At 43.5% G+C, this 72089-nt stretch overlaps 1 protein-coding gene across 1 annotated transcript; it reads right to left on the bottom strand.

Annotated features, from left to right (window-relative positions):
• Positions 1–13356: 13356 nt before the first annotated feature.
• LOC115165080 (transmembrane channel-like protein 2-B) lies at positions 13357–61519 on the bottom strand. The gene is made up of 19 exons (XM_029718119.1): positions 61363–61519; positions 37922–38372; positions 27182–27331; positions 26632–26722; positions 24379–24460; positions 24171–24277; positions 23908–24006; positions 22651–22793; positions 22379–22526; positions 21942–22136; positions 21342–21521; positions 21038–21196; positions 20690–20818; positions 20192–20259; positions 19855–20094; positions 19632–19757; positions 19447–19525; positions 19152–19278; positions 13357–13586 (listed from the first exon to the last, which is right to left on the bottom strand). Exons 1-19 carry the CDS (start codon positions 61517–61519, stop codon positions 13357–13359), a joined length of 2961 nt encoding a protein of 986 aa, XP_029573979.1.
• Positions 61520–72089: the final 10570 nt, after the last annotated feature.

The raw sequence follows: 72089 nt of genomic DNA, 5'->3' as shown, positions 1-72089 counted from the left end.
AGAGAGCAGTAAATTCGATTAATGATTAAGAATTTTTAGGACTGATTAAAATGTAGCATAGTGAAAACTAAGTACATGTTTATTTGATTTCTTCCAGGACTGATGGAATGTCCGCTACCAAGTTTTCTTTTCATGTTTATCAATGATTCTGTATCTCTCCCTTTGAAAGGACTTCCTGAGGCAGGTGCCTTGGGAGAGCAGTTAAAAGTTTTAAGGGGCCTCCAAAATTAAGCAAGGCCTGGCCATGTTGTTTGTGTTTACCCTACAATTTTTGCCACACACATGCCAGCATCCACACACAACCCACCTGTTAATGAATATTTGTTAATGGTTCGTTTTCTGTTTGATTTAGAAGTGTGGCGTCTTTTTATTTTGTTTTAGTGGGTTTTTCACAGGTTAGAAAGGATGCTGTACACAAATGAAAGTTTCTATTGTCAGAGTTTTGGTTGCGCACATGTAAATTCTCTTGATTAGAAGAAATGTACTGAAAAACCAAATGTAAACCTGATACACAGAATGTTTGAAATGTTTGAAATATCTTATAATGTCTGAGGTACAGGAAAACAAACACTCCCTTAAAAGGGCTGACTGAACTCTGACCTCTGTTCTGACTTCCTGGTGAGGCCTGATCACCCCTACTAGGAAGACAGGATATGTTTTTATGGGCTATGTAAAAACAAATACTTAAGAAGAAGTTTATAATTTATCAATAGTCCTATGTGTGATTCGAACCTCAAGAAGGACAGAGAGAGAGCTGTCTCTAGTCTATTTTACCATTACCTTATGGGATACAATTATTTCCTGATGGAGTTATCAATAGATAATTCAATTTGATTTATTCTCATTTGTTTATTTTTGTTTCAACAGCCAGTGTTGTTGTTTTTTTCAGACGCATGAATCATGATGTGAGTCATATGTCCAAATGGGGAATTACCGGTCCCCTGGGGCCCTTGTAAATATGTAAATTGATTTTATTCACATGCCTGCCTGTAAAAGGGAAAAATAAATGTTGGTAATGGATGAAAGGTACTTCAAATGAATTTAAGTTTTCCCCCACCTCGAGTGATATATGTGTATTGCTGTTTTTTGCTGTTTTATTGTTTTCTTTACTTTGTTTTCGTCCTGCTTCAATAACAAATCTCACCAGATTGGGTCTGCTGATGGTCCGGATTTTTCCCTAAGGATTAGCCCTCTGATTCCCTGACCTGTAATTCCGCAGTGAGATCGCCAAGATGATAGGGTAGTATAAGCCAGTTTGGGGGGGTGGCTTCAACTGTGTGTTGTTATTCAAAACTAAACTGTTGTTCTGGTCTGTCCTCTCTTGATGTTATGGTGAAAACAGACGGTATCTAGATGCATGGAAGATAATTCGGCCGATGAACAGTGTGAACCTCAACACCGCCTCTAACCGGCTAAAAATACCGAAAATGGCATTCAGCATGGTCCTTCACCACTTTCACCGTGAGACCTGAGTCCGAGCCAGCAACCTGTACACAGAAGTCAAAGTTATCAACTGCTTTTTCTCTCAGAAGTGCAACATGGGGTGCATGTGGAGTGAGCATGGAGAGAGATCCAGTCGAAACTTCTCTTATGCTGCTGGTGTACTCATAGAAAAATGGACAAAGACATAATGGACTGTAAAGGACAGTGGCGGCTCTGGTGAGAGACATTATCAAGGGCCATCCACTTAAAAGGACAAACTGAAACACTATCTGAAGAAAAACATGAAGAAACGCCAGGAAGGATGAGTGCTGGGGACCGAGGGGTGTGGTCAACCGTGCCCGTAATTCATTTAGGCTTGTCCAAAATTGTTTATTTGGGGTATCAGGTTGATTGTGGAGGTCTGCACACTGCAAAATGTATAGTAATTTAGACTAAGAATGCAATTCAATTCCAATCTGTCATTACCACAAGTGATGAGGAAAGTGAGGGTCTTAAATTAAAGTGATAGAACCAACGTGAAGCACTAAGGACTGTCATTCTAAATTTGGGTTGTATAATATATCAATAATTACAATTATGATTTGGAAAGGCAAGGCTTCTAGAGACAGAGCTGTGCCCTAAATATGTGAGGAGAGACACTAGATTGTAGCTTGGGCTAACCTTGCCCCAATGTCATTCTTAGCAAGGTTGGAGTGAAACTGTTATAACATGTGTTCTCTCTCTCTTCCCTGTGAAATGTTATTAACATGCTGTAAGTTTATGTGCCTCTCTGGCTCATAGGATTTCTGCAGCTATCTTGTTTTCTACTCCTCCAGAGGATGGTGAAACAGTTCGATGCCAATTCTGGATGAGCCCCCATGTCCCCCTGTAGATACAGACAATGAGTATTGATTGAAGGTTGTTTTCTTTTAACAAGTTGAGGGTAAGGTCATCTAAACCCTTAACCTGTTTACATTATGTGGAACACTGAGCTGATGAGCAAGTTAAACAACTGGGTTGTATATTTTGACTAGGTGGATGTCCCAGGGTGTCACGATTGTCTAGGACCAGTAGATATGTGAAATCAGGAGCAGGAGACAGAGGGCCGGAGCAACTGAGTTTTAATAATAAATACAAGACGCAATAGCCGTTGGGCACAGGGCGCGTGGCGAAGTCCGCCAGGAGAGAACACTTTTCTCAAAACAAATAAGCGCACTGGAAAACAAACAGCGCGCGGGGCGCAGCCCGGCAATATAATGTCTACTTAATCGGATATAATTACAACTGTCCTGAGTGAACAAATGAACAATCCCGCACGAGAACCCCAACTGAAAATACACACTAAATAACCCCCCACTAATGACAAACATAAAACAGGTGCGGGATAGACAGACAAAACCAAAAGACACAGAAACAACGATCGGTGGCAGCTAATAGGCCGGCGACGACGACCGGCGAGCGCCGCCCGACCGAGGAGGGGCGCCACCTTCGTTAGATACTGTGACAGTACCCCTCCTCGGGACGGCCCGGAGGGCGAGGCGCCGGCCGATCCGGACGGCGACGGTGGAATTCTTGTAGCATCGGTGGATCTAGAATGTCCGCCGCCGGAACCCAGCACCTCTCCTCCGGACCGTACCCCTCCCAGTCCACGAGGTACTGCAGGCCCCCTACCCGACGTCGGGAGTCCAGGATGGTTCGGACTGTGTACGCCGGGGCCCCCCCGATGTCCAGGGGGGGGGCGGGGGGACCTCCAGCACCTCATCGTCCTGCAGTGGACCAGCTACCACCGGCCTGAGGAGAGACACATGAAACGAGGGGTTAATGCGGTAATATGTAGGGAGTTGTAACCTGTAACACACCTCGTTTATCCTCCTCAGGACTTTGAACGGCCCCACAAACCGCGGACCCAGCTTCCGGCAGGGCAGGCGGAGAGGCAGGTTCCGCGTCGAGAGCCAGACTCTGTCCCCCGGATTATACACGGGGGCGTCACTGCGGTGGCGGTCAGCGCTCTCCTTGTGTCGTTCACCAGCCCTCCTTAGGCACTCCTGGACACCATTCCAGGTCTCCTGAGAGCGCTCCACCCATGCCTCCACCGCAGGAGCCTCCGTCTGGCTCTGTTGCCATGGCACCAGGACCGGCTGATACCCCAAGACCACCTGGAAGGGTGACAGGTTGGTAGAGGAGTGGCGCTGAGAGTTCTGGGCCATCTCGGCCCATGGCACGAACTGCGCCCACTCCCCTGGCCGGTCCTGGCAATATGACCGCAGAAACCTGCCCACATCCTGGTTGATGCGTTCTACCTGCCCATTACTCTCGGGGTGGAAACCCGAGGTCAGGCTGACCGAGACCCCCAGCCTCTCCATAAACGATCTCCACACCCTGGACGTGAACTGGGGACCCCGATCAGATACGATGTCCTCGGGCACCCCATAGTGCCGGAAGACATGGGTGAACAGGGCCTCCGCGGTCTGCAGGGCCGTAGGAAGACCGGGCAAAGGGAGCAGACGGCAGGACTTAGAGAACCTGTCCACAACGACCAGGATCGCCGTATTCCCCTGGGACGGCGGGAGATCCGTGAGGAAATCCACCGAGAGGTGAGACCAAGGCCGTTGCGGAACAGGGAGGGGCTGTAATTTCCCTCGAGGCAGGTGCCTAGGAGCCTTGCACTGAGCGCATACCGAACAGGAAGAGACATAACGCGAACATCCTCAGCCAAGGTGGGCCACCAGTACCTTCCCTTCAGGCCCCGCACTGTCCGTTCCACCCCAGGATGACCCGAGGAGGGTAGAGTGTGGGACCATCGGATCAGTCGATCGCGAACACCAAGCGGAACGTATTTCAGGCCCACGGGACACTGCGGTGGAGTGGGTTCTGACCGACCCGCCCGCTCGATGTCCGCATCCACCTCCCATACCACCGGCGCCACCAGACAGGAGGCGGGAAGTATGGGAGTAGGATCGATGGTCCGCTCCTCGGTGTCGTAGAGACGCGACAGTGCGTCAGCCTTCCGGTTCCGGGAACCTGGAATGTACGAGAGAGTGAAGTTAAACCTCGTAAAAAACATGGCCCACCTTGCCTGACGGGGATTAAGCCTCCTCGCTGCCCGGATATACTCCAGGTGACGGTGGTCGGTCCAGATGAGGAAAGGGTGACGTGCCCCCTCAAGCCAATGTCTCCACACCGTCAAGGCCCTGACCACAGCTAACAGCTCCCGGTCCCCCACATCATAGTTGCGCTCCGCCGGGCTCAGCTTCTTAGAAAAGAAGGCACATGGGCGGAGCTTCGGAGGAACGCCCGAGCGCTGCGATAGCACAGCTCCTACCCCAGCCTCGGACGCGTCCACCTCCACTATGAATGGCAAAGAGGGGTCCGGATGCGCCAGGACAGGTGCGTTGGTAAACAGAACCTTCAGACGAAGGAAGGCTCTGTTCGCCTCTGCTGACCATCGTAGCCGCACCGGCCCCCCCTTCAACAGTGAGGTAATGGGAGCCGCCACCTGACCAAAACCCCGGATAAACCTCCGATAATAATTAGCGAACCCCAAGAACCGCTGCACCTCCTTCACAGTGGTTGGGGTTGGCCAATTACGCACAGCCGTCACGCGGTCACACTCCACCTCCACCCCCGAGGTGGAAATGCGATATCCTAGAAATGAGACGGCTCGTTTGGAGAACTCACATTTCTCCGCCTTGACGTATAGGTTATGCTCCAGCAGCCGCCCAAGCACCTTACGCACCAGGGACACATGCTCGGCGCGTGTGGCGGAGCAAATCAGGATGTCATCGATGTACACCACCACACCCTGCCCGAGCATGTCCCGAAGGACCTCGTCCACAAAGGATTGGAAGACAGCGGGAGCGTTCTTTAACCCATACGGCATGACGAGGTACTCATAATGGCCCGATGTGGTACTAAATGCGGTTTTCCACTCGTCTCCATCTCGGATACGCACCAGGTTATATGCGCTCCTGAGATCTAATTTCGTGAAGAAGCGCGCCCCGTGAAATGACTCCACTGCCGTAGCAATGAGAGGTAGCGGGTAACTGAAACCCACTGTGATAGCATTTAGACCTCTATAGTCAATGCACGGGCGCAGACCTCCCTCCTTCTTCTTCACAAAAAAAACTTGAGGAGACGGGGGACTTAGATGGCCGAATGTATCCCTGTCTCAAGGATTCAGTGACGTATGTATCCATAGCCACTGTCTCCTCCTGAGACAGAGGATACACGTGACTCCTAGGAAGGACCGCGTCGGCCTGGAGGTTTATCGCACAATCCCCTCGTCGATGGGGTGGTAATAGAGTCGCCTTCGTCTTACTGAAGGCGATAGCCAAATCGGCATACTCTGAGGGAATGTGCACGGTGGAAACTTGGTCTGGACTCTCCACCGTAGTCGCACCGATGGAAACTCCTATGCACCTACCTGAGCACTCCCTCGACCACCCCGTAAGAGCCCTCTGTCTCCACGAAATCTGAGGGTTGTGCGTGGCTAGCCAGGGGATTCCCAGTACCACCGGAAACGCTGGGGAGTCAATGAGGAACAGGCTGATACGCTCCTCATGACCCCCCCACGTCTGCATCACCAGTGGCACTGTGACCTCCCCTACTTGGCCTGACCCTAGCGGTCGACTATCTAGGGCGTGCACGGGGAAGGGGTGGTCCAGCTGAACCAGGGGAATCCCTAACCTCTTCGCTAACCCAAGGTCCATAAAACTCCCAGCTGCACCTGAATCGACTAGTGCCTTATACTGGAAGTGAGGGGAAAAATCTGGAAAACAAACCGAGGTGTACATGTGGTCGACAGGGGGCTCTGGGTGTGGCTGGTGCGGACTCACCTGGGGGTTCGAAGTAGTGCTCTGCCTGCCCTCCGAACTCCCGTGGGGATCACTCCAGCACCGGTCCACAGTGTGTCCTCTGCGTCCACATCGGGTGCAGGAGAGACCCCCCCCTCCGGTCCTCCTCGACGCAGCCCCCCCTATCTCCATGGGCTGTGGAGCGGGGGGACTGGGAGGCGGAACGAACAGGCCCCGACTGGAACGTCCCCAGGAAGCCAGCAGGTTGTCCAGTCTAATGGACAAGTCCACCAGTTGGTCGAGGGTGGAGGCGTTGTCCCTACAGGCCAGCTCCCGGCGGACGTCCTCGCGAAGGCTACACCTATAGTGGTCTATCAAGGCCCGCTCGTTCCACCCCGATCCAGCGGCGAGAGTCCGGAATTCCAGGACGAAATCCTGAGCGCTCCTCGTCTCCTGTCTCAAATGGAATAACCGCTCACCCGCCGCCCTGCCCTCCGGGGGATGATCGAAAACCGCCCGGAAGCGGCGGGTGAACTCAGGGTAGTCGCCCCGAGCCGAGTCTGGGCCATCCCAGACCGCATTGGCCCATTCTAGGGCTCGACCCGTGAGACAGGAGACGAGGACGCTCACCCTCTCTTCGTCGGAGGGGGGGGGGGGGGGGACGGTCGCCAGGTATAGTTCCAATTTGAGTAAGAACCCCTTGCACCCAGCGGCCGTCCCATCGAACTCCCGGGGAGGAGTAATCCGGATACCACCGGCGCCCGCTTCAGGGGGTGTGTGTAGGGGCGCAGGGTGAGGGACCGGAGCTGGTCCAGCTGGGGAAGCACCTCTCTCCCAGTTCTCCAACCGGGCCAACACCTGGTCCATGGCCGAGCCTAGGCGGTGGAGGAGGCTGGCGTGTTGAGAGACCTGCTCAGCCATGGACGGCGCTTCTGCTCCTGCTGACTCCATTTTCGGTGCGGGATTCTGTCACGATTGTCTAGGACCAGTAGATATGTGAAATCAGGAGCAGGAGACAGAGGGCCGGAGCAACTGAGTTTTAATAATAAATACAAGACGCAATAGCCGTTGGGCACAGGGAGCGTGGCGAAGTCCGCCAGGAGAGAACACTTTTCTCAAAACAAATAAGCGCACTGGAAAACAAACAGCGCGCGGGGCGCAGCCCGGCAATATAATGTCTACTTAATCGGATATAATTACAACTGTCCTGAGTGAACAAATGAACAATCCCGCACGAAAACCCCAACTGAAAATACACACTAAATAACCCCCCACTAATGACAAACATAAAACAGGTGCGGGATAGACAGACAAAACCAAAAGACACAGAAACAACGATCGGTGGCAGCTAATAGGCCGGCGACGACGACCGGCGAGCGCCGCCCGACCGAGGAGGGGCGCCACCTTCGTTAGATACTGTGACACAGGGACAGTTAGTGAAAACATAGGTCAATGCAAACCGATTGTGGTAAGAAATATGGAAACAATGGTTAACATTGAGAGATTTATTCACCTCTGAATCTACAGATCCAATCCAATTAATAAATTATAGCCTTATTATAATTATAGTATTACCATACTAAGTTGATTGTCGAACCCAGAGTGAAGGGTTTGAAATGATGAAGTGTCTGGGTTTTTTCTGTGTTGATTTCCCTTACTTTAACTTCTTTGGGATAGGGGGCGATATTTTGACGTCCGGATGAAAAGCGTGCCCAAAGTAAACTACCTGCTACTCAGGCCCAGAAGCTAGGATATGCATATAAAACACTCTAAAGTTTCTAAAACTGTTAAAATAATGTCTGTGAGTATAACAGAACTGAAATGGCAGGCGAAACCCCCGAGGAAAAACCATCCCCCATCCAAAAAAACATTCAGCCTACCACTAATTTCAATGGCTGGCATTTTTATTATATGGCGAAACCCTCCCAAATTGCAGTTCCTAGGGATTCAACTAGATGTCAACACTCTTTAGAACGAGTTTCAGGCTGGTTTAAAGAAAAATGAGGGAGAAGTTGTAGTTTTTCTAAGTGGCTCCCATTTTGGCTGTAGTGTTTCCAAGCGCATGGCTGAGACAGCGCGTTCTTTTTGTTTATCTCCGGTAAAGACAATAATGATTCTCCGTCTTAAATGTTATTGTTTATTTGCGTATTAGGGTACCTATTGTTTGATTATAAACGTTGATTGACTTGTTTGGATAAGTTTATTGGTAACGTTTGGGATTCATTTTGTATGCATTTTGAAGGAGGGAAACCGAGTGGATTATTGACTGAAGCACGCCAGCTAAACTGAGTTTTTATGGATATAAAGAAGGACTTCATCGAACAAACGGACTATTTCTTATGTAAGTGGGACCTTTTGGAGTGCCAACAGAAGAAGATCTTCAAAGGTAAAGCATATATTATATCGCTATTTCTGACTTTTGTGTCGCAACTCCCTGGTTGAAAATGATTTGTTATGCATTTGTCTGCTGGGCGCTGTCCTCAGATAATCGCATGGTTTGCTTTCGCTGAAAAAGCCTTTTTTAAATCTGACACGGCGGCTGGATTATCAACAAGTTAAGCTTTATTTTGATGTATTGCCCTTGTGATTTCATGAAAGTTTAATATTTATATTTATACCGGAAGGTGTCGAAATGGGACGGTAGCGTCCCACTGATCCGCAAGAGAATATTTTGATATAGAAGCTAAAATCAAAATGCTTACATTAAAATGTAATGATTATTATCACACATAGTGTGGAATGTAATGGGATGGAATGTAATGGGAATTTTAATGTTTGTGCTTTTCGTATAACTAATTTCTGTGTTCTATTCATGTTCTGTTCTATAAACCAATTTCTGTGTTCATGCAAGTGGTTGACTGAACAAATCCTCCTCTTATCAGCAGCTGAAATTTGCCAGTACACCCAGACCTTGTTTTGAGAACAAACGAAAGATATCTCAGTTTCAAGGTCTCAGCTTAGAGAGGAGAAGCCTTGTGAGGTGTTGGTCTGTCACATGTTATGAAACAGAATTGGTCGGCCGCATGAATGAAACAAAACGGTAATGATGAATGAATTATGCTAAATCATGCAAATATAATTTGTCTGTGTTTAGCGTATATAAGACAACTGCTGGGTCTGCTGAGGAAGAGCTCCTGATTGACATGTGTACTATGGTGCATTGAGTTGGTTGGAACCTCTCCAGCGCGCTGACAATAAACAACATTCCTACCCTTACAACTGCTGAAAACAAATATTTATGTTACAATGCACGTTAGTAGCCTTGAGAATGAAAACATTCTCAAGGATACTAATAAAACTAATATTAAAATAAGTGCCTTTTGAGAAGACTATCCTGTTCAAGTCTAGCCAGGTAACATGGCAACTATAAATTGACAAAAAAATATCAACTGTGCAAGACAGCTAGACCAAAACAATGGCACGCTTAGCTTTTATTGATGGATATTTTGTTAGCTAGTGACAATACCGGAACAGCTTACAACAGTGCAGGATTTTTTTGTTAGTCTCAATTGATTTGATATTGGTGGGCACTGTTAACAACCCTGCATGTCTGTAGGTAACTATTTTTGAACAGACACCTAGATAGCTAGCTTGCATCAACTGAAAACTAGTTTTTCTAGCCAGTTGTTTTTAGCCCAGCTCATTAGCTAGCCTTTCCTAGGTCAGCACCTGGTAAAATCAGGATGTAGGATGGGACATAAACCTAACAACTTCAATTACCAATTTCTCGTAAACAAGGGAAAAAAACTTCACCAAAATCACTGTGTCACGCTCTGACCGTAGAGAGCCTTTTTATTTCTCTATTTAGTTAGGTCAGGGTGTGATTTGGGTGGGCATTCTAGATTATTGTATTTCTATGTTGGCCTGATATGGTTCCCAATCAGAGGCAGCTGTCTTTCGTTGTCTCTGATTGGGGATCATATTTAGGCAGCCTTTTCCCACTGGGTTTTTGTGGGATCTTGTGTTTGTTAGTTACTGTGTAGCCTGCAGAACTTTACATTCGTTCTTGTATTTTGTTGTTTTGACGGTGTTCACTTTATTAAAGGATTTGTTTTTGCCTACCACGCTGCACCTTGGTCTCATCCTTTTGACGAACGTGACAGAAGATCCCACCAAAAACGGACCAAGCAGCGTGGCCAGGAGGAGTGGACATGGGAGGACATCCTGGACGGCAAAGGACCCTGGACGTGGAGTGGAGAGTATCGCCATCCAAGGGAGGAGATGGAGGCAGCAAGAGAGGAACGGCAACGATACGAGGAATTAGCGCAACAACGGAAGCCCGACAGGGCAGCTCCAAAAAAAAAATGGGGGGGAGAGGGGGCACACGGGGAGATTGGCGGAGTCAGGGTTTAGACCTGAGCCAACTCCCCGTGCTTACCTTGGGGAGCGTGTGACCAGTCAGGCACCGTGTTATGCGGTGATGCGCACTGTATCTCCAGTGCGCATTCATAGCCCGGTGCGCTCTGTGCCTGCGCCCCGCATTTGCCGTGCTAGAGTGGGCATTCAGCCAGGACGGATTGTGCCGGCTCAGCGCTCCTGGTCTCCGGTGCGTCTCCTCGCCCCTGGATATCCTGCGCCAGCTCTGCACACGATGTCTCCGGTGCGCCTTCACAGCCCAGTGCGTCCTGTGCCAGCTCCCCGCATTTGCCGGGCGGAAATAAACATCCAGCCAGGCCGGGTTGTGCCAGCTCTACGCTCGAGACCTCCAGTACGCCACCACGGCCCAGTGTATCCGGTGCCTGCTCCACATACCAGGTTTCCAGTACATCTCCCCAGTCCGGTGAGACCTGTTCCGGCTCCACGTACCAGGCCTCTAGTGTGTCTTCCCAGCCTGGAAAGCCCTGTGGCAGCTCCACGCACTAGGCTGCCAGTACGTCTCCTCAGTCCGGTGAGACCTGTTCCGGCTCCACGTACAAAGCCTCCAGTGATGATCCATGGTCCGAAGCCTCCAGTGATGATCCATGGCACGAAGCCTCCAGTGAGGATCCATGGCCCGGAGCCCGTAGTGATAATCCATGGCCCGGAGCCTCCAGTGATAATCCATGGCATGATGACTCCAGTGATGATCCATGGCCCGGAGCCTGTAGTGATGATCCATGGCACGGAGCCTGCAGCGAGGGTGCCCAGTCCGGAGCCTGCAGTAACGGTCCCCAGTCTGGAACCTCCAGCGAGGGTCCCCAGTCCAGAGCCTCCAGCGACGGTCCGCAGTGCAGAGTCTCCAGTGACGGTCTGCAGTCCAGAGTCTCCAGCGACGGTTTGCAGTCCAGAGCCTCCAGCGGCGGTCGGCAGTCCAGAGCCTCCAGCGACGGTCGGCAGTCCAGAGTCTCCAGCGGCGGTCGGCAGTCCAGAGCCTCCAGCGACGGTCGGCAGTTCAGAGCCTCCAGCGGGGGTTCCCAGTTCAGAGCCTCCGGCGACGATCTACGGTACGGTCCGGTCCGTCCGGCAACGATCCACTGTCCGTTCCTCCGGCGACGAGCCACGGTCCGGAGCTTCCGGCGACAATCCACGGTCTGGAGCTTTCGGCGATGTCCCCCGAAATAGAGTCGCCACCGAGGATGGCAGATCCGCGAGCAGAGTGGGGTCTATGTCCCGAGAGAGCGGGGTCTATTGCTCCGGAGCCGCCACCGAGACTAGATGCCCACCCGGACCCTCCCCTATTGAGTCAGATTTTTGCGTCCGGAGTCCGCACCTTTGGGGGGTGTACTGTCACGCCCTGACCGTAGAGAGCCTTTTTATTTCTCTATTTGGTTAGGTCAGGGTGTGATTTGGGTGGGCATTCTAGATTATTGTATTTCTATGTTGGCCTGATATGGTTCCCAATCAGAGGCAGCTGTCTTTCGTTGTCTCTGATTGGGGATCATATTTAGGCAGCCTTTTTCCACTGGGTTTTTGTGGGATCTTGTTTTTGTTAGTTACTGTGTAGCCTGCAGAACTTTACGTTCGTTCTTGTATTTTGTTGTTTTGACGGTGTTCACTTTATTAAAGGATTTTTTTTTGCCTACCACGCTGCACCTTGGTCTCATCCTTCCGACAAACGTGACAGAAGATCCCACCAAAAATGGACCAAGCAGCGTGGCCAGGAGGAGTGGACATGGGAGGACATCCTGGATGGCAAAGGACCCTGGACGTGGAGTGGAGAGTATCGCCGTCCAAGGGAGGAGATGGAGGCAGCAAGAGAGGAACGGCAACGATACGAGGAATTAGCGCAACAACGAAAGCCCGACAGGGCAGCTCCAAAAAATATATAGATATGGTTCCCAATCAGAGGCAGCTGTCTTTCATTGTCTCTGATTGGGGATCATATTTAGGCAGCCTTTTTCCACTGGGTTTTTGTGGGATCTTGTTTTTGTTAGCTACTGTGTAGCCTACAGAACTTTACGTTCATTCTTGTATTTTGTTGTTTTGACGGTGTTCATTTTATTAAAGGAAAAAAAAATGTCACCTACCACGCTGCACCTTGGTCTCATCCTTCCGACGAACGTGACACACTGAGAATACATTCCATAGGATGAAGAAGCAATACTCCAAGCCACAGTTCCATACTACTTGTCAGACATCGAAAACTGATACTGTATACTCATTGTTAGGGTGGGATTGATGTGGGGGTCAAAACGTACAATTGTTAAGTTGATAGAAATATTTTGTATATGGAGTAAATTAAACACAATTTCCTTTGTTGTAGTTTTTACTCACAAATAAACGTTCAGATGTTGCTGTATATTTAATTAAAATAACATTTCTGAATATCATGCCTTTTGAACACATAAATAAGAAGTAAGATATTCAAATATTGAAGCTAATATTAACTAATGTTTTACAGCATGCTGAGACACTCAGTAGTCTAAATAAGCTTTCCCTAAATTGGTCACAGACAATCTGATCATCTGTTTGTCTGTAAATAGGATTTAGGATGCTGTTATGTCATGATTGTGAGGGTGTTACAAATACTGCCTACAGGCTTTAGACCTTTGGCCAGATTCCTAGGGTCTTTTTCCTTAGAACATGCAACACAAAACGTTTTGGAAGGGAAAACGGCAAGAAACTTTTCTGAAGTCCAAGTGTTTTAGTCTGTTTTCTTGCTTGTGTAAAGCCTGATTTGTGAAGGTGGTGTGGCCATCTTAGCACCCTGTTTTTCACCTAATTAGCATCTAGGAGGAGGTGCATCCCTCCCTCTGCCCCTTCCCGGCCCTGGGGGTGGTCCTCTGGCGTTTCCAGGCGGCCCCCTTGGGCCTGGGGCGCGGGTCACAGCCGCTCGGGAGTTTGGTGCTGCCAATGAAACATCCTTCTGAAGGTTAACCCCCTTGACACTGACAGCTGCTCCTGGACGTTTTGCCACCTTGGAATATTTGCTGCCCTTCTCGCTCATGTTGTCTGAAAAAGCAAAAGACAAAAAACGGGGTGGATGTATACTTATTCCACATATTATTTTGTTACAACCTGAATTCAAAATGGATCAAATATATATTTTTCTTACCCACCTACACATAATACCCCATAATGAAAAAGTGAAAACATGTTCTTAGATTTCTTTTTGCATAAAACAAAATAAATGCATAAGTATTCACGCCCCTGAGTCAGCGCATGTTATAATCAGTCTTTCTGGGTATGTCTCTAAGAGCTTTGCACACCTGGACTGCACAGTATTTGCACGTTATTCTTTCAAAAAGTATTCAAGCTCTGTCAAGTTGGTTGTTGATCATTGCTAGACAGCCATTTTCAAATCTTGCCATAGATTTTCAAGCTGATTTAAGTCAAAACTGTAACTACGCCACTCAGGAACATTCAATGTTGTCTTGGTAAGCAACTCCAGTGTATATTTGGCCTTGTGTTTTAGGTTATTGCTATGCTTAAATGTTCATTTGTCTCCCAGTGTCTGTTGGAAAGCAGACTGAACCAGGTTTTCCTATAGGATTTTGCCTGTGCTTGGCTCTATTCCATGTATTTTTATTTTAACTCCCTAGTCCTTGCCAATGACAAGCATACCCATAACATGATGCAGCCACCACCAAAAAAGAACAAAGTAACAAATATGGCCTTTCTAGGGAGTTTTTCCTAGCCACCGTGCTTCTTTCACATGCATTGCTTGCTGTTTGGGGTTTTAGGCTGGGTTTCTGTACAGCACTTTGAGATTTCAGCTGATGTACGAAGGGCTATATAAATACATTTGATTTGATTTGATAAAATGATGTACCTTTTGTCTCTCTGTGTTTCAGAATTTCCCTCCAATTCGTAAGAGGCTGAATGTATCTCATCAGAGAAAGCATCCAAGCGAGCGAAACATCTCCCCTTTGTCTCTGTATGTGTAGCCCATCTATCTGATGCTGTCTGGTCAAAAAGAGTAGGATATTGTTGCCACCAGTAGCATTGAATGTAAGGGAAGCCAGCGAGCATGTGGCCTCCCTTGATTAAAAAAGTATAAACTAATAGCCAATCAGCATTTAGCTAAACTGAGCGAGCTCAACTGTGAATGATCTTGGCGCACCAAAAAAAAGTGTCATGGGAAATTCGTTTGGATTTGGCTTCACATCAATCATATCACAGATGTAAAACATCAAAAGCCAAACATCATTGACAGAGAAAAGTTGAATTGTTGCATCTTGTTGTGTTGTTGTACTATGGTGGATAGCTAGCTAGTTAAAATTGGCACTTTCCTAAATTAGCCATGGATGGAGATAGGGATTTGGACTTGTAGTTTTACTTAATTCTCCATATAGACCAACGATTATAACGGCAATTGGGATCCAACTATACATTCATATATTATGCCCCTGGCCTGAGAGGCTTGAAGTTCAATATGTAGCTAGATGTAGTAGGCTAATGTTAACTAGCTGGCTCATTGTTGCCAATGAAAGAAAGTTAGCCTTGCGAGCAAGCATTTTAGTCAGGCAGTCTAGGACAATACAAACTAAAAGTGTGTCCTGTATGACAGGCTAATAGACCGTTTTGGCAACATGAAGGAAAGGAGGATGGCATTGGCATTTCTCTACAAGTAGGGTGAGTCAACATGTTTTTTCTACTTATGCACACACACACACACACACACACACACACACACACACACACACACACACACACACACACACACACACACACACACACACACACACACACACACACAGGAATCAGTAACATGGACAGCCACCTGATATTTAGCTTACATCAATTGGACTAAATTGTTTTGGGAATCTAGTTGTCACTGTATTAGACTAAGCATAATTGATTTGATTGATGATGTTGAAGTTGAAATAGTGCTGTTTTCTTTGTGACTTGCGATAACTGTTCAAAATCAATAGCTGTTTAGTAGCCCGAAAATGTCGAAAACATTAACTTCATTGACCTTCCTGTAGGCCATGTAACTGTTTGTTACGTGCAATATGCAAATGTATTGTGGACTCCACCTGAACGATGTTGCTCTCCGTTTTGTGATTAAACAAAGGTGTTGTTGAATTCATTGTCCCACTGTGTCTTCTTATTGTCTCGACCTTAGGCCTATATATCACGGTGGCAAGGCATACAGTGACTTCAGAAAGTATTCAGACACCTTGACTTTTTCCACATTTTGTTAAGTTACAGCTTATTCTAAAATTGATTAAATAAATACAAATCCTCAGCAATCTACACACAATAACTCAAAATGGCAAAGTGAAAACAGGTTTTTAGAAATGTTTGCAAATTTGTAAAACAGAAACACCTTATTTATATAAGTATTCAGACCCTTTGCTCTGAGACTCGAAATTGAGCTCAGGTGCATCCTGTTTCTAAAATTTGATTGCAGTCCACCTGTGGTAAATTCAATTGAATGGACATGATTTGGAAAGGCACACACCTGTCTGTATAAGGGCTCACAGTTGACAGTGCATGTCAGAGTAAAAACAAAGCCATGAGGTCGAAGGAATTGTCCGTAGAGATTCGAAAGGGGATTGTGTCGAGGCACAGATCTGGGGAAGGGTATCAAAACATTTCTTCTGCATTGAAGGTCCCCAAGAACACAGTGGCCTCATCATTCTTAAATGGAAGAAGTTTGGAACCACCAAGACTCTTCCTAGAGCTGGCCGCCCGCCCAAACTGAGCAATTGGGGGAGAAGGGCTTTGGTCAGGGAGGTGACCAAGAACCCGATGGTCACCCTGGCAGAGCTCTAGAGTTCCTCTGTGGAGATGGGGGAACCTTCCTGAAGGACAACCATCTCTGCATCACTCCACCAATCAGGCCTTTATGGTAGAATGACCAGACAGAAGCCACTCCTCAGTAAAAGGTACATGCCAGCCTGCTTGGAGTTTTCCAAAAGGCACCTAAAGACTCTCAGACCATGAGAAACAATATTCTCTGGTCTGATGAAACCAAGATTAAACTCTTTGGCCTGAATCCCAAGTGTCACGTCTGGCACCATCCCTACGGTGAAGCATGGTGGTGGCAGCATCATGCTGTGGGGATGTTTTTTAGGGACTGGGAGACTAGTCAAGATCAAGTGAAAAATGAAAGGACCAAAGTACAGACAGATCCTTGATGAAAATCTGCTCCAGAGCACTCAGGACCTCAGACTGGGGCGAAGGTTCACCTTCCAACAGGACAACAATCCTAAGCACACAGCCAAGACAACGCAGGAGTGGCTTTGGGACAAGTCTCTGAAAGTCCTTTAGTGGCCCAGCCAGAGCCTGGAGTTGAACTGATCGTACATCTCTGGAGAGACCTGAAAATAGCTGTGCAGCAACGTTCCCCATCCAACCTGACAGAGCTTGAGAGGTTCGGCAGAGAAGAATGGGAGAAACTCCCCAAATACAGGTGTGCGAATCTTGTAGCGTCATACCCAAGAAGACTCAATGCTGTAATTGCTACCAAAGCTGCTTCAACAAAGTACTGAGTAAAGGGTCTGAATACTTATGTAAATGTAAAATTTCAGTTTTTATTTTTAATACATTTGTACAAATTTCTAAAAACCTGTTTTTGCTTTGTCATTATGGGGTATTGTGTGTAGATTGATAAGGGAAAAAAACATGTACCGTAATTTCCGGACTATTAAGCGCACCTGAATATAAGCCGCACCCACTGAATTAAAAAAATGTTTTTATTTTGAACATAAATAAGCCGCACATGTCTATAAGCCTCAGGTGCCGACCGGTACATTGAAACAAATGAACTTCACACAGGCTTTAACGAAACACGGCTTGTAACAAAAATAAATAGGCTTTAACGAAACACGGCTTGTAAAAAAAAATTTGCAGTAAGCTTTAGTTGTCTTTTTGCACTGAGTCAATTCCTCACGCTGCTGTTTCCAACGTCTTATCATCGACTCATTAAGACCAAGCTCCCGTGCAGCAGCTCTATTTCCTTTTCCAACAGCCAGATCAATCACCTTCAACTTGAAAGCTGCATCATATGCATTTCTCTGTGTCTTTGCCAGGATGAGGGTGACAAAATGACTACTGTAATCAGAATGATGGGAAGTTTGAGAGCGCTCAATTTAATCTAAACAGTAAACAAAAAAGTTGTTTGACCTTAACCCGTTCGGCAATTTCATTGGTCTAATGAAAGCTTCATGCCGGCAAAAAACTGAGCACATCACAGAATGTGTTTTTTTGGAGAAAACAAAATTGAAAGCAGGAAAAATCCATATATTAGCCGCGTCATTGTTTAAGCAGCGAGGTTCAAAGCCTGGGAAAAAAGTTGCGGCTTATAGTCCGGAATTTATGGTAATCCATTTTAGAATAAGGCTGTAACGTAACAAAATGTGGAAAAAGTCAAGGGGTCTGAATACTTTCTGAAAGCACTGTATAAACTAACAGGTGATAGAGCAAATAATGCAATCATCACAACCCATAGGTTGCAATACGGCATTTTTTCTTTCTTCCCCAGTGATTTTACCCACGCATCGCTACTGTGATACTCAGTGGTGTGTTGTGTTGGATTTGCACGAAATATAGCGCTTTGTATTCAGGACATAAAGTTAATTTATTTGCCACATTTTTAGCAATTTTACTTTAGTGGCTTATTGCAAACAGGATCCATGTTTTGGAATATTTATATTCTGTACAGGCTTCCTTCTTTTCACTCAGTCATTTAGGTTAGTGGAGTAACTACAATGTTGTTGAGCCTTCCTCAGTTTTCTCCTATCACAGCCATTCAACTCTGTAACTGTTTTAAAGTCACCATGGTGAGATCTCTAAGCGGTTTCCTTCCTCTCCGGCAAATGAGTTAGGAAGGACGCCTGCATCTTTGTAGTGACTGTGTGTGTTGATACACCATCCAAAGTGTAATTAATAACTTCAACATGCTCAAAATATTCAATGTCTGCTTTTTTATTTTTACTCATCTACCCATAGGTGCCCTTCTTTGCGAGGCATTGGAAACCCTTTCTGGTCATTGGGGTTTAATCTGTGTTTGAAATCCACTGCTCGACTGAGAGATCTTACAGATAATTGTATGTGTGGGGTACAGAGATGAGGTAGTCATTCAAAAATCATGTTAAACACTATTATTGCACAGAGAGTGAGTCCATGCAACTTATTATGTGACTTGTTAATCAAATGTTTACTCCTGAATTGATTTAGGCTTGCCAAAACAAAGGGGTTGAATACTTACTGAAGTGAGACATTTCAGCTTTTCACTATTAATTAATTTGCTTAAAAAAATGTGAAACATAATTCCACTTTGACATTATGGGGTATTGTGTGTAGGCCAGTGACACAAAATCTCAATTTAATCCATTTTAAATTTAGGCTGTAACACAACAAAATGTGGAAAAAGTCAAGTCGTGTGAATACTTTTTGACAGCTCTGCTTAGGAATGATATTATGATACAATTCGCTCAAAACAAACTCTTTCTTCTATTGTTCTTTGAAGTGGGTTCACATTTTTTTCTTAATGCCAAAAAAACATCTAACCACCAGGTGGCGCTGAGTGGAGATGGTAGGAAGGTAGAGTAGGCTATATGAACTGACCTGGTGGGGGTGCTTCTTCCGCAGGAGGGGGGATTAGAGAGCGGTTGGGAAGAAGGCCAACCAGGTCATGCATCACCTGGTTGGTACTCTCCTTGTTGTTTCTCCGGTTCTTCTCCTCATCTCTAGCCTAAACACAACCACATATTGTACTGTCGGTGTTGCTGCATTCATATTTACACACCACCTCAGCATTACTTACATGCATTTAACTTTCAGTACTGAATAACATGTCATTATTTACAGTATAGGATTTAAGTCATGAGAGACGGCAACTCAGTTGCTCATGGTCATTTACCATTTGCATCTTCCTCTTCAGTTCCAGGTTGGCATTTTGATAGTTTTTGGAGGTCGCATTCAGATAGTAGATGGCCAACCTGACACAGGATCACAGAACTCTTGATATGATGAGCATGTGGATGTTACTATGACCATATGCGTGTTTGCTTTAGTGTGTGTGTGTTTGTGTGTGTGTGTACATACACCATCAGCAGCACAGCTGGTATGATCAGCCCAGGATTAGTTGCGTAGGTGAAGATATTACCAATGAACGCTGGTAGGTCCTTCTCTATAGTCTCCATAACAACATCATACATTTGAGCCCTTCCACTAGTAGACAAGAAACCAGCATTAGATGTGTGCCTAGTGTGTATGTGTGCGTGTGTGTGTGTGTGTGTGTGTGTGTGTGTGTGTGCATGAGAGACACCTGAAGGGGCCACAGTCAGAGGAGGGTGGCAGGGTCATTATGGTGTAAACCACAGGCAAAAGGCTGAGGAAGAGGACCAGGAGGAGGAGGCCCATGTAGAAGTTGTTGGATTTGGAGGCCTTGAAGACCCTCTCATGGGGAACGTTACAGCTCATCACGGCCCAGCACTGGTAGTACATCGAGGAGAGGAGACGCAGGACGTTCAGCCCTACCAGGCCAGGGGCATAGAACGCACCCATCCTGAAACAAACACAGACACAGAAATATGTGATAAACACAACTTACAGGGTAAGTGGAAATGTGTTGATGGTTTATGTGGTGTCTCATATTTACTCACCAAATCATTCCTTGATTGAAGATTAATCCAAGCACGTTGCCGCTGATGTCAAACTCTCCATAAGACGGCTAGAATCACATATATATATTTTAAATAGTGCAATGAATGATATAAATAATGTAAACGTAATTCTGTTCATCGTCCCCCCTTTCTCTCTCCCTCTTCCTCTCTCTCAGTAATTAACTTCCCAGGGCAGTGTCCTGTGTCTTGGTGAATGTGAAGGATCACCTATCGTGCCAGATGTCACTGTGTGGTATCAAGTTTACTTGTTCTCACACATACAATAAGCAAAGAAAAACAAAGTAAAGAGCAATATAGTAGTGCTGGATTGTATTGATAGTGAGTAACTATACCTTGTTACCATACTACCATACATGTTAATACCACTTTATCCCATACTGTAATGTAAAGTGCTACCAAAATGTCCTACGATACAATGGGAACACACACACACAGTAGAACAGTAGTTAAGTTATGCTTCGGAAGCCTAGCACGTACAAATCCAGCCTCCAGGTCCCAGCACCAGCAGTAGTTGAGGAAACGCACAATCACGGCTCGCACAAAGTCACCAATGAGGATGGTCAGATATGTCACCTGGATGTCAGAGACGGTGAGCTTCACAAACTCCTAGAGGGGCAGCACAGAAGGGAAACTAAACATGAAATGCCCGGCATGTCACACAGCCTCAGTCTCATCACTGGTGCATAATGACAGGAACTTTATGGGCTGCCCAGGTCAGGTGGAGGAAAAACCAGGAGGAAAAACAAAAGAATAAAAATGGTGGTCTGCCACCGCTATGTTCAGTGATAAAGGGAAAACCGGAGGAAGAACACGGGTCATCCTCACTATGCCAACGTCGGTCTCCCAGCACGGCCCTCTGATGACATCAGCAGGAGGGATCTCCGGAGGGGGGATGTCAGTAGTGTTGTGGTAGGTGCTGTAGTTGGCATAGTACTCCTTCAGACCCCAGATAGTGGCATTCTTAATATTCTTCTCCTGTTCCAACTGTACACATGTAAAACACACAAAGACAGGTTCAGGTCAGTAAGTAAAATATACATTCATACAATATGTACTGAACACACACACAGGTGAATAAACACACAAACTTCCATTTGCAGGTACATAACACTGACACATTGTCTGGTACCTTTTCGTTGACATCATCAAACAGGGCGAACAGGAAGGTGTAGAGGTTCCCGAGGAACAGGGCAAAGATGCGGCCCAGCTGCCACTTGAGGGCGATACGAGGGTGGTACTCCTCCAGCTCAGCGATAGTCTCAAAGAGAGGGGGGCACACCAGCCCCAGCAGTGACATCACAACCTCCACCTGGAAAGTAAAACACAACCAATCACCAGGATGAAGACTGAAAAAATACTTTAATAAATAAGCATTAAATAGTGAACGTACTATTGTTAAATTAGTATATCATTATAAAGATGTATTAGCATTTATAAGCATTATAAGCATTACATTCATAAACATGTATAACATGTATCATAACATTTATAAACATGTAATAATTTTTAGCAGCTTATTCATGAAAGTTATTAAGTGTAACCCAACTGTGGTATGATATATATTTTTTATAAATGTTATAATTTTGACTATCATGACAACCCAGATAATAGCACAACAACCTACAACTGAAGAAAACAGGACAAACACCAAATGTACATTTCTGGCTCACTCCTTTTGACTAGATGAAACATAGCACAGCATGTATCTGATCATAACAACTCAACCTGCCTCGTTCTTTTCATACCAGGAGAGCGTATTCTGATCTAGTTTTGCAAAGTCCTGAGACCTCTTGACCACAAAATAGATGAGGAAGCCACTGCCCCCCAGGCTGCAGAGAATGAAAAGGTTGGCTAGAACCCGCAGGAACCTCCGCAAGTGGATGTTCTCATCCTTCTGGTTCTCCTGTTCGTCTACTATGGATTCCTATTGAGAACAGTCAATTAGTGAGAAACACAGTCGATACTATGGTTGAAAATAGTAAGTGTCTAGGCCCGTACATGTAGTACATTTTTACATATATATGATTCTTGGGAGATTGAAGATTTTTAAAGATAAGAACAATGGATATTAGTTATGTCATAAACAACAGTATCTTGTGCCAAGCTAGTGGAAGGTCGGTCTACTAGCTATGGATAGGCCTAAGTGTTAGCTGCTGCTGTGTTTACCTTAAAGCTGGTGGTGATGGAGGCATACTTGTTGTCAGCTGTCTCTGGGTTCCCAATGAGGTAATCCCAGCTGGTGAACATCTTAAAGGCGAAGGTAAACTGTCCATCGTCCCCACCATCTCCTCCCTCATCCGAGTTACGGGCCATCCTGATGGGGAGGGGGGGGGGGGAGTTGCCGGCATCAATATTTCAGATACTGTTTGTGTGTATGTGGATTAGTTTGTATTTACTTTGTGCATATGTGTACGTTCACGTGTGTGTGTTTTACCCACGTTCTAATGACCACCATCAGGCTGTAGCCGAAGATGCCAACACCGACCAGTAGGTAGGACAGTGGCAGTCTGAACTGGAGGAGTCCGATGGTGCGTTCGTCATTATAGTAGCCATAGAACAGAATAGAGTACTTGCAGTAGCCCTGGTGAAATTAAGAAAAATAATCATGTTCATATGCAAGTCATTCATCCGAAATTAAGCTAACAGTGACAAGTACAATTGACGTACTGAAAATGTGTAAGACTTTAAAGGACCCCCCCCCATAACAAGTTGCCGCCACTATTTCGACGCCGTTTCCTGTCCGAAGAATGACGAAGGCTACTTACACATATTCAGAAATTGAAATATACATATTCATTGAATTGATAGGCTACAATAGCTTTGCTCATAATCATTCATGCCGCAAATGACATGTAACATGTAACTATAAGTTTCTTGAATTTTCTTTTGCGGGTTCCTTTGCATTATCTGAACAGCCACTTGTGGGTTCTAGCTATCGTTACACAAATCAAAGCATTCATCTTCGGGGGGAATACATAATAACAGTGAAGACATCAAAACTATGAAATAATACATATGGAATCCTGTAGTAACCAAAAAAAGTGTTAAACAAATCAAAATATCTTTTATATTAATTATTATTCAAAGTAGCCACCCAATGCCTTGATGACAGCTTTGCACACTCTTGGCATTTTCTCAACCAGCTGCTCAGGCAGCCAAGTGGACACAAGGCTGTTTGGCTCATCTCAGTCGCAAAGAGGAATAACTTTGCAGCTGTTTCTGATTAATAAATAATGCCACGCTGGTGGGTGGTAACATTCAAGTAAAACCCAGCCCTGAAACTAAACGTAGGCTGAAAATAATTTGATTGTCATATAGGATTTGTACGAAGTGGGCAGTTCGGATTTGTCACTTCAAGCCCGAATATATAATACTTTGACTAAAACGACGACTTATTGACTTAAATTGTTGTGCATCATCATGGGTAAGCTCTGGCCATTGTCTTTCAGCTTGAAAAAGTGGATTTCTACTGGTGTGGGTGTTTAGGTACAATACAGGTATAATGAAATATGATGCTGTTATTCATGAACATGTATGACCCCTAATGTCTTAAAATCAGTAATTTAAAAGTACTGTATGTACTGTAACACATTTTATGTATGTTTGTTTCATATGTACAATCATATGAAATAAACCTGAACCTTAAGTAAACTAAACAAGGTGTTTAAATATGGCATCACTCCAAAGATCCTCACTCCAAAATCAAGGAGGACGGAGTAGTCCATGGCTTTGGCCTGCTGCGCTCTGGGAACAGTTTTCCTGGGTATAGACCCATACGGAAGACCCATCATCACCTCCGGACAGAAAGAAAGGAAAAATGAAAGAGAAGTGGGGAAAAGTCTGTAAGAATGAGACAGTGAGTCCCTCCTTCGATATCTCTCCATATGCTGACCAAATGTACTGCAAATATTTTGCAAAACAATGTGCTTTTATGTGCTTAAGGGAAAAAGCTGCTCACCTCTGGGAGAACAACAAGACCAAACATTAACCCAAACAGGACCAGGTTTAGACCGTACATCCACCGCAAGAAGATGAAGTAAGAAGCCACAGATGACCCAAAGTGACCTGAGGGTTAGAGTTCAAACTCCAAACGTTACATAATGAATAGATAGAACTACATTACATGAACAAGACAAAAACTCATAGCTTTAAATAATGGTACCCACTCTCAACCTCTTTAATCTTTCTTTCCCATGGAATACAGGCTGTTTTGAAATTGTCAAAGTCACGGTTGAACTTGATCATTTTCTGAAACAAAAAAGGTTAAGAGAGAATATTTGAAAATAAAAGTTTATCACAGAAGTACTGTGTAGTTCCTGATGAGAAAAAATCATGAAGATTATGGTGCACTTATGATTTAACCCTTAGCCTACAATTTCTGTGCTCCAGCGGAAATCAAATTAACATAATAAAAAAATCCCCATCAAAATCCGTCTCTTTAAGCTAGAGATATCAGTTTTTGCATGGGCTGCGTCTCAATCCACCACATCTGCCGATATGGTGGCAGAGAAGGTGGCAGAGATAGAGTGGTGTTTGTCAGACCATGTGACATCCCGAAACTTCAGAACATACTTCCTTTCGATTATTTTTTTCAATGTTTCATCCACTATCTATATTTTTTTTAATAAAAAGCCAAATCAAATAGCTAAATGATCCTTGGTATTACATCTTAAAACAATTCCATATGTTAGCGTAGACCCCCCCGTCCCCCCTTCCCCATCCCCGTCCCCTGGTTTAGACAGGGCTTAGACTCTTAGAGGGTTAAATGTGTATTTTACATGCCATATCAAATAACATCAAATAACAGGTGTAGACCTTACAGTAAAATTACTTACAAGCCCTTAACCAACAATGCCGTTTTAAGAAAAATATGTGTTAAGTAAATAATAGATAAGTAAAAAACGAAATAGTAAATAATTAAAGAGCAGCAGTAAAATAACAGTAGCGAGGCTATATACAAGGTGTACTGGTACAGAGTCAACGTGCGGGGGCACAGGTTAGTCGAGGTAATTGAGGTAATATGTACATGTAAGTAGAGTTAAAGTGACTATGCATAGATAATGAACAGAGAGTAGCAGCAGCGTAAAAAGAGGGGGGGTGGGGGCAATGCAAATAGTCTGGGTAGCCATTTGATTAGCTGTTCAGGAGTCTCATGGCTTGGGGATAGAAGCTGTTAAGAAGCCTTTTGGACCTATATTTGGCGCTCCATTACCGCTTGCAGTGCGGTAGTAGAGAGAACAGTCTATGACTAGGGTGGCTGGAGTCTTTGACCATTTTTAGGGCCTTCCCCTGACACCTGGTATAGAGGTCCTGGATGGCAGGAAGCTTGGCCCCAGTGATGTTCTGGGCAATACGCATAACCCTCTGTAGTGCCTTGCGGCCGGAGGCCGAGCGGTTGCCATACCAGGTGGTGATGCAACGAGTTAGGATGCTCTCGATGGTGCAGCTGTAGAACCTTTTGAGGATCTGAGGACCCATGCCAAATCTTTTCATTCTCCTGAGGGGGAATAGGCTTTGTCGTGCCCTCTTCACGACTGTCTTGGTGTGTTTGGACCATGTTAGTTTGCTGGTGATTTGGACATCAAGGAACTTGAAGCTCTCAACCTGCTCCATAACAGCCCCTTCGATAAGAATGGGAGTGTGCTCAGTCCTCTTTTTCCTGTAGTCCACAATCATCTCCTTTGTCTTGATCACATTGAGGGAGAGGTTGTTATCCTGGCATCACACGGCCAGGTCTCTGACCTCCTCCCTATAGGCTGTCTCATCGTTGTCGGAGATCAGGCCTACCACTGTTGTGTCGTCGGCAAACTTAATGGCGCTGTTGGAGTCGTGCCTACAGCAGAGGACTGAGCACGCACCCCTGAGGGGTCCCCGTGTTGAGGATCAGTGTGGCAGATGTGTTGTTATTTTTTTACATTTTATTTAACTTTTATTTAACTAGGCAAGCCAGTTAAGAACAAATTCTTATTTACAATGACGGCCTACCGGGGAACAGTGGGTTAAATGCCTTGTTCAGGGGCAGAACGACAGATTTCTACTTTGTCAGCTCGGGGATTCAATCCAGCAACCTTTCAGTTACTGGCCCAATGCTCTAATCACTGGGTTACCTAACCTTACCACCTGGGGGAGGCCAATCAGGAAGTCCAGGATCCAGTTGCAGAGGGAGCTGTTTAATCCTTAGCTTAGTGATGAGCTTGAGGGCACTATGGTGTTGAACACTGAGCTGTAGTCAATGAATAGCATTCTCACATGTCCAGGTAGTAGGCTTGTGTCACTGGGCAGCTAACTTAAGTCTTAACATATTGAAGTTATAAATACATAATTTGTGTGAATTATTCATAATGATTCAGTAGGACATAACTAATCTTTAAGACTGTGGACTCAGTTGTCAAGTTAACACTTGGCCTAGGAAAAGTTACCTTAGCCATTATGACTTTGTAGGCGTAGAGCTTCCTTCCTTTGCCCTTTCCCAGAGCCCCCTCAAACTTCTCCACAAACGCCTGGCATTCCCTACAATTCAAACCCACAAAAAATAATGACCCATCAACCAACAAAAAGTATCAATCACTGGTTTGATAAACCACCCACCAATAAATCAGTTAGAAGCTGGTCAAAGAACATCAATCAGCAAAGCCAATGCACAGAACTCGTAAATAGTTCAAAGGGTAATGGACAATCTATCTACTTTGTCGTTCCATAAAGTAATTAAAGTATTTCACAAAATAAATGGACATTTGATCAGGCAATGTAGCATCAAAGACAAAATTATATTTGAATGTAATTTTTTTTTAAATAAGATGACATCACAAGTGATACATTAGTTATTGTATAAGCCTTAAGGAATGTGTAAAGTACTGTAGTTATAGAAAAAAGAGAAAACACCACAGCAAGAGCAAGTCCCTATGTGAAGGCAATCAGCCAATGGGAAATCAGTGAAGGAATACACATGATGGTGGCCATTTTGTTTACTTGAGGAGTTTAAGCCTTCTCTTCATGCGCCACGGTTTGTTCCTTAGAGTGGCTATCAGCTTTTTCTTCTCCTCCACCTCTTCCTTCTGAGCAGCCATCTCCCCCTCTGACAGAGAATCCTCGTCCCCTGACTCGCCTGAAGAAGAAGAGCTATCAGAAGAAAGAGCTGTTACCAAGCGCCAGGGGTCAAGTCAGGGTCAACTATGTGTCAACCAGAGTAGAGTTATAGCTCCGGTCAGACTGTCTTTGCTAATAGTGGGCAGTGTGGCCAGAGGCTTTACACAGTGCCCAATTATCATGGTACAAACTTTGAACTAGTCACATTATGTTGAAATGCATCTGGCAGACCAACAGAAAATACAAAAAGAGAACATTGCTTTGGCAATGTAAGCATATGTTTCCCATGCCAATAAAGCCCTTAAATGTATTTGAATTGAATTGAAATGAGGAGACAAAAGGGGACATATGCAAGTCAAATAACATATCCTAGAATAGTCCAGTAACCTGGTCCTCCCATCGACCCAACCAGACATGAACTCAAACCCCATTCTGACCATGTAATCCCTCAACTCAATGTTATGAACCAACACTACCCCATGATTGAGCCAGCACAAATACCACTGCAACCCAACTCTATTCTGGTGAAAAATACTGCTTATGCATTACCAAAACTTTAGTGGGGACATTTTGAGAATGTTAAAATGGTTTGACACTTTTGACAGAGGTTCCCAGGGATGACACAAGGGATGTCCCATCACATGACTATATGTTTTCTCCATTAACATTTAGTTAACACATTCTAGAAACCTTGAAAACGACCATAATTTGATTATTTCCCCAAACGTTCTTATAACCATTACAGCATCTCCTTCTACTAATGTTTATCAAATATTTTTTTCTGTATTTAAAAAAAAAAAAATCAGGAATGTTGTCATGCTAAAGTTAGCTGGAAACCAATTGGACTTAACTGGGACTCAATTGGAACGTTACATTATAGGACCGTTCACTGTTTGCTGGGATGAGACATATTTCTCAAAGTATCAAGTTTTAATATCCCCATAGCCCAATAGCCTAAAATCCAGAATCATGTAAAATGTGGGTTTATGTTTTGAAATAAAAATGTGTTTAGAGTTTAAAAGCGGATTGTAAAAGTTTGTAGATGGTTTATAAGTGGTTTATAGATATTTTATTAGTTTAAAGTAGGGATGCACGATATATCGGAATCGGACGATATTATCTAAAAATGCCAACATCGGCATCGGCCCGATGTCTAGTTTAATGCCGATGTGCAAAACCAATGTCAAAGCTGACGTGCATACCTATACACGCCATGAAAAATACATCACTACACAGAAAAGTACTAAGCGCACGCTTCCAGCAACTAAACAAGTTTAAGTCCAGCAGTCATTTGAAAGATTAAGGACATTTCAGCTAGACAACTCAAAGGCAAAATCATTTAACACCAAGACAATGGAATTCATTGCCCTTGACAATCAACCATGCTCTGTCGTGGATGATGTTGGCTTCGCCGACTGGTCGAGCCCCGGTACACACTATTTCGTACTGGATTTCATACTGAGGAAAGCCGTATTGCATGCTCAAGAATGTGCTGGTTCTCGTGCCGCTGCTGCCATTTCCATGGCATTTGAGAACATGTTTGAAACTTGGAAACATGAACACTCCTGACTCCATTTGAACAACTGACTCGAGAACTAAGCTCAACTGCGTCTGCAACAGACGTGATACCCATTGAAACTGCTCAACAAAACTGCCAACAGACCGGGGGGTTAAAACTTACAAAAGTACTTGAGGCTGTGAACAAGTGATTCGGTGGCATTCTCTCTGAGCCTCTGTACTGTGTCGCCACCATGCTCCATGCTAGGTACAAGGACCGCTACTTCGATGCAGACAAGAATCAGAGTTTATGTGAAATATTACAATCACAGCTGGACAAGATGGAAACGGACACAGTGACAGTGCGCACCGAGGAAGAGAGGCCACGGACAGACAGAGCTGAAACTTCACTGCCCCACAGTGACTGTACGTACATACCCCAACCAGAAGCCATGGATTACAAGCAACATTTACACTGAGCTAAAGGGTAGAGCTGCCGCTTTCAAGGAGCGGGACTCTAACCCGGAAGCTTATAAGAAATCCCGGTATGCCCTCCGACGAACTAGCAAAGTGTCCATACAGGTCTCACGTCCTGACCATAGCAAGATGTGATTTTCTATGGTAGAGTAGGTCAGGGCGTGACAGGGGGTGTTTTGTGTTTTTCTATGTTTTCTATTTCTATGTGTAAGTTCTAGTTTTTCTATTTCTATGTTGTTGTTTTTTGGGTTGATCTCCAATTGGAGGCAGCTGGTCCTCGTTACCACTGATTGGAGAACATATTTAAGTAGGGTTTTTCTTCCTGGGTTTTGTGGGTGATTATATTTTGAGTAGTGTTTGTTTCTCTTTGTGTCACGGTTTGTTGTTTTGTCAAGTCAGTTATTTATGTATTGCAAAGTTTCAAGGATTTAATAAAATGTGGAACTACAACCACGCTGCACTTTGGTCCGCTCCTTTCGACAGCCGTGACAACAGGACTAAGATCGAGTTGTACTACACCGGCTCCGACGCTCGTCGGATATGGCAGGGCTTGAAACTATTACAGACTACAAAGGGAAGCACAGCCGAGAGCTGCCCAGTGACACGAGCCTACCAGACGAGCTAAATACCTTCTATGCTCGCTTCGATGCAAGTAACACTGAAACATGCATGAGAGCATCAACTGTTCCGGATGACTGTGTGATCACGCTCTCCGCAGCCAATGTGAGTAAGACCTTTAAACAGGTCAACATTCACAAGGCCGCAGGGCCAGACAGATTACCAGGACGTGGACTCCGAGCATGCGCTGACCAATTGGCAAGTGTCTTCACTGACATTTTCAACCTCTCTCTGTCTGAGTCTGTAATACCAACATGTTTCAAGCAGACCACCATAGTCCCTGTGCCCAAGAACACTAAGGTAATCTGCCTAAATGACTACCGACCTGTAGCACTCACGTCTGTAGCCATGTTATGCTTTGAAAGGCTGGTAATGGCTCACATCAACACCATTATCCCAGAAACCCTAGTCCCACTCCAATTTGCATACCGCACCAACAGATCCACAGATGATGCAGTCTCTATTGCACTCCACACTGCCCTTTCCTACCTGGACAAAAGAAACACCTATGTGAGAATGATATTCACGACTGAACAAATGAACAACGAAACAGCACAGCAAGTGAAAGAAATATGTTTTGATGATAATGTTTTACTGGTAATGGTGACATACGTAAATGCCAACTAAATAACTTTTTGGTCAGTGTATGTGTGTGTGTGTGTGTGTGTGTGACCTTTATTTAACTAGGCAAGTCAGAACTTCTTAGAGCTAGGGTCCTTTTTTCAGAATTTCTGCTTGACTGACGTGCCCAAAGTAGACTGCCTGTTACTCAGGCCCAGAAGCCAGGATATGCATATAATTGGTACCATTGGATAGAAAACACTTTGAAGTTTGTAGAAATGTTAAAGAATGTATGAGACTATAACATAATTGATATGGTAGGAGAAAATCCAAAGAAAAACCAACCGGAAATTAGTTTTTTCTTTAGATCCCATGCACTTTCAATTGAAAGCTATGGGTCCTATGCAATTCCAGCTCCCAGATTGCAATTCCTATGGCTTCCACTAGATGTCAACATTCTTTGTTTAAGGTTTCAGGCTTGTTTCTTCGAAAACGAGGAAGAATTTTGAGTTTTGGTGCAGGGAGTTACAGTTGGAAATCAGTCTGTGGGCGCGCGACGAAGAGGACTTGCTAATTTTACTTTTCTATTGAACATACCTCTTTCCGTATGAAATATTATAGTTTATTTACATTTTAGGGTACCTGAGGATTATATAGAAACGTAGTTTGACTTGTTTTAACCTCTCTGGTTTAATTAGGACGCTAGCATCCCACCTCGACAACAGCCAGTGAAATTGCAGGACACCAAATTCAAACAACAGAAATCCGATAATTAAAATTCCTCAAACATACAAGTATTATACACCATTTTAAAGATAAACTTCTTGTTAATCCACAGTGTCCGATTTCAAAAAGGATTTATGGCGAAAGTACACCATGCGATTATGTTAGGACAGCACCTAGCCACAAGAAACCATACAGACATTTTCCAGCCAAGGAGAGGACTCAAAAAAGTCAGAAATAGAGATTTAAATGAATCACTAACCTTTGATCTTCATCTGGTGGCACTCCCAGGACTCCATGTTACACAATAAATGTTTGTTTTGTTCAATAAAGTCCCTCTTTATGTCCAAAAACCTCAGTTTAAATTGACGCGTTATGTTCAGTAATGCATTGTCTCAAATAACATCCGGTGAAATTGCAGAGAGCCAAATCAAGTTACAGAAATACTCATCATAAACATTGATGAAAGATACAAGTGTTATACATAGGATAAAGATAAATGTCTTGTTAATCCAGCCGCTGTGTCAGATTTCAAAAAGGCTTTACGGCGAAAGCACACCATGCGATTATGTTAGGACAGCGCCTAGCCACAAACACCATACAGACATTTTCCAACCAAGGAGAAGACTCACAAAAGTCAGAAATAGCGATTAAATGAATCACTTACCTTTGATGATCTTCATCTGGTGGCACTCCCAGGACTCCATGTTACACAATAAATGTTTGTTTTGCTCGATAATGTCCCTCTTTATGTCCAAAAACCCCTGTTTTGTTGGTGCGTTTAGTTCAGTAATCCAAAGGCACAAAGCGAGCTCTCAACATCCAGACGAAAAGTCAAAAAGTACAATAAAAGTTTGTAGAAACATGTCAAACGATGTTTAAAATCAATCCTCAGGTTGTTTTTGTCATAAATAATCAATAATATTTCAACCGGACAAAAGCATTGTCAACAGAAAAGGAAAAACAAGAAAGGCGTGCTCCCGATCACACGCTGGACTCATGCTTGGAAATTTCCACTGTCCACTCATTGAAAGTGCTGTATCTCCCTAATTTTTCAGAGTAAAAGCCTGAAACAATGACTAAAGACTGGCCGCATGTAGAAGAAGCCATAGAGATCGTGAACTGGGTCCTAAGTCTTTGTATGGGGGATAGGCTTTCAATGGAAAAACAACCTTTCAAAATAATAGTACTTCCTGGATGGATTTTCCTCAGGTTTTTGCCTGCCATATCAGTTCTGTTATACTCACAGACATTATCTTAACAGTTTTGGAAACTTTAGAGTGTTTTCTATCCAAATCTACCACCGATATGCAGATCCGTGCTTCTGGGCCTGAGTAGCAGGCAGTTTAATTTGGGCACGCTTTTCATCCAAAATTCCGAATGCTGTCCCCTACCCTAGTGAAATTAACAAAGTTTAGTGGTAGCTTTTTGGATTCCTTTGTCTGCATGTTGAACGAGTGGATTACTGAAATCGATGGTGCCAACTAAACAGACTTTTTGGGATATAAAGAAGGATTTTATCTAACAAAACGACCATGCATGTTGTAGCTGGGACCCTTGGGATTGCAAACAGAGGAAGATTTTCAAAAAGCAAGTGATAATTTAATCGCTATTTATGATTTTATGAAGCCTGTGCTGGTTGAAAAATATGTTGATGTGGGGCGCCGTCCTCAAACAATCGCATGGTATGCTTTCGCTGTAAAGCCTATTGTATATCGGACAATGCAGTTAGATTAACATTAATATTTTAACCAATATAAGATACTTGTATGTGCATAAATGTTTAATATTACGATTATTTATTTGAATTGCGCGCCCTCCAATTTCACTGGATGTTGTCGACAGGTGTCCCGCTGACGGGACGCCTAGCCCTAAATTTAAGATCAAATTCTTATTTACAATGACGGCCTACCCTGGCCAAACCTGGATGATGCTGGGCCAATTGTGCGCCGCCCTATGGGACTCCCAATCACGGCCAGATGTGATACAGCCTGGATTCGAACCAGGGACTGTAGTGACGCATCTTGCACTGAGATGCAGTGCCTTAGACCGCTGCGTCCATGTGTGTGTGTGTGTGTGTTAACTATTTAACTGTACTAGAATGCTTAAAAGGCAGCAAAAAAATTAAATATCGGTTATCGGTATCGGTTTTTTTGTCAAGGAAAATTTCTGATATCGGTATCGGCCAAAAATGTCATATCGGTGCATCCCTAGTTTAAAGATATATAATATACAGTAGCATAGCACACACCCCCGCAGCCCACACCCCCGCAGCCCACACGAGGTGGGAAGGCCCCCTAAAGCTCGGAGGCCCTGCCCAGATAGCATATGAGCACATAATAGGCTATAGCATATTGTTTACAATTACAGGAAATTTGCTTTAAATCTGCAACATTTTCTCTCAGCCTCATGGCAAAATGTGCAGAATTATAGGAAATTAGCTTTAAAAAGGCAAAATTTCATCATTTCATCATATATATATATATATATATATATATATATATATATATATATATATATACACTGCTCAAAAAAATAAAGGGAACACTAAAATAACACATCCTAGATTTGAATGAAAGAAATCATCTTATTAAATACTTTTTTCTTTACATAGTTGAATGTGCTGACAACAAAATCACACAAAAATAATCAATAGAAATCAAATTTATCAACCCATGGAGGTCTGGATTTGGAGTCACACTCAAAATTAAAGTGGAAAACCACACTACAGGCTGATCCAACTTTGATGTAATGTCCTTAAAACAAGTCAAAATGAGGCTCAGTAGTGTGTGTGGCCTCCACGTGCCTGTATGACCTCCCTACAATGCCTGGGCATGCTCCTGATGAGGTGGCGGATGGTCTCCTGAGGGATCTCCTCCCAGACCTGGACTAAAGCATCCGCCAACTCCTGGACAGTCTGTGGTGCAATGTGGCGTTGGTGGATGGATGATGTCCCAGATGTGCTCAATTGGATTCAGGTCTGGGGAACGGGTGGGCCAGTCCATAGCATCAATGCCTTCCTCTTGCAGGACCTGCTGACACACTCCAGCCACATGAGGTCTAGCATTGTCTTGCATTAGGAGGAACCCAGGGCCAACCGCACCAGCATATGGTCTCACAAGGGGTCTGAGGATCTCATCTCGGTACCTAATGGCAGTCAGGCTACCTCTGGTGAGCACATGGAGGGCTGTGCGGCCCCCCAAAGAAATGCCACCCCACACCATGACTGACCCACCTGCCAAACCGGTCATGCTGGAGGATGTTGCAGGCAGCAGAACGTTCTCCACGGCGTCTCCAGACTCTGTCACGTCTGTCACGTGCTCAGTGTGAACCTGCTTTCATCTGTGAAGAGCACAGGGCGCCAGTGGCAAATTTGCCAATCTTGGTGTTCTCTGGCAAATGCCAAACGTCCTGCACGGTGTTGGGCTGTAAGCACAACCCCCACCTGTGGACGTCGGGCCCTCATACCACCCTCATGGAGTCTGTTTCTGACCGTTTGAGCAGACACATGCACATTTGTGGCCTGCTGGAGGTCATTTTGCAGGGCTCTGGCAGTGCTCCTCCTGCTCCTCCTTGCACAAAAGCGGAGGTAGCGGTCCTGCTGCTGGGTTGTTGCCCTCCTACGGCCTTCTCCACGTCTCCTGATGTACTGGCCTGTCTCCTGGTAGCACCTCCATGCTCTGGACACTATGCTGACAGACACAGCAAACCTTCTTGCCACAGCTCGCATTGATGTGCCATCCTGGATGAGTTGCACTACCTGAGCCACTTGTGTGGGTTGTAGACTCCGTCTCATGCTACCACTAGAGTGAAAGCACCGCCAGCATTCAAAAGTGACCAAAACATCAGCCAGGAAGCATAGGAACTGAGAAGTGGTCTGTGGTCCCCACCTGCAGAACCACTCCTTTATTGGGGGTGTCTTGCTAATTGCCTATAATTTCCACCTGCTGTCTATTCCATTAGCACAACAGCAGTTTGATTTCACAGAAGTGTGATTGACTTGGAGTTACATTGTGTTGTTTAAGTGTTCCCTTTATTTTTTTGAGCAGTGTATATATATATATACAGTGCATTCGGAAAGTATTCAGACACCTTGATTTTTTCCACATTTTATTACGTTACAGCCTTATTCTAAAATGGATTAAACATTTTCCTCATCAATCTACACACAATACCCCATAAAGACAAAGCGAAAACAGGTTTTTAGACATTTTTAGAAATGTATAAAAATGTTAAAACAGAAACACCTTATTTACATAAGTATTCAGACCCTTATGCTATGAGACTCAAAATTAAGCTCATGTGCATCCTGTTTCCATTGATCATCTTTGAGATGTTTCTACAACTTCATTTAAGTCCACTTGTAAATTCAATTGATTGGACATGATTTGGAAAGGCACACACCTGTCTATATCAGGTCCCACAGTTGACAGTGCATGTCAGAGCAAAAACCAAGCCATGACGTTGAAGGATTTGTCGATAAAGCTCCGAAACAGGATTGTGTCAAGGCACATATCTGGGGAAGGGTACTATCAAAATTCTGCAGCGTTAAAGGTCCCCAAGAACACAGTGGCCTCCATCATTCAGGCAGCCTGGCGTGTAGGAGAGTTGGCCCAGTTACCAAAAGGTTGCTGGATCAAATCCCCTAGCTGACAAGTTAAAAATCTGTTGTTCTAACCCTGAGCAAGGCAGTTAAGCTACTGTTCCTCGGGTGCCAAAGACGTGGATGTCGATTAAGGCAGCCCTCCGCACCTCTCTGATTCAGGGGGGTTGGGTAAAATGCGGAAGATACATTTCAGTTGAATGTATTCAGTTGTGCAACTGACTAGGTATCCCCCTTTCCCATTCCTAAATGGAAGAAGTTTGCCACCACCAAGACTCTTCCTAGAGCTTCCTAGAGCTTGCCGCCCGATGGTTGCTCTGGCAGAGCTCCAGAGTTCCTCTGTGGAGATGGGAGAACCTTACAGAAGGACAACCATCTCCACAAAACTCCACCAATCAGGCCTTTACGGTAGAGTGGCCAGACAAAAGCCACTCCTCAGTAAAAGGCACTTGACAGCCCTCTTGGAGTTTACCAAAATAACTCTCAGATCATGAGAAACAAGATTCTCTGGTCTGATGAAACGAAGATTGAACTCTTTGCCTAAATGCCAAGCGTCACGTCTTAAGGAAACCTGTCATCATCCCTACGGTGAAGCATGGTGGTGGCAGCATCCTGCTGTGGGGATGTTTTTCAGTGGCAGGGACTGGGAGACTAGTCAGGATCGAAGGAAAGATGAACAGAGCAAAGTACAGAGAGATCCTTGATGAAAAGTTGCTTCAGAGTGCTCAGGACCTCAGACTGGGGCGACGGTTCACCTTCCAACAGGACAACAACCCTAAGCACACAGCCAAGACAATGCAGGAGTAGGGACAAGTCTCTGAATGTCCTTGAGTAGCCCAGCCAGAGCTCGGACTTGAACACGATCTAACATCCCTGGAGAGAACTGAAAATAGCTGTGCAGCGACACTCCCCATCCAACATGACAGAGCTTGAGACGATCTGCAGAGAAGAATGGGAGAAACTCTCCAAATACAGGTGTGCCACGCTTGTAGCGTCATACCCAAGAAGACTCAAGGCTGTAATCACTGCCAAAGGTGCTTCAACAAAGTTCTGAGTAAAGGGTCTGAATACTTATGCAAATGTGATATTTCAGTGGTTGTTTTTTTTAAATACATTTGCAAAAAAGCCTGTTTTTGCTTTTTCATTATGGGATATTGTGTGTAGCTAGATGAGGGGGAAAAATATATATTTTATTATAATGCTGTAACATAACAAAATGTGGAAAAAGTCAAGGGGTCTGAATACTTTCTTAATGCACTGTATATATATATATAGGCTGAGAGGAAATGTTGCCTTTTTATATATGTATCTTACAAATCAGTAATACACTATTATTATGGAAAAATTGCAAGATTATGTTATAATGCTTTTATTGCATCGGTTGTTTTATTCGACAGAATAGAGTATTCTATTAACTATTGTGTGTGTGTTCTACTGAGGATGGGCCTCTATGAGATAACACTGACAGAGGAGATTTACGACGTCTTTGGGTGATAAAACCTAAAGAGCATTGCAGAACATGAGTTAATGTTTCTGCTCTATCCCGTACCAGGGAGAGATGCTTCCAGTTTGGAGTCGGAGGGACAGACACTGGTCTATACAAGGAAAACTGTTGACACAGCAGATACTGTCTGCTATGTATTATAGGTATCTTTCATACAAATCTTAACCTTGTGACCCATTCTATATATCTGTTGTTCGTCATGTACGTTGAAAGGGGTGTATCTTGGCTATAAAAGACCTTTGTACTTTTGTCTCGCCATTCTCAACGGATCATTAGAAATGGTGAATCGTTGACAAGTCATTGCTATTGCAAAGCTCTCATTATTAAAGATTTAGTTTAAGTATAACTCTGACTTGTGTGATAAGTTTGTCTCTCCTCATTTGATAGTAAAGAAAAGAACCACCACATTTAAAATAGTGTTATTGTGCGAAATGTATTGTTTCAGTGCTTGACAGATAATGAGCTAAGGTCATTGTCGTTGCATTTTGTAAGACTTTTGTGCAACCGTATAACCCAATTTCATGACTCAACTCCCTGAACTAATTAATCAATACAGTCTGTCAGACTCCTCCTTCATACATGAGGGTGTGTGGAGCATGGAGATATGTGAGAGAGATGGCCCTCTCAAAGGATACTGCACCTGCTGTACTTTGCGTTCTTCATTTTCTTGTCTTTCTCGTTCCCTTTGTCCTTCACTCCTTTGCCTTTAACGTCACTTTTCCCTTTGGCATCGCCCTTCTTCTCCTTGTTCTGCCCTTCTTTCTGGTTCTTGCTAGTCCCTTTTCTGCCTTTTATTTTCTTCCCTCGCTCTTCCTCCTCACTCTCCTGCTTGACTGCCTTTTTCTTTCTGCCTGCAGCCTTTGGGCCCTTCCACTTGATGCTCTTCTCCTCTTCCTCATCCTCTTCCTCGCTGTCCTGGACCTTGGCCTTCTTCTTATGAGCCCTCTTCCTCTGTGCCTCGTCCTCCTCTTCCTCATCCTCGCTGTCTTGGACCTTGGCCTTTTTCTTATGAGCCCTCTTCCTCTGTGCCTCGTCCTCCTCCTCTTTCTCTTCCTCATCGCTGGTGGCCTGTTTGCCATTCCGTCCCCCGGCTCGTGGAGAGAGTTTGACTTTCCTGTTTCTGTCTCTCCACCTGACCTCATCTGAGAGACACACACACACACACACACACACACACACACACACACACACACACACACACACACACACACACACACATTTACACACACACACACACACACAATCACTTATATATTTCATAGAAATAAAAACAGACAGACAAAGGCTCTGTATATCCATAAATGACATTACAATCTGAACAATTAAACAAACATCTAAATCAGCCAGGTTGCCAGCCTCCTCATGGTTATTGCCAGTGGTGTAATGGAGGGTAAACGCAAGACAGTTGGGTACAGGGCACAACAATGCCTATTCCCACTCAGGAGACTGAAAAGGTTTGGCATGGGTCCTCAGATCCTCAAAACGTTCTATAGCTGCACCATCGAGGGCATCCTGACTGGTTGCATCACCGCTTGGTATGGCAACTGCTCGGCATCCAACCGCAAGGCGCTACAGAGGGTGGTGTGTACGGCCCAGTACATCACTGGGGCCAAGCTTTCTGCCAACCAGGACCTCTATACCAGGCGGTGTCGGAGGAAGGCCCTAAAAATTGTCAAAGACTCCAGCCACCCTAGTCATAGACTGTTCTCTCTGCTACTGCACGGCAAGGGGTACCGGCGGGGCTAATCTAGATCCAAAAGCTCCTTAACAGCTTCTACCCCCAAGCCATAAGACTGCTAAACAGTTAGTCAAATGGCTATCCAGACTATTTGCATTGACCCGCTTTTTTATGCTACTGACTGTTTATTATCTATGCATGGTCACTTAACCCCTACATACTGGATTTTTGTTTTAGATTCCGTCTCTCACAGTTGAAGTGTACCTATGATAAAAATGACAGACCTCTACATGCTTTGTAAGTAGGAAAACCTGCAAAATCGGCAGTGTATCAAATACTTGTTCTCCCCACTGTACATGTACATATTACCTCAATTATCTCGACTAACCTGTACCCCCGCACATCGGTACTGGTACCCCTGTATATAGCCTTGTTATTGTTATTTTATTGTGTTACTTTTTTTCTTACTTTAGTTTATTTTACTTTTTATTTATTTATTTTTTAGCAAATATTTTCATACTTACTTTTTAAAAATCTGCCTTGTTGGTTAAGGGATTGTAAGCATTTCATGGTTAGGTCTACATCTGTTGTATGTTCCAAATAACACATTTTGATTTGATGATTTAGTTTACCCACCTTTTGTGGAAAAATGCATTGGAAGTACAGATGAAGGATCTTAATTTGAGTCAGTTTGCTACAGCATGAAAATAATCCTGCAGCAACAGGAAATGTGAATTATTATGTGGATTTAATGAATGGACATTTTTGTAGGAAAAATCAAGACAGAAATTTCTAAGTGGAAATTACAAACTTCATAAGCATTTTTAAACCTCAAATACACTACACATTTTAAATCTCCTGCATTGCAGGAAAGTTATCCTGTAACCGGGTGATCAAATTAAGATGTTACTTTTTTCACCGCTACTGGCAATTAGAGTTTTCCCACCTATTTCTTTTTACCACTACATCACTGGTTTATGACTATCCTAAAAGACCCACTCCAGCCTCCCTAGAACATCATTTATCACCTATTTTATATAACCTTTATTTAACTAGGCAAGTCAGTTAAGAACAAATTCTTATTTACAATGACGGCCTACACTTACTTAACAAAAAGCACATCTCCATAGGTGGTCCAGGTGTCCTCTGACATGGTACAAGTGAGGGGGTTGGGCCTTTCCTCTTTTTAGCCTTACATTTTTCCTCTATTGTTCCCGCAAGCAAGGGGGGAGGCCAATGACATCAGAGTGCACCATCAAACCAACTCCTTGAATTGCCAAATCCAATTTCGCAAATATGTCTAAAAAACACTATTTTGCTCAAAACATATTTTTTTTACCCTTAAGTGTGTGTACTTTACTGTATTGATATGTTGAATATCGTTATGCAACGGGAAAAGTTCAAAATTAGCTGGAATGGGACTTGAATTCTTCGAGGTTATTGCATCCTTGAACTCATAATTTCGAATAGTAAATGTCATAATCTTTTACACAGTGTCTCCCCTTTAGAACGTCATATTTCCAGAATAACACATTATTCCAAAATCCGACATTTGCACCTGTTGGACAATTAAACAAACAGGTAAACTCAAACACACATAAACACACTGTCACGACTTCCGCCGACGACACCGGCCTTCTAGCCATTGCCGATCCACTTTTCATTTTCCATTTGTTTTGTCTTTGTTTTACACACCTGGTTTCAATCCCCCAATTACTTGTTCATTATTTAACCCTCTGTTCCCCCGTGTTTGTTTGTGAGTGATTGTTTGTATGTAATACGGTCCGTTATTGTGGGCTAGTTTATTGCATTTGTATTATTGATTCTTTGAGTAAATATCGTTGTTTTACTCATATCTGCTGTCCTGCGCCTGACTCCTCTACACCAGCTACACACAGGCTTATTACACACACACACACATCAAACACTTTCTCCTTCTTATGACTTACCCTCACTCCCACTGTCTAACTCTCCATCGATATCCATTCCCACTATAAAAAATATATATACATTGTCAGTCAAAAGCTCTACAAATATTGTGCTTTGTCTTTGAACCATGAAAAATCTCACAATCTTACTGTTTCATGTTTAACAGTATGGATTATGTTCCATGTTATAGTACATCTACAGATAGGATCTTAATTTGAGCACTCTTTTGTTGCTGAGAAATGCAAACTTGTAGTGTATTTGAGGTTTAAAAAGTATTTTAATGTTTGTAATTTCCACTTTGAAATTTCAGACTTGATTTGACCTAATGAAAAATGTATCAACCCCTTCAAATGTCCATTATGCAGAATTATTTTCCTGTTGTAGAAAACTGGCTCAAAGTAAGATCTGTAGTAGTTAGTACATCTGTTCCATATTTACTACAAACACATCAAAGAAAGAGAAAAACTGAATACTCTTCAGTGTTCAAGAGAAATTCAAAAGAATAAATATTTCCACTCTGGAAAACAAAATGGATAAATCCTACCCACCCTCTTCCATTTTAATTGCAATGTCATTTTTCTTCCGAGGAGGCATTTTGGTTCAGTGTTGTCCTCTTATTAAGCTCTTCAGTTCAGCCTGCTCTCTCCTTCTCAGGCCATGTAGATCTGAGGTAAGCAGACAGCTGTCACACCTGTGCAGGTACTCACACACTCTGACAGGTGCACCAGTGTTTGGGCTACTAGACTTGCTGTCTCCCTGACAACCACCAATGATATTGCCCAAGAGATTATAATATTTAGGCCTGAAGAAGAAAGACGAAATCTAAAGGGACAATAAAGTGGTACAAAAAGTGTGTCAATCAAAAAGTCAGTTGATCTCTGACTTACAGCATGTGTGTAGACACAGATACAATACACTACCACATGCACACACAAGCACTTATACTCACACACCTTAGACACTTGAATTAGTGCCTTAATGTGTACATATAAACCATTAGTCACCTGTTTTGCAGCAGTACATAGTTTTGACAAACAGTTGGAAAACTCACACCAATAAATTCCATCATATACGTAACTCTTACCCTGAAATTTGAAACCAGAGCACTATCTATTTTTGTATTTTTTTTATTTCACCTTTATTTAACCAGGTAGGCTAGTTGAGGACAAGTTCTCATTTACAACTGCGACCTGACCAAGATAAAGCAAAGCAGTGCAACACAAACAACAACACAGAGTTATACATGGAATAAACAAGCGTACAGTCAATAACAGAATAGAAAAAAAGGAAGTCTATATACAGTGTGTGCAAATGGCGTGAAGAGGTAAGGCAGTAAATAGGCCATAGTAGCGAAGTAATTACAATTTAGCAGACTAACAGTGGAGTGACAGATGAGCAGATGAGGATGTGCAAGTAGTGATACGGGTGTGCAAAAGAGCAGAAAAGTAAATCAAAACAATATGGGGATGAGGTAAGTAGATTGGGTGAGCTATTTACTGATGGACTATGTACAGCTGCAGCGATCGGTTAGCTGCTCAGATAGCTGATGTTTAAAGTTAGTGAGGGAAATATAAGTCTCCAGCTTCAGTGATTTTTGCAATTCATTCCAGTCATTGGCAGCAGAGAACTGGAAGGAAAGGCAGCCAAAGCAGGTGTTGGCTTTGGGGATGACCAGTGAGATATACCTGCTGGAGTGCGTGCTACAGGTGGGTGTTGTTATGGTGACCAGTGAGCTGAGATAAGGCGGAGCTTTACCTAGCAAAGACTTATAGATGACCTGGATCCAGTGGGTCTGGCGACGAATATGTATCGAGGGCCAGCCGACTAGGTCATACAGGTCGCAGTGGTGGGTGGTATAAGGGGCTTTGGTAACCAAATGGATGGCACTGGGATAGACTGCATCCAGTTTGCTGAGTAGAGTGTTGGAAGCTATTTTGTAAATGACATCGCTGAAGTCGAGGATCAGGAGGATAGTCAGTTTTACTAGGGTAAGTTTGGCGGCGTGAGTGAAGGAGGCTTTGTTGCGAAATAGAAAGCCGATTCTAGATTTGATTTTGGATTGGAGATGTTAAATATGAGTCTGGAAAGAGAGTTTACAGTCTAGCCAGACACCTAGGTATTTGTAATTGTCCACATATTCTAGGTCAGAACCGTCCAGAGTAGTAATGCTAGTCGGGCGGGCGGGTGTGGGCAGCGAACGGTTGAAAAGCATGCATTTGGTTTTACTAGCATTTCAGAGCAGTTGGAGGCCACTGAAGGAGTGTTGTATGGCATTGAAGCTCATTTGGAGGTCAGTTAATAACACAGTGTCCAAAGAAGGGCCAGATGTATACAGAATGGTGTCGTCTGCGTAGAGGTGGATCAGGGAATCACCCGCAGCAAGAGCGATATCGTTGATATATACAAAAAGAGTCAGCCCGAGAATTGAACCCTGTGGTACCCCCATAGAGACTGCCAGAGGTTCGGACAACAGGCTCTCCGATTTGACACACTGAACTCTGTCTGAGAAGTAGTTGGTGAACCAGGCAAGGCAGTCATTTGAGAAACCAAGGCTATTGAGTCTGCCGATAAGAATACGATGATTGACAGAGTCGAAAGCCTTGGCCAGGTCGATGAAGACGGCTGCATAGTACTGTCTTTTATCGATGGCGGTTATGATATCGTTTAGTACCTTGAGCGTGGCTGAGGTGCACCTGTGACCAGCTCAGAATCCGGATTGCACAGCGGAGAAGGTACGGTGGGTTTCGAAATGGTCAGTGATCTGTTTATTAACTTGGCTTTCGAAGACTTTAAAAAGGCAGGGCAGGATGGATATAGGTCTATAACAGTTTGGGTCTACAGTGTCCTCCCCTTTGAAGAGGGGGATGACCGCGGCAGCTTTGCAATCTTTAGGGATCTCGGGCGAGTCCCAACAAAGCAGAGTTAAAAAGAACATGTGCAAATACACATTTTAAATAGTAACACAATGAATAACAATAGTTTGAAAGAACTTGACGGTCATAGGTGATAATGGTGTGAGTTTTCTCTACAAAAAAGTAAGGATAAACATGAAAAAAGTCACAAGAAAGCAAAGTCGGTTGGAGCACGTAAGATGTCGACCATCTCCATCGGTGCCATCTTGAACAAACTCCTGGAACCGCCACACTTCCTGGAACTATGAGGGTGTGATGCTGAAACCCAAGCCCGCTGTATCTTTCCTCCTCTGGGTAGCTCTTCTTCTCCCACCCTCTGTCCTTCTCAAGTTCCCTTCAAGACACCACTGTAGCTGAACAGTACACACAGTGACTTATGCTCCATGTAAGGTCAAAGAGGACAGCAAAGCATATTTACAGGGGGAAATGAGTTACTGTGTTTACGATTATATCCTTTATTATTAAGGACAGTATCTATCAAGTACTGATGATGATGATGATGAGTGGGAAACAAAGTATGGTGTTTGCCAATGTTTGTTGAAGTCTGCGGATTGATCTCTAAAAGTGGTTCCAACTCCCGAGTTGGATCATGGTTCATTATGATTCGATTGAGAAGTTGAAAATGCTTTCCTGGACCAGTTGATCTGGGGACCAATGTTCCATTTACCAGAAGTTCTTCACAACTACTATTCACGGACCTGTTGAGAATGTATGCAATTCTACACACAACCTCTGATAATATCAAATTGGGCAAGAAAATAAAGCTGACTGGTGGCAAGGTGGGAGAGAGAAATCAGTGCCCTTAATTGCCGGTGGTTAATAAGTGATGCCTGTCTGTAGTACTATAACATTGAGATATCCGGTAATCGAGAACCATGCGGTCATTGTTCGGATATCCTGTCCAAGGCAAACACAGTCCTCTCTCACTAGGTAAACAATTAAAGGGGAATTACACTCAAAAATCTAACATTTTCCAGACCTTAAAAATGTAGTTTTTCCTGTGGTTTTGCATTAACATGGACCCAAAGAACATCAAATTTTGTTCATCTATCATTTTAAAAAGGTGTAATTTTGAGAGTTACAAACTGAAAAAAATCTTAAACCTTGGCTATGAATAAATCGATGTAGGCCTAGGTTCTAACTGATTAAGCCTATTCAGACTAGGGTGGGATGATAGAAAGTGTTTCAATTTGTGGTGTTTTATTCTCTTTTCTGCCATAGGACTACTGTACAGTGCTGGCGTTGTAGACCATGTAGCGCCGTCTACTTGCTCAGTTTGTGTGTTCTAGCGCTGTCTACTATACAGCCTATTGCATATGTCTCAGTAGCAAATACTGCTTACATTTTGAAGCAATAATCAGTAATCACAAGGTGTTTGTAATGTTATTGTCATAACGCTAGGATGGTAGAGGGCGAGTGGGGGAGGTGGCTGGGGCTAGGGCTGGGGTGGTACAGCAGTAGTGGGCCGGTGTGGCTGAGATGCGAGAACCTAATTTCATTCTCAGGGCTGACCTGGTGAATAATGCAAGGTAACCAGAGACATGGGCTCTATGTAGTTAACACAGCTAATGCCACACTTCCTGCAATTATAAGGGCATGATGCTGAAACCCAAGCCCGCTGTATCTTTCCTCCTCTGGGTAGCTCTTCTTCTCCCACCCTCTGTCCTTCTCAAGTTCCCTTCAAGACACCACTGTAGCTGAACAGTACACAGTGACTTATGCTCCCTGTAAGATCAAAGAGGACAGCAAAGCATATTTACAGGGGGAAATTAGTTACTGTGTTTATGATTATATCCTTTAATATTAAGGACAGTATCTATCAAGTACTGATGAGGATGATGACAACGAGTGGGAAACAAAGTATGGTGTTTGCCAGTGTTCGTTGAAGTCAGTGGATTGGTCTCTAAAAGTCATTCCAGTTCATTATGGTTCGATTGAGAAGTTCAACATGCTTTCCAGGACCACTTGATCTGGGGATCATGGTTCCATTTACCAGAAGTTCTTTACAAATACTTTTCATGGACCTGTTGAGAATGTATGAAATTCCACACACAACCTCGGATAATATCCAAGTGAGCAAGAAAACGTGGGAGAGAAATATCAGTGCCTGTGATGCTCTGACATATCACGTCACCCTTCTTTAAGGGTGATTGATATGTGATGCCTGTAAGTAACAAGAACATCAGCCACGCTCAAGGTCCTAAACGATATCATAACCGCCATCGATAAAAGACAATATTGTGCAGCTGTCTTCATCGACCTGGCCAAGGCTTTCTACTCTGTCAATCACCATATTCTTATCGGCAGACTCAACAGCCTTGGTTTCTCAAATGACTGCCTCGCTTGGTTCACCAACTACTTCTCAGACAGAGTTCAGTGTGTCAAATCGGAGGGCCTGTTGTCCGGACCTCTGGCGTCTCTATGGGGGTGTCACAGGGTTCAATTCTCGGGCCGACTCTTTTCTCTGTATACATCAACGATGTTGCTCTTGCTGCTGGTGATTCTCTGATCCACCTCTACGCAGACGACACCATTCTGTATACTTCTAGCCCTTCTTTTGACAGTGTGTTAACTAACCTCCAAACGAGCTTCAATGCCTTACAACTCTCCTTCCATGGCCTCCAACTGCTTTTAAATGCGAGTAAAACTAAATGCAGCTTCAACCAATCGCTGCCCGCACCTGCCCGCCAGTCCAACAATTACCAATACCTAGGTGTCTGGTTAGACTGTAAACTCTCCTTCCAGACTCACATTAAGCACCTCCAATCCAAAATTAAATCTAGAATCGGCTTCCTATTTTGCAACAAAGCGTCCTTCACTCATGCTGCCAAACATACCCTCGTAAAACTGACTATCCTACTGATCCTTGACTTCAGCGATGTCATTTACAAAATCGCCTTCAACACTCTACTCAGCAAATTGGATGCAGTCTATCACAGTGCCATCTGTTTTGTCATCAAAGCCCCATATACTACCCACCACTGCGACCGGTATGCTCTCGTTGGCTGGCCCTCGCTTCATATTCGTCGCCAAACCCACTGGCTCCAGTGTCACGTCCTGACCAGTAATAGGGATTATTTGTTATTCTAGTTTGGTCAGGAAGTGGCAGAGGGTATTTGTTTTATGTGGTTCGGGGGTTATGTGTATGTAGAGGGGTGTTATATTTTTGTGTTCTGGGGTTTTTGGATTATGTTCTTGTTTTGGTATTCTAGGTTTTTCTAGTTTGTGTATTTCTTTGTTGGTCTGTGTGGCTCTCGATCAGGAACAGCTGTACATCGTTGTTCCTGATTGAGAGTCATATTTAGGGAGCTTGTTTTCACCTGTTTGTTTGTGGGTAGTTGTATTTGCACTGCTGTTTGTTTAGCCTGCAAATCTGTCGTTCTTTGTTTATTGTTTTTTCTGTGTTCGCTATAATAAATATAACTATGAGCACGCAACCCGCTGCGCCTTGGTCAAATCTCTACGACTACCGTGACATCCAGGTCATCTATAAGTCTTTGCTAGGTAAAGCCCCGCCTTATCTCAGCTCACTGGTCACCATAGCAGCATCCACCTGTAGCACGAACTCCAGCAGGTATATTTCACTGGTCACCCCCAAAGCATATTCCTCCTTTGGCTGCCTTTCCTTACAGTTCTCTGCTGCCAATGACTGGAACGAATTGCAAAAATCACTGAAACTGGAAACACTTCTCTCCCTCACTAACTTTAAGCACCAGCTGTCAGAGCAGCTCACAGATCACTGCACCTGTACATAGCCCATCTGTAAATAGCTCATCCAACTTCCTGATCCCCATATTGTTATTTATTTTATTGCTCCTTTGCACCCCAGTATCTCTGCTTGCACATTCATCTTCTGCACATCTATCACTCCTGTGTTTAATTGCTAAATGGTAATTACTTCGCCACTATGGCCTATTTATTGCCTTATCTCCCTAATCTTACCTCATTTGCACACACTGTATATAGATTTTTTATATTGTGTTATTGACTGTACGTTTGTTTATTCCATGTGTAACTCTTGTGTTCGTGTCGCACTGCTTTGCTTTATCTTGGCCAAGTTGCAGTTGTAAATGAGAACTTGGTCTCAACTGGCCTACCTGATTAAATAAAGGTGAAATAAAAAAACAAATCTAAAAAATTTCCCAGGACATAGACATATCTGATATTGGCAGAAAGCTTACATTATTGTTAATCTAACTGCACTGTCCAATGTACAGTAGCTATTACAGTGAAAGAATACCATGCTATTGTTTAGGAGAGTGCACAATTTGAACATAAGAAGTTATTAATAAATAAATTAGGCACATTTGGGCAGTCTTGATACAAAATTTTGAACAGAAATGCAATGGTTCATTGGCTCATTCTAAAACTTTGCACATACACTGATGCCATCTAGTGGCCAAAATCTAAATTGCACCTGGGCTGGAATAATACATTATTGCCTTTCTCTTGCATTTCAAATATGATGGTACAAAAGAATGGTTGGTTTTTTCTTTGTATTTTCTTTTACCAGATCTAATGTGTTATATTCTCCTACATTCCTTTCACATTTCCATAAACTTCAAAGTGTTTCCTTTCAAATGGTACCAAGAATATGCATATCCTTGCTTCAGGACCTGACCTAAAGGTAGTAAGACTTGGGTATGTCATTTTAGGCGAAAATTGAAAAAAGGGTTTAATCCTTAAGAGGTTTTAAGAAAGCAGAGCAGCGCTTTAGTATGGACATACTTCTCCCCATCTTAGCTACTGTTGTATCATTATGTTTTGACCATGACAGTTTACAATCCAGGGTTACACCAAGCAGTTTAGTCATCTCAATTTCCACATTATTTATTCCAAGATTTTGTTGAGGTTTAGTGAATGATTTGTCCAATACAATGCTTTTAGTTTTAGAAATATTTAGGGCTAACTTATTCCTTGCCACCCACTCTGAAACTAACTGCAACTCTTTGTTATGTTTTGCAGTCAATTCAGTCACTGTAGTAGCAGACGTGTATAGTGTTGAGTCATCCGCATACATAGACACTCTGGCTTTACTCAGTCAGTGGCATGTTGTTAGTAAAGATTAGTAGTCTAAACACTGAGATGCAGTGCCTTAGACCGTTGCGCCACTCAGGATCCCCAAAATAAGCGCCTGTTGTGTTCAGTGATTTAAGCAAATAAACACTCCAGTCTATTAATTGAAGTTAAGGTATTTCATCTCAGAGTCCATACCAAGGCCGGAGATAGAAACACAATCATGTATTGATAAACAAAACATTGAACAACAATTCTCATTTTGCATAGAATTGTGGGTTGTATGCAGCATTTCTTTTTAAATTGTGCAATTATTTTTACATGTGCTCATTTGCCAGGTCACTCCTACAATCTGGTGCCATTTGGACCTCAAAACATGTTTTATTTATTTTTTTGTATTCTATCAGAAAACTGAGTTTGGCCAATATGTTTTTTGGGTGCATTTTCCAATTTGTTAGGGGCCTAATCCTAACAGGGTGGAACCTAACAGGGTTGACATTTTGAGCCTAAATTAGCTCTCTGAGTGAGCAAGATTGAGCTAGCTACAGCTACAGTGCATTTGAAAAGTATTCAGACCCCTTGACTTTTTCCATATTTTCTCACATTAAAGCTTTATTTGAAAATAGATTAAATTGTTTTTTTTCCCTCAATCTATACCCAGTACCCCATAATGACAAAGCAAAAACAGGTTTTTAGATTTTTTTTGCGAATGTATTAAAAACAAAACTGAAATATAACATTTACATAAATATTCAGACCCTTTACTCAGTACTTTATTGAAGCACCTTTGGCAGCGATTACAGCCTTAAGTCTTCTTGGCTACGATTCTACAAGCTTGGCACACTTGGATTTGGGGAATTTCTCCCATTCTTCTCTGCATATCCTCTCAAGCTTGTCAGGTTGGATGGGGAACATTGCTGCCCAGCTATTTTCAGGTCTCTCCAGAGATGTTCGATCAGGTTCAAGTCCGGGATCTGGCTGGGCCACTCAAGGACATTCAGAGACTTGTCCCGAAGCGACTCCTGTGTTGTCCTTGCTGTGTGCTTAGGGTTGTTGTCCTGTTGAAAGGTGAACCTTCGCCCCAGTCTGAGGTCCATAGTGCTCTGGAGAAGATTTTCATTATGGATCTGTCTGTACTTTGCTCCGTTCATCTTTCCATCAACCCTGACTAGTCTCCCAGTCCCTGCCACTGAATAACATCCCCACAACATGATGCTGCCACCACCATGCTTCACCATAGGGATGGTGCCAGGTTTCCTCAAGACGTGATTTGCATTCAGGCCAAAGAGTTCAATCTTGGTTTCATCGGACCAGAGAATCTTGTTTCTCATGGTCAGTCCTTTAGGTGCCTTTTGGCAAACTCCAAGCGGGCTGTCATGTGCCATTTACTGAGGAGTGGTGTCCGTCTGGACACTCTACCATAAAGGCCTGATTGGTGGAGTGCTACAAAGATGATTGTCCTTCTGGAAGTTTCTTCTATCCCCACAGAGGAACTCAGGAGCTCTGTCAGAGTGACCTTCGGGTTCTTGGTCACCTCCCTGACCAAGGCCCTTCTCTTCCGATTGCTCAGTTTGGCCAGGCGGCCAGCTTTAGGAAGAGTCTTGGTGGTTCCAAACTTCTTTGATTTAAGAATGATGGAGGCCACTGTTTTCTTGGGGACCTTCAATGCCGCATACATTTTTTTTTTGTACCCTTCCCCAGATCTGTGCCTTGACAAAATCCTGTCTCGGAGCTCTACAGACAATTCCTTCGACCTCATGGCTTGGTTTTTCTCTGACATGCTCTTTCAACTGCGGGACCTTATATAGACAGGTGTGTGTAACAATTCCTTAACGCTAGCCTATCAATAAACACTAAGGTGTTGAAGTGTAGCATGTGCTTATAACAATCCCACTGCAATGTATGATGCAATGATGTCTTGCAAGAAAAATCCTACCACACCGTAGTATGGCAGTGCAAATTCAGTGTTCTCCAAGGAAAGGAAATCTTCACATGCAAATCTTCTTATCAGTGTCCTGGGTTCGGGCGGCTCACCATCCTTGGTGGAACTGAGTCCATACTCAAAAATCCTGACCAAATCCCGGTGTCAATCTTTCCCTTAAGCCCTTCACAGCACGTTTGTATCCTCACTGAAGATAAGTGAGTGTTAATATCCAGTTCTCTCTTTTTAGTTCAGTTTTATATAACTTCTCAACGATTTGAAACATAGTTTTTCTTCCATGGAATGGCGGTACCTCTTCACGCTCCGTTCTAGTTCTTTTTCAGCATGTTGGCGCCGACTGGTGTATAACGTGAAGTTAGGAGAGGGACTAAGAGAATATTGAGTTTTGACTGGCTCAAAATAAACTGCTCGTCAAGCAGCTTCTGACAGCCGATTTGTAATAGCTATCAACTTAAACATAGCAATATAGTATAATATGATTGGTTACTGGAATCTCACTAGTAACAATAAGTATTCAACATTAGCTGACCTGCGTTACACCCTCCCCTCTTGAAGGTATGCACGTACCGCTGCATCTTCTTGTTGGCTGTATGGTCACTTGATGTGCTTGCACAGGCAACTTTTTGTTTAACTTCTGAGTGATCAAATCCAATCAGTGAACTTATGAGGGCTGCACTTAACCATTTGAACAAGGACTGAATAACAAAGGATATGGGGTTTCCAAACAGTACTGAAGCCCTTCTGGTCTCTCTCGCTGCCTGAAAGAACGCTGGACAGCGCTGGCAGTTTCCTCATATTGCTGTTTACTATTATTTTTCTTCAGAGACAGAGTCAACTGGAGCGTTTTCAACAGGGACATTATCCCTTGTGTTATTTGTCTCTTCAGCACTTTCAGACATGTCAGGGGAAAACAGGTAACTCTCTGTCTATGATGAGAGAAACTTATTAGAGAGGATCTGTAGAATGTTCAGGTAAGTTGTCTTGTTCAGGTAAGTTGTTTGTCTCACTTTCAGGTGTTTCAAGTTCTTCAGGTAAGTTGTCCAGTCTGATGTACTGTTCCAACTTCTTCTGCAAGGACTTCTTGGTCTGATGTAACTTCATCAGGCTCTTCCTCGATGGAACGACAAGGAGGGTTGCTCAACCTGTGAGTATCATAGACCTTGGTAAACATAACAGGCTCTTGACTTTTCGTTTTTCCAACCCAGAAGTCATCAGAAACTGAATGTGTCTCATCCTCTTCGGTCACATCAGCACCTGAATGAAGGCATGTGCGAGGTTTTCGGGTGTGCTGCGACGTAACAGGTTTTTCAGGTGTAGTTGCAGACAAGAATCCACAAGGCAGTAAAAGGTCAAGGTGCAGTGTGCGCAGTGGACCATCCTTGCTCTCAGGCTTGACTGTACATATTTTTTTATTTTTTTTATTTCACCAAATTTAACCAGGTCGGCAAGTTGAGAACAAGTTCTCATTTACAATTGCGACCTGGCCAAGATAAAGCAAAGCAGTTCGACAACATACAACAACACAGAGTTACACATGGAGTAAAACAAATATACAGTCAATAATACAGTAGAAAAATAAGTCTATGTACAATGTGAGCAAATGAGGTGAGATAAGGGAGATAAAGGCAAAAAAAAGTCCATGGTGGCAAAGTAAATACAATATAGCAAGTAAAACACTGGAATAGTAGATTTGTAGTAGAAGAAAGTGCAAAGTAGAAATAGAGATAATGGGGTGCAAAGGAGCAAAATAAAATACATTAAATAAATAAATACAGTAGGGGAAGGGGTAGTTGTTTGGGCGAAATTATAGATGGGCTATGTACAGGTGCAGTGATCTGTGAGCTGCTCTGACAGCTGGTGCTTAAAGCTAGTGAGGGAGATAAGTGTTTCCAGTTTAAGAGATTTTTGTAGTTCATTCCAGTCATTGGCAGCAGAGAACTGGAAAGAGAGATGGCCAAAGGAGGAATTGGCTTTGGGGGTGACCAGAGAGATATACCTGCTGGAGCGCGTGCTACAGGTGGGTGCTGCTATGGTGACCAGTGAGCGGAGATAAGGGGGGACTTTACCTAGCAGGGTCTTGTAGATGACCTGGAGCCAGTGGGTTTGGCGACGATTATGAAGCGAAGGCCAGCCAACGAGAGCGCACAGGTCGCAGTGGTGGGTAGTATATGGGGTTTTGGTGACAAAACGGATGGCACTGTGATAGACTGCATCCAGTTTGTTGAGTAGGGTATCGGAGGGTATTTTGTAAATGACATCACCAAAATCGAGGATCGGTAGGATGGTCAGTTTTACGAGGGTATGTTTGGCAGCATGAGTGAAGGATGCTTTGTTGCGAAATAGGAAGCCAATTCTTGATTTAACTTTGGATTGGAGATGTTTGATGTGAGTCTGGAAGGAGAGTTTACAGTCTAACCAGACACCTAGGTATTTGTAGTTGTCCACATATTCTAAGTCAGAACCGTCCAGAGTAGTGATGCAGGACAGGCGGGCAGGTGCAGGCAGCGATCGGTTGAAGAGCATGCATTTAGTTTTACTTGTATTTAGGAGCAGTTGGAGGCCACAGAAGGAGAGTTGTAAGGCATTGAAGCTCGTCTGGAGGGTTGTTAACACAGTGTCCAAAGAAGGGCCAGAAGTATACAGAATGGTGTCGTCTGCGTAGAGGTGGATATATCACTTGCACATTTGGTGACTACATATTGTAAATGTCGGTTTCCCACTTATCAGCCAACTTATGTTTCCCTCTCAGTTTAACATTTCTCACAAGAACTCTGTCACCAACATCAAGGGTGGACTCTGACATGCCTGTAAAATCTGGCTTTGTTTCGGTCAGCTGTTTAGAGAGCGTTCCCGGTGGCTATCCCGTAGCTTTCTTCCAAGTGACTCTTCAAGTCTTGCGCACACTGTGAACGCAATTTCTTCTGGTCATTAACAGGTAGATTGAAGGCTATGTCAACCGGTAGTCTAGGTTGTCTCCCGAACATTAGTTCATATGGAGTGTAGCCGGTGACTTCATTCTTCGTGCAGTTGTATGCATGTACAAGTGGTTTATCGAAGTCACGTCAGTGAGTTTTGTCATGCATGCTCAGAGTACCAAGCATCTGGAGTAGCGTCCTGTTAAAATGCTCGACAGGATTTCCTCTTGGATGATATGTCGTTGTTCTCACTTTCTTGAATCCAGCAATCTCACACAGTTCTTTGATTGTTCGTGATTCAAAAATCAGGACCTTGGTCGCTGTGGAGGCACTCAGGAAAGCCGTAATGCACAATGAAGTGGTCCCAGAGAGACTGCAACGGCGCGGGCTTTCTGGTTGGTGTTACGCACGCCTCTAGGAAGAGGGAATGCAACACTCTGCTACAACTCAACTATCCGTGGTGTGAAAGAGGTATGGGACTGTAGGTGCGAGTAAGGATGACAAAAGGCAGAGATTTACCATTTACAGGGAATTTATTCCGTCGCACAGTAATTTGGGGGAAAAGGGGCTGGACGGAACCAAAGCAAAGAAAGTAAATATCAAAGCCCCCTCTCCTACCTTACCTGCCTACCCACTACTTAACTAACTAGCACCACCAAATCAATTGTAAATTTCGGTGTTCCTCAAGGTTCCGTTCTAGGACCACTATTGTTTTCACTATATATTTTACCTCTTGGGGATGTCATTCGAAAACATAATGTTAAATTTCACTGCTATGCGGACGACACACAGCTGTACATTTCAATGAAACATGGTGAAGCCCCAAAATTGCCCTCGCTAGAAGCCTGTGTTTCAGACATAAGGAAGTGGATGGCTGCAAATGTTCTACTTTTAAACTCGGACAAAACAGAGATGCTTGTCCTAGGTCCCAAGAAACAAAGAGATCTTCTGTTGAATCTGACAATTAATCTGGATGGTTGTACAGTCGTCTCAAATAAAACTGTGAAGGACCTCGGCGTTACTCTGGACCCTGATCTCTCTTTTGAAGAACATATCAAGACTGCTTCAAGGACAGCTTTTTTCCATCTACGTAACATTGCAAAAATCAGAAACTTTCTGTCCAAAAATGACGCAGAAAAAATTAATCCATGCTTTTGTTACTTCTAGGCTCGACTACTGCAATGCTCTACTTTCCGGCTACCCGGATAAAGCACTAAACAAACTTCAGTTAGTGCTAAATACGGCTGCTAGAATCCTGACTAGGACCAAAAAATTTGATCATATTACTCCAGTGCTAGCCTCCCTACACTGGCTTCCTGTTAAGGCAAGGGCTGATTTCAAGGTTTTACTGCTAACCTCCAAAGCATTACATGGGCTTGCTCCTACCTATCTTTCCGATTTGGTCCTGCCGTACATACCTACACGTACGCTACGGTCACAAGACGCAGGCCTCCTAATTGTCCCTAGAATTTCTAAGCAAACGGCTGGAGGTAGGGCTTTCTCCTATAGAGCTCCATTTTTATGGAATGGTCTGCCTACCCATGTGAGAGACGCAGACTCAGTCTCAACCTTTAAGTCTTTACTGAAGACTTATCTCTTCAGTAGGTCCTATGATTAAGTATAGTCTGGCCCAGGAGTGTGAAGGTGAACGGAAAGGCTGGAGCAACGAACCGCCCTTGCTGTCTCTGCCTTGTCGGTTCCCCTCTTCCCGCTGGGATTCTCTGCCTCTAACCCTTTTACAGGGGCTGAGTCACTGACTTACTGGTGTTCTTCCATGCCGTCCATGGGAGGGGTGCGTCACTTGAGTAGGTTGAGCCACTGACGTGGTCTTCCTGTCTGGGTTGGCGCCCCCCCCTTGGGTTGTGCCGTGGCGGAGATCTTTGTGGGCTATACTCGGCCTTGTCTTCGGACGGTAAGTTGGTGGTTGTAGATATCCCTCTAGTGGTGTGGGGGCTGTGCTTTGGCAAAGTGGGTGGGGTTATATCCTGCCTGTTTGGCCCTGTCCGGGGGTATCATCGGATGGGGCCACAGTGTCTTCTGATCCCTCCTGTCTCAGCCTCCAGTATTTATGCTGCAGTAGTTTATGTGTCGGGGGGCTAGGGTCAGTCTGTTACATCTGGAGTATTCTCTTGTCTTATCCGGTGTCCTGTGTGAATGTAAATATGCTCTCTCTAATTCTCTCTTTCTTTCTTTCTCTCGGAGGACCTGAGCCCTAGGACCATGCCTCAGGACTACCTGGCATGATGACTCCTTGCTGTCCCCAGTCCACCTGGCCATGCTGCTGCTCCAGTTTCAACTGTTCTGCCTGCGGCTACGGAACCCTGACCTGTTCACCGGACGTGCTTGTTGCACCCTCGACAATTACTATGATTATTATTATTTGACCATGCTGGTCATTTACAAACATTTTAACATCTTGACCATGTTCTGTTATAATATCCACCCGGCACAGCCAGAAGAGGACTGGCCACCCCTCATAGCCTGGTTCCTCTCTAGGTTTCTTCCTGGGTTTTTGGCCTTTCTCAGGAGTTTTTCCTAGGGAGTTTTTCCCAGCCACCATGCTTCTTTCACATGCATTGCTTGCTGTTTGGGGTTTTAGGCTGGGTTTCTGTACAGCACTTTGAGATTTCAGCTGATGTACGAAGGGCTATATAAATAAATTTGATTTGATTTGATTTGACCTGGAGCACTAACCAAAATACAGGGGATGGTCCGCCCAGGTCTTTCCTAGTGTGCATAGACAGTAAAGTATTACAGGTTATGTATGCCCGCGGGCATCTTGCCTAAGCACTCCCTAGGTGCCTTCCCCCCTGGGATCATATGAAACAGAATAACAAATGTAAGTAACAATTCCAATAATCAAAAACACAGTTCTATTGGCACACACATACCTCAAATCAGAGGCTACACAATACTTAACAAAACTCCGAACAACACAGAATTTACCAATCAGCTCCCCAGCAACAATCAACACAGGACACTCTCATGTCTGTTAGCAACAACCAACATAATAGCCATCAGCCTCCGCTCTCAGCAATCATCTGCTTTACTGAGCAACAGAACACTGGCTTATAAAGCTTCAGAAGGAGTTGGTAATTGGAGACAGCTGCGTCCTGACGAGGGGGCGAGGTCAGCTCTCCAATCATCAATGTGGGCCGACCAATCAGCTGCTTGTAGAGAATTTCACGAATCCATTTCCACAAATACATACATGAAAATACACAAACCACAACACAGAAACTGGGGAACGTAACAGTTGGGAATCAGTATGGCCACTGCGTACTTGGTAAAATGATCTGTAATTACCAGTATATCCGTTGTTACTACGATCAGGCTCCAAAGAAAGGAAGTCCATGCATACTAGCTCCAAAGGCCTGCTGGTCTTAATGCTAACTAGAGGTGCAGCTTTCTCTGGCAGGGTTTTACGTTGCACACAGCGGTCACAGGTCTTAATCTTCTCATCCACAGACATTGACATCTTGGGCCAATAGACCCGGGATCGTATGAGATCCATTGTGCGCTCGATGCCCATATGGCCCATATCATCATGCAGACTTTTCAATGTAATTGCTCTCAGCTCTTCTGGAAACACTAACTGAAAAGTAGTGTTGGCTCCTTCCTGCCTTCTCCTGTAAAGAATACTATTCTTTAGCTCCAACTGGTTCCACTCACGCAGCAACAGAGGGAGTTCTGAGAACTTGGCTCTAACAGTGGAAGGAGGTTTCTCCCCTGTTTCCAACTGAGTGACGACCTCTGATGCTGGCGTCAGGTCTTTGTTTTTCCATCAGCTCCTTCTCTGACAAATGAGAAATGACTGGAAACCCATCTTGATGTTCCTCCTCCTGGAAAGCATCTGGTATTGCACTGGAGTGGAAGGCAAGAGACTCAACCAGCACAATCAGATAGCAGCTCTTTTCAAGGTCAGTGAGGTGAACAGTGTGCCGATCACAGACTGCTGTGACTACATCTTCGTGGACTTTGTTTTGTAATTCCGATTTTTCCAGATGATGGAGACTAAACTGATGGATTCTTTCCTGCTCCTTCTGAAAGGTGAAATCGTCTGAAATCTGGCTATGAGGACGTCTTGAAAGTGCATCGGCATCTCAATTTTGCTTGCCTGCACGGTACTGCAGCTTGAATGAGTAGGTGGAGAGGGCAGACAACCACCTGTAGCTTGTGGCATCTAGTTTGGCAGAAGTCAAGATATATGCCAGTGGATAACTATCAGTTATAGCTGTGAATTCATTCCCATACAGATAGTCACTGCACTTTTCTGTTACTGCCCACCTAAGTGCTAGGAATTCCAGCTTGTAGGCTGGATATTTCAATTCACCAGAGGTCAACCCTCTGCTAGGGAACGCTATTGCTCTCTTCTGCCCGACTTGTTCCTGATATAGAGCAGCACCCAAACCCAAAGTACTTGCATCTGTGTGCAGGATATAGGGGAGCTTGGGGTTGGCAAAGCCCAGGACAGGGGCTGAGGTGAGCTTTTCAATAACTGTGTCAAATGCTTGCTCACAGATGGGTGTCCATCCGTTTCCAAATGGCTCCTTGGGGTTGTGATACTCACTACTTTTCTCTTTGTTTCTTTTCCCCTTGGGTAGTGGGGGATATGCTAAGGTAAGGTTGTTTAGAGACTTGATTATACTCGAGTAGTCCTGGATGAACCTCCGGTAATAACCAGAGAACCCAAGGAATGACCGCAGCTCTTTGAGAGTTCTTGGATATGGGCAGGTTTTTTGCGTTTCAATCTTTTCAGGGTCAGTTTCAACTCCAACTCTCTGACACAACATGGTCTAGATACCGCACAGAGGTCTGGAAGAACTTAAATTTTTCTGGCAATAATTTCAGTCTGTACTCCTTGAGACGCTGAAGAACTTTAAGCAGCCTGCTTTCGTGTTCTTCAAGGGACTCTGAGAAAATGATTAGGTGATCGATGAAAACAAGAACCTCCTTCATGTTAATGTCACCCATACAGCGCTCCATTAGCTGTTGAAACGTTCTTGGTGCATTTGTGATCCCTTGTGGCATATGATTGAACTCCCAAAACCCTAATGGGCACACAAACGCTGTCTTTTGTTTGTCCGACTGCTCCATTTCAATTTGGTAGTATCCTGATTTTAGATCAATAACTGAGAACCACTTAGAACCAGTTAGGGCAGAGAAAGTCTCCTCCAGGTTTGGAAGGGCGTATGCATCCTTGATGGTTTGCAGATTTAGTTTGCGGTAATCAATACAGAGCCTTACATCACTGTTTTTCTTTATCACAACGACAATTGGAGATGAGAAGGGAGACTCTGATTCATGCATAACTCCTGAATCTAGCAGCTTTTGCAGATGTTTGAGGACTGCATCAGTATATTGCGGGTGAATGGGTCTTACTCTCTGCTTGAAGGGGGTCTCATCATAAAGCTTGATGTGGTCCTTTACTCTGCTAATGTGGCTGAAATCGAGATCATTATGCGCAAACACCTCAGGCATTGAGTTCAGTGTATTTGTGATTCGTTCTCTCCATTCAGCAGACAGAGGAGAACCTTCAAAGTTGAAGTTTAGGCTGGAGGTTTCAGCTGGCTCTTTCGGTAGGTCTGGAGACTCGGATGTAGAAACAGTGTGTTTCTTTACACACTGGATGGCATACACCTCGGCCAACACAGTCTTTGCTGGAATAACACTGTCATGGCATGTTTCATTTCTCAGAACAATAGGTAACTTGCAGTTTTGCCTTGTAGGAAGGGTGATCAACTCGCTGGACACTCTAATCCCTCCTGGCAAGGAGGACAATGATGGAGGCTCGATGAGGGCCCATTTCTCAGTGGGACCCATGGACACTGACTGACCCCTGGAGGACAACAGTCTGAATTGCAGGAACCACCTCTGGCATTCCACCCTGAAGTCTCACCAATCCTAGGTTACTGTTGACTGCTTTTTCACGCCTAAGCTCAAGGATTTTTAACACTGCTCGGTAGCCATGTAGTAACGGCTGATTGTCGCGTTTCAGCTGAGAATAATCAGAGTAGAGAATGTCAATGTCAGTCCCTACGAATTATTTTGGGAAAGTTATGGTGAGCTCTACATAGCCCAGGTAGGGAACTTCCTGCCCATTTGCACCTTCTACTTCCAGTAGACTGTTCAATGGGTTGATTGCTTGGCTTGATGTATGATTCTCATAGAATGACATGGGGACCGTGCTGACTTGTGTCCAAGAGACAGTTTGTTTCCTTTCCAGCAATAGTAACTTGTTCTGTGCTCTTGGTACTAACTAACCCTTTGGGAAGTTTGACTGTGTGCTTATTGGTGCAGACATGTTTGAGTGAGGCTCTTCTGATTACAGTGGGATGCGTTTTGGTATCCTCTGCTCCTGTTTGTCCCTCAACAGGAGCTGGCCTCAGTTTAACTGTTCGATATCTGAAGAGGAATTTTGATCTTCCCACTGGAGCTGTCTTCTCTAGGTTGTTTTCTTTTTAGCTGCAACCAATGAGGGGTTGGATCCACTTTCACAGGTTGCTGTGATGTGGCCATCTTCAACGCACTGAAAGCAATACCAAGGCCGGGGCTTGCTGTTAGGCTTGTTGCTTGAACTTGGCAGCTTCACAGGCTTCCCGTTATTTTGTTTTGTGTTGGCTTTACTAGGAGCTACATTGGTAGTAGGTCTTTTGGGGGGTTTCGATTTTGTGTCGAGGTTTGTGAGCTGATTTTTGAGTTCAGCTATCTGTTTTTTTAAATGCTCAGTTTCACTGGTATCCTCAGAGGAAGGACCAAGGTTTTGCTTAATTCGAGTTACTTTTGCTTCGTGCTTATCCTCTTCAATGCAAAGGAGGAGCAACAGTTCAGCAAATGAAGTTTTGCTTTTCTTCTGTTCTAGCTGGAGGTCCATTATCAGAGCATTGTCCCAGCAAACTCGGCAGAACTGCCTCAGAAGATGACGATCGAGTTCATCAGCTGGAACACCGCCTCTTCTCATGACCATGCTCAGGGTAACCTGTAACCTTTGCAAGTAGCTGGACTGCTTCTCACCATTGTTTTGCAGAGTGTCCATGAATTTGGCAAATAGCTTGTTTCCATCTTCAACTGTGCCATAAGCTGAGTCTAACAGCTGAAGGTAATCAGTGGCTGATGCTTGAGGACTCAAATGCTTTGTAAGGTCTGCAGCTGGTGGCAGAAGACTATCAAGGATTCTTCTAGTACGATGAAGGTCTGACATGCCAGGGTCACTTAAGATGAGTTCTACATTAGCACGCCGGGTGTCAAAATCAGCTTCATTGTTTGGACGCGGAGATCTACCAGAGAATGCTCTGAGTCTTGACGATGCATGGTGATGGAACGTAGCTTCCTCATTCCTAACAATGTGTTCAACAACGACCCTTTGCACATCAGGGGGTTGGCGTCCCTTAGAGTGAATGTTGATTTAATTTTTACATCAGCCGGTTGAGTAACTGGTGATGAGATGGGATTGGTCAGGTTTTGGGTTGTAGGCAGAGCAGAGTGTGGCAGGGTTCCGCTCTCATACAGTTGTGCAGGTGCTAAGTCTTCTGATTCAGGATCTGTAATGGTTTGGAGTTTTGTCATGCGAGGGAGAAATGGCAGATTTACTAAGTTTGGATAATTCCTCTTGAAGTACATCTTCAAAAGGTTGATCACTCAACTTGGAAATTGTCTACAGTTCTTGGAGATAGCTCTTGGCGCAACTACTTGCGGCGGGGGTGTACACTGTAGCTAAAGCTTTCACGTGGTAGACAACATCAACTTGGCTAGGTCTCTTGTAGTTGAGAGGCAACATGGGTTCTAACGACTTCATAGATGTGTCGTAGGTGAACTCAACTATCATGTGTTTGTGGAACTCAGACATTGGGTCATCCACACAGAAAAAACGACTGATTGACCTGTGAGTTTTGAGATATTCAGAGTTCGTTATCCAACTCACTATTGGTAAGGCCGCTAATTATAACAGAGTTAGATTTTCACTCCTTCGCGCATTACTAAATCCATTCGATTTTTTGTGGGCCCTAATGTCTCACTGAGATCATTAAATACTCCAAACTGCTCCTGACTGGCTTGCTACTTTATGTAACAATTGCTTAACACTATGGGCTACTGTATGTTTAAGCTTAAACTCTATTGGACCAGTCAGGTTCGCTACTGGAACAGTAGGGAGAAATGAAATAATTTAGGAAAAGAATGTCGGCTTGTATTTTGTAAATAAAAATACCTACAAAAAAATACATCATTTTGAGTAACTATTGATATGTGAAATTTGTACAATGAGCTCAATATGAATGAAATACATCAACAGTACAATAGACTTAGATATCGGCCATATATCCTGCCTATAGTTTACTAGGGTGCACCCAACTCTAATTTAATCTGAGGGTCTCTCAGATTTCAATGTTCAAAGTTCAATAGCAATACAATAAACATGAATCCACAGAAAACACAACCCAATTCACAAATACTAACTTATAAACCACTAAGACATGGAATCAAATGTGAGTGGCTGTGCCTATCAATAAACACTAAGGTGTTTAAGGGTAGCATGTGCTTACAACAGTCCCAACTGCAATGTATGATGCAATGATGTCTTGCAAGAAAAATCCTACCACACCGTAGTATGGCAGTGCAAATTCAGTGTTCTCCAAGGAAAGGAAATCTTCGCATGCAAATCTTCTTATCAGTGTCCTGGGTTCGGGCGGCTCACCATCCTTGGTGGAACTGAGTCCATACTCAAAAATCCTGACCAAAACCCGGTGTCAATCTTTCCCTTAAGCCCTTCACAGCACGTTTGTATCCTCACTGAAGATAAGTGAGTGTTAATATCCAGTTCTCTCTTTTTAGTTCAGTTTTATATAACTTCTCAACGATTTGAAACATAGTTTTTCTTCCATGGAATGGCGGTACCTCTTCACGCTCCGTTCTAGTTCTTTTTCAGCATGTTGGCGCCGACTGGTGTATAACGTGAAGTTAGGAGAGGGACTAAGAGAATATTGAGTTTTGACTGGCTCAAAGTAAACTGCTTGTCATGCATCTTCTGACAGCTGATTTGTAATATCTGTCAACTTAAACATATTAATAGCAATATAGTATAATATGTTTGGTTACTGGAATCGCACTAGTAACGATAAGTATTCAACATTAGCTGACCTGCATTACATGTGCCTTTCAAAATCATGTCTAATCATTTCAATTTACCACAGGGGGACTCCAGTCAAGTTGTAGAAACATCTCAAGGATGATTAATGGAAACAAGATGCACCAGAGCTCAATTTTGAGTCTCATAGCAAAGGGTCTGAATACTAATGTAAATACTATTTCTGTTTTCTAAAAACCTGTTTTCGCTTTGTCATTATGGGGTATTGTGTGTAGATAAGGAAAAAATGTTTTTCATTCATTTTAGAATAAGGCAGTAACGTAGCAAAATGTGGAAAAAGTCAAGGGGTCTGAATACTTTCCGAATCATTGTGTTTTAACTTTTTTTCTCTACAATATAGTTTAACAGGGTGGGCATTTATGAGTGGAACCTACAGACTAACAACATGAAATATAGATAAATCTGTTTATTTTTATTCAGCTTTGCACCATAGTTTTCCCACCAAAGAAATTATGACACTTCCTGCATGTCAGGTCATTGTAGGAAGGGGGTGTTTTCTTAAACGGAGAATGACAACAAACTAACAGGGTGAAAAGTGGTATCAGGGACATACAGAAAATCTTTAATAAAATTAAAATGAAGATGATAATCATGAAAAAAACTTAATTGATGATAGGACTAAAACATAATGATGAAATATTTTATTATATATTTATGGCTTATAAGTTGATAAATGACACCTGGGGACATGGCAAAAACGCCTACATCCACTGACAAAAAGTGTTTAAAATGCATAAAATTCCCTTTCAGGATCCATATTTTGGTGTTTTTAAGGTAAAGGACACCTGACCTTATATTTAAAGCCTTTTGGAATCCACATTTTACATTAAATAAGAACAGATATTTCCTGGGGACAGAAAAGGCACAGCATCGAAGGAATGATCCTATCGGTAGTGTCACGTCCTGACCAGTATAAGGGGTTATTTGTTATTGTAATTTGGTCAGGACGTGGCAGAGGGTATTTTGTTTATGTGGTTCGGGCTGGTGATTTATGTAGTAGGGTGTTTGATTTATTATTTCCGGGTTTTGGTCTATGTTCTATGTTTTGTATTTCTATGTTCTTTCTGGTTTGTTGAATTTCTATGTTTAGGTTGATGGGGGGTTGGACTCTCAATTGGAGGCAGGTGCTTTCTCGTTGCCTCTGATTGAGAGTCCTATATATGGGTAATTGTTTGGTTTGGTGTTGTGGGAGATTGATTCTTGTTTTGCATGTGTGAGCATGACAAGACTGTTTTGTTGTTCGTGTGTTTTTCGTTTGTTATTTTGGTGTTCTCATTATTTAAAATAAATAACAAGATGAGCATCCACATTCCTGCTGCGTTTTGGTCCTCTATTCCCGACGACAACCGTTACAGGTAGAAATGTGTTCAACATCCACTGAAGTAGCTAGCAAGTTTATGCAGTAGTTGCATTGGTAACAGTCCTAGCTTGCTATTATGACAATGTAATTCAACACTGCCAATTCCACTTTTGCTTTAAAAAGCAGCTCAAACAGAACATGCAAGAATGGAATTCATAGCCGTTGAATTATACCATGCATTATATGGAAATAATGCACGGTCTAGAATGCCCTTCAAGCCAATCAGAAACATGTATTCAACAATGCCATGGGGGTCAATAAGAAAGAATTTGTTTTCCCCAATTTGTGGGCATGGTCGAGGGGAATTCCTTACTATCACGTGAATATCGAGTATTGGAGTATTACACTGTATAATGTATTAACTCATCATAATGTAAAAAAAAAACTGAATTTTTTTATGTAATAGAACTGGATAATAATAAATTGCTGGATAATATAACTGTTAAGATAATATTTGTTTCCATAATATAACAACTTGATAGATTCATTAGTTCGTATAATGTTATCAGGTCAATAACATTTTGACATGTCAGTGTCAACATTTTTTATGTTGCTTAGTGTGCAGAATAGTTAGAACAAATTCATTAGAAAGTAGTACAAAGGAATTTAGCACCAATTCAAAAAGTAACACTGGTACAGTCACAGTTCACATAACACTGTTTGAAAAAAAAAAAAGGTCCATTAGAACTGTACCTGGTAATAAGGAATCCCTATTACCAGATGCAATATCTCTGATTTCAGTCTGGTCTTAAAGACTATACGTAACATAGTAAATGTAAATCCGGGACACTCAAATTAGTCTATGTTACGTTTGGTATGGTTACATGAGAGAAAAGGTTACTTAAGGCAAAAACGAAAGGAGGGTGGTTGGTCGGGCATATAACGCAAATGTCTAGTAATCCAAAAGTGTTCGAATGTCATCACGTTCAACTTTGGGATTTTAAATAATTAGCAACTTTTCAACTTATTTTTAGCTACTTTGCAACTACTTAGCATGTTAGCTAACCCTTCCCCTAACCATAACCTTAACCCTTTTAGCGAACCCTAACCTTAGGTTAAAGGGATAACTCCTAACCTTAACCCAGCCCCTAACCTCTAGCCTAGCTAACATTATCCATTTAGTTAACGTTAGCATTAGCCACCTAGCTAATGTTAGCAACAACAAATTGGAATTTGTAACATATAAATAAAGGTTAAATAAATATCATACGTTTTGAAAATCTGTAGCATGTTGTACGAATTGCAATTTGTAACATATCATACAAAATGGATGATGGACATCCACAAATGAATACATACCATACTAAATGGAATGTCACGGATTTATGTACATAATAATACGAAATGCTCTGAGAACAGGTTGCTGATTTTAAAGTCACTTTAAGTGTCTTTTACTTTCTGTCTCTGACATCAGAGAATGCAGGGCTGGTGTGTGTGTGTCTCTATAAAGTACTTGCCATTTCCACATTTGTGACAGCAGTCATACTCTGTGTCTCTGAGTTTGGGACCCTCTGAACTCTGGGTGCTGGTTGCAGTTGATTACCTGGTAGGGTCTCAGGCATTCTGTGGATCTAGTGGCAGGAGGGGGAATATGATAGCCACTCTTTCTCCACCCTCATTTTCTCCTCTATCTCCTTAGAAAGGAACAGAGGAGAGGACATGAATTATGTAATAACTTGGTGTGAATCAAAGTTTCAGAAACAAACAAAAAAATGCTAATTAAGCATTTTTTCACTATTAATTTTTCCATCTGTGATTTTAGAACTACTTCATGTACGGTCTGTTTCGTGTAGGCTTACCCTGGCGTGATGTTTTGATAACATGCAAATCTCTGCAGACAAGGTAACTTTTATCAATAATTAGCATTAAGAATATTTGAAAGTAAATTGAGGCGAATATATTCATAAGTCACCGTGTCCGAGAGAGAATTACACGGCTATCAAAATGTCATGCCAAGGTAAGCCTACACCAAACACACATTTAATTCACATTTTTTGCAAAATTCATAATGTGAAAAATGAATGGAGGAAAAACCATTGGAACCATTTCCATGTTTTTATTGGTATTATGACATGTCCACTGTGGCGGACTATTCTTTTCACCCCATGAGATTGCTGAGGCATTGTTTCGCTGTCGCCGTGGTGATTCTAACCCAGCTTTTCAAGCCTCCTTTCAGTGCTGCTATGTTACTCTTCTTCTTGCTCTCTTTATTTTGCTGGGGGGCAGAAGCAGCTACTGTACAGGAATGGCACCAAACTTTATGACCGATATTACAGGGATCACATAATGTTTTGTTTACGCAGTGGCTGTGGTTCCGTAACTTCCTCGAATTCCCCACCTAAAAAAATATGTAAAAATGTAACTTGTCTGCCTCCTGCTTATGTTTTTGATATTTGTAATATTGTAGCTTAGATATACTGTCATACCCTAAATCCCTGGCTATTCCCTATAACATGTAGTTCAACTAGTAATTTAACTACATTTTGCAGAAGCTTAGTGGTAGTTTAACTCAATTCAAATCTAGGTAGTGTTTTCAGTAGTTAATTACTTGTTTGCCATGTAGTGGTGTATCTATAACTACTGGAACTACACTAATTTTTTGGCAAAAATAAAATATGAAGGAAGTAGGTAAGAATTTCCTATCTTTTTCGCCGTCAGACCTGCCTAATTCTCACTTGAAACGTTTGTGTTTAATAGGCTAAATTACACATTATGTAAACATCTGACTCCAGAGTTCTTGCAATTTGTTCTTGCAATTTGTAGTCTGACATTCAAAGTAGCTTTAGTTAATTAAACTATATTTTTCTTAAGGGTAGCTTAACTTCTTCCAGGGTGAAGTAATTGGTAGCTTGGTAAACTATAAACTATTTTCAGAGTAGGTTCCCCAACACTGCATTTTGAAATGTTTATTCAAATCGCAGCGAAATGGGCTGTCTATCAGATAATGTAAACTGTGGGACCCTTGTTATTGACCAGTGAAATTAAATACTCTGGCAGTTGCTGCTCTCTCGTGGACAGACTATGTCAGTGCAAGTACCACACACGGGCTATAATAGATAAAGACAGTGTGAGAACCTTTTCATTAAGACTACCAGTTTGAAGTTTCTTCCTTAACTCCTGGTTGGCTTATTTGTAGCTTTTGGATATAGACTGCTGAAATAAATGGCATAACTGTGTGAGGGGGAGACAAACACCAAATATTATTTTTTACATTGCTATCTTGTATATATTCCACATAAAATAGGTAGACAGTCTATAGCCTGGGGACTGCCATGTGAAGCAATAGCCCTGACTACTCAAACCATGAGCAGCAGGAAAGGACGCACCAGGCCAGGGTTGGAGGTGTAGCTGAACACCTTCCCTAACCAGGCTGGGAAATCAGATTCCAGCATCTCCTGGATCACATCAAACATGCGGCTCTTCCCACTGCAATCAGAGATGAGAAACTGTCATCGCACAACAACTGGCAATCAGGCTGTCAGGCTAGGAAGGCATGATTCTGAACATTAAGGGGCGGTTTACCATGCACAGATTAAGCCTAGTCCTGGACTAAAAAACAAGCTCTTTTGAGAATCTCCATTGAAAATTATGTTTTTAGTCCAGGGCCAGACTTCATTTTTGTCTGGGAAACTGCCCCTAAAGGTTACTGAATAACCCACACCCCAGACTGAAACCTGTGTGCGTGCGAGCGTGCTTGCATGTGTGTGTGCGCATGTTTACATGAGTGTTTTGTCATATACAGAATACAGGTGTTTCTCTGTTACATGAAGGGGCCGCAGTGGAAAGAGGGGATGGTGACTATGGTATAGATGGCGGCAGCGTTGAGCGGAAGAGGGTGACCAGTAGCATAGCCATGTAGAAGTTGTTGGAGCCTGAGGCCTTGTACCCCCTCTCCTAGGGAACGATACAGCACATGACGGCCCAGCACCTCAGGTACATTGAAACATGCCGTCTCAACCAGAGGTGTAAAAATACTTTAAAGTACTACTTAAGTTGTTTTCGGGGTATCTGTATTTTACTTTACAAATTAATAAAAAATGAAAAGCTGAAATGTCTTGAGTCGATAACTATTCAACCCATCTGTTATGGCAAGGCTAAATAAGTTAAGGAGTAAATATTAGTTTAACAAGTCACAAAATAAGTTGCTTGGACTCTGTGTGCAATAAAAGTGTTTAACATGATTTTTGAATGACTACCTCATCTCTGTACCCCACACATACAGATAATTGTAAAGTCCCCCAGTCAAGCAGTGAATTTCAAAGACAGGTTCAACCACAAAGATCAGGGAGGTTTTCCAATGCGTTGCAAAGAAGGCCAGCTATTGGTAGATGGGTAAAAATAAAAAAGCAGACATTGAATATCCTTTTGAGCATGGTGAAGTTATTAATTACACTTTGGATGGTGTATCAATACACCCAGTTACTACAGATACAGGCGTCCTTCCTAACTCAGTCGCAGGAGAAGAAGGAAACCACTCAGGGATTTCACCATGAGGCCAATGGTGACTTTAAAACAGTTAGAGTTTAATGACTATGACAGGAGAAAACTGAGAATGGATGAACAACATTGTAATTACTCCACAATACTAACCTAATTGGCAGTGTGAAAAAAAGGAAGCCTGTACAGAATAAAAATATTCCAAAACATGCATCCTGTTTGCAACAAGGCACAAAATACTGGAATAAATGTGACAAAGCAATTTACTTTTTGTCCTGAATGTTTTGGATTTCCCCCCAAAATAACACATTACTGAGTACCACTCTCGATTTGGGATATACATCGAAAATAAGGTCTGAGGTTAACACAGGTTTAGGAGATCTTATACGTTTTGTTCTATGAGATAATATCAGTCAGTTAATATGACCTTTAAGAATTATGAAGTCTTTGTGATTTATGTGCTTTTTAAAATCACATAAATGCTTCAAAATTCACAAAGTGATGTTAGCTGATTCAAATGATCGCATAGCACAAAATGTTTAAGATCTCCTAAACCTGTGTTTACCACCGACCTTATTTTTGCCGTTTATCCAAAAACCCTACAAATTTTTTTTTCCCATAGGCCTTGTCTAATGAACCATGGTGGAGTTAGTGCCTACAAAAAGACACTATTGCTCTCTATACATTAATAAATTCATGTACACTCAAACACAGAGACATGTAAGAACATTTTGCATTAATAATTCAAAAGGAACTGTAAACAGGCATTACCCAGGGATTATCACGGACAACTCCTTGCTATCAACCAATCAGCATCCAGGATCCAAACAACCCATTTTTTAATTAGGCTAAATGGCTGCCAACATTTTAATAAAATGATTAACGACATGTTTTCATTAAATACATTATTTTAATGAGTACATTTGTTTTATTTTTGAGGGCCACTTTGAGGACCAATGAGAGCAGTAGTCATAAAGGTACTCACTTCCTTATCACCACCATGTAGCTGTAGGCCACAGTTCCCATGGCAACCAGGAAGTAGGAGAGGGGCATGCAGAACATGAGCCAGCCGATGGTGCGCTGGCTGTTGTATTAGCCATATATAGAAGAGTACAGAATACTGAGCGTTGCCCTGGGACACACAAATATGATTCAGATTTCAATTAGTAGTAACAACTTCTCGACAACTTAAAAAACAAAGCACGCACACTGTGGCGCACACACACATTAGAAGAGTCATGTTAGTGGTAACGTTACACAGTGAACACATTACACAAGTGAAAAAAATTATGAATGACCCCCAAAGTCCCATAAGACAGCAAAGTCTATGGCTTTGGCTTCCTCCACTCTAGTGACAGTCTTTCTGGGCATGCTACCATACAGCCTTGAGGTGCTTCAAAAGCCTGGGGCCTCATTTATAAATAAACATAAAATATTAGTTTTTATACAAAATGTCTGTGTATGATCAAATATGAGGAAATGGGGTTTATATCATGTCCACACCCAAGTCGCACAAAAAAACTGTGCCCAATTTATGATATATTTTTTACTTATAGATTTTCAGATATGAGAACATAAAAACAGTACAACCCCAACCCCTCATTCCCCCATCTATCCTTCCCTCCCTCCACCCCTCCCTCCACACCTCCACCCCTCCCTCTACCCCTCCCTCCACAACTCCACCCCTCTCTCCACACCTCCACCCCTCCCTCTACCCCTCCCTCCACCCCTCCCTCCACACCTCCACCCCTCCCTCTACCCCTCCCTCCACACCTCCACCCCTCCCTTTACCCCTCCCTCCACAACTCCAGCCCTCCCTCCACACCTCCACCCATCCCTCCCATCCCTCCACCCCTCCCTCTACCCCTCCCTCCACAACTCCACCTCTCCCTCCACACCTCCACCCCTCCCTCCCATCCCTCCACCCCTCCCTCTACCCCTCCCTCCACAACTCCACCCCTCCCTCCACACCTCCACCCCTCCCTCCCATCCCTCCACCCCTCCCTCTACCCCTCCCTCCACAACTCCACCCCTCCCTCCACACCTCCACCCCTCCCTCCACACCTCCCTCCCATCCCTCCACCCCTCCCTCCACACCTCCCTCCACACCTCCACCCCTCCCTCCCATCCCTCCACCCCTCCCTCTACCCCTCCCTCCACAACTCCACCCCTCCCTCCACACCTCCCTCCCATCCCTCCACCCCTCCCTCCCACCCCTCCACCCCTCCCTCCACACCTCCCTCCACACCTCCACCCCTCCCTCCATCCATCCCTCCCTCCCATCCCTCCACCCCTCCCTCCACACCTCCATCCCTCCCTCATCCCTCCCTCCACCTCTCCCTCCAAATCCACCCACCCACCCACCCACCCACCAAGGCATCATACAAGGATAACATATATAAAAAATAATAATAATAGGACAGAAACATAAACAGTAATAGAAACAAAAACAATGGAAAAATGTAAATACAAATAAAATCGGTGTCATAGTTATAGATGAATCTTATCAGCACAATATATGTCCACTAGAGCAGACATGACTGCTTACCAAAATATGCAAGTTACACGAAGTAAAAGACAGGCTCTCCACGTATTGTATTAATGGAGACCAGGTTAAGTCAAACTTTTGTCGGAACCCATGCACAGTGTACCTAACCTTCGGACACTGTGCTAACAAACCTCCAAACGAGCTTCAACGCCATACAACACTCCTTCCGTGGCCTCCAACTGCTTTTAAATGCTAGTAAAACTAAGTGCATGTTCTTCAACCGATTGCTGCCCGCACTCTCCCGCCCGACTAGCATCACTACTCTGGACGGTTCTGAACTAGAATATGTGGACAACTACAAATAGCTAGATGTCTGGTTAGACTGTAAACTCTCCTTCCAGACTCACATCAAGCATCTCCAATCCAAAATTAAATGTAGAATCGGCTTCCTATTTCACACAAAGCCTCCTTCACTCATGTCGCCGAACATACCCTCGTAAAACTGATTATCCTACCGATCCTTGACTTTGGCGATGTCATTTATAAAATAGCCTCCAACACTCTTCTCAGCAAACTGGATGTAGTCTATCACAGTGCCATCCGTTTTATCACCAAAGCCCCATATCCTACCCACCACTGCGACCTGTATGCTCTCGTTGGCTGGACCTCACTACATTTCCGTCACCAAACCCCCTGGCTCCAGGTCATCTATAAGTCTTTGCTAGGTAAAGCCCCGCCTTATCTCAGCTCACTGGTCACCGCCTTTCCTTCCAGTTCTCTGCTGCCAATGACTGAAACGAATTGCAAAAATCTCTGAAGCTGAAGTCTTATATCTCCCTCTCTAACTTTAAGCATCAGCTGTCTGAGCAGCTTACCGATCACTGTACCTGTACACAGCCAATCTGTAAATAGCACACCCGACTACCTCATCCCCATATTATTACTTACCCTCTTGCTCTTTTGCACACCAGTATCTCTATGTGCACATC

This window comes from Salmo trutta, chromosome 27, assembly GCF_901001165.1.
Source record: "Salmo trutta chromosome 27, fSalTru1.1, whole genome shotgun sequence".
Classification (NCBI taxonomy): Eukaryota; Metazoa; Chordata; class Actinopteri; order Salmoniformes; family Salmonidae; genus Salmo; species Salmo trutta.
Note: the sequence above shows the minus strand (reverse complement) of the source record. Positions and strands in the feature narration are given on the sequence as shown.

What these genes read in the sequence shown, in the direction of transcription:
- LOC115165080 (XM_029718119.1), bottom strand. Translation starts at nt 61,519, where the DNA reads ATGTCTGAGTTCCACAAACACATGATAGTTGAGTTCACCTACGACACA. An exon ending in AAAGATTAAAGAGGTTGAGA is followed by an intron (nt 24,278 to 24,378) that starts GTGGGTACCATT and finishes TCTAACCCTCAG; the next exon opens with GTCACTTTGGGTCATCTGTG. An exon ending in GGGAGACCGACGTTGGCATA is followed by an intron (nt 20,819 to 21,037) that starts GTGAGGATGACC and finishes CTGCCCCTCTAG; the next exon opens with GAGTTTGTGAAGCTCACCGT.